This window comes from Artibeus jamaicensis, unplaced genomic scaffold (assembly GCF_021234435.1).
Source record: "Artibeus jamaicensis isolate MK-2021 breed Jamaican fruit bat unplaced genomic scaffold, CSHL_Jam_final scaffold_916, whole genome shotgun sequence".
Taxonomy (NCBI): domain Eukaryota; kingdom Metazoa; phylum Chordata; class Mammalia; order Chiroptera; family Phyllostomidae; genus Artibeus; species Artibeus jamaicensis.
In genome coordinates this window covers 12,128,074-12,200,162 of record NW_026522059.1, presented here as the reverse complement: position 1 = coordinate 12,200,162, position 72,089 = coordinate 12,128,074, and the positions used below count along the sequence as shown (strand labels likewise).

The following is a 72,089-nucleotide window of genomic DNA, read 5'->3' as shown; positions in this document are numbered from 1 at the left end:
TCATGTCAATTTCCCCCCTTGCACATTGAATAAGTCAATAGATTTTTCTGTTCTCCTCCTGAAAAAAATAATAATAAATTTTCTGCATCCACATTTTCTCTGTAGAGGTCCCAGCTGAGGAACTTTGGAGAATTCTTAAACGTAAGGCAGAGAGTTACATTCAACCTTTAGACCTGGTCACCCGCTCCACTTCAAATGTAATTCCAAACATCTACATGTTCCCCCAGGAAAGATGCCCACTTCTCCCCAAATGACTGGGCCCCAGGAAAGGAGACTAACATTTTTGGAGCATCTGCCATATTTAGTTAGATGTAGGTACTGTATTTACATATGCTATTTATTTCATTGTCATGACAACTTTGTAAGTTAACACGACTCTCTCTGTTTAATAGTGGCAGAACTGGAGGTACAGGGGGAATAAGAATATTGTCCCAAGTTGCACAGAAAGTAAACAAAAGAGCCAGGATTTGAACTTCAGACTGTCTGGATTTCAGGCCTAGTCTATTCAACCGCACATACAGCTGTCCCTTGCCAATGCATAGAAAGCAACCAACTTCAGGAGAAAAGTCCTAGGAAAGGACACTTACTCTGCAGGGAAGATACGTGAGGTAGTGCGCTTCCTCTGGTTTTAGTTTCTAGAACAATGACAAACTCATGATAAGTACTCAATAAGTCATAAAGAAGTTAACAAGTATCCAGAAAATGGTCAAGCATTTTCAATTTTGCCTATCACACCAGTAACATTCAGTTAATCAGCATGAATTTATTAAGTTCTTCCTGTGTGCCCAGTGGAATATCATAGGGTGCGTGGTAAATTAAGACAATCTGACTTGGATGAAACCCAATATGCATGAACAATATTCTCCAATTTAATCAAGTAGCCAAATGTATGATAGGAATTGTTGGTGCTGTGGACATTGAAAGACAAAGCCCTGGAAGGGACTTTGGGGGAAGGTGTCACAGAGCACATTGTGCCCACATGGTGTGAGCCTTGAAGGACAGACAGAAAATCAGGGCATTTCATGTAAGGACACATTTTGCGGAAGGAAGGCATAGGCACAGAATGTTTGGAGAAGGGGAGAAACAGAGATGGAGAAGTCATGAGGAACGATTATGAGTTAGGATAATGTTAGCTGCTCTAACAAACTCAAAAATGCATGATGGGTAGAAGATCTCACTGGAAGCTTCTTAGTAGCACTCAACATACATGTCTTCACTCATGTCTCCCTGACCAGAAGGAACTCAAATGTGTGATCCCACCTGACTGCAGGAGAGCCCAGGAAATGTCTATTAGCGTACACAGGAAGAAGAAGAAGAAGTAGTTTTGGTAAATAGTTAGCTAGCCTCTGCAACACAAATGAAATAATTTGGGAAAACAAAAACACACAGAGCTGAAGTTAACAGAGCTGATAGCTGTGTGCTCTTTCCCTAATTGTAAAATGGAGTTAAAACCTGGATAGCATACTCATCCGGTCGTTTCTGTAAGAAGAACAAATAAGATGATGAATATAAAATTGCTTTGAAAACTTAAATGGTTTCTGGTCATTTTCCTGATTTGGGGTTGAATTCCCTTCCCACATGGTAAGAAGTTGTTACATTGCAGCCACACAGAGAAGATGGAGACTGTAGCAGTAAATTCAGGAATCAATTATAGCAAGGAGTTTGAACTGAGAAAAATAGAAATAAAAAATATTTCAAGGAAATATTTCCCTTGGATTCAACAATTTGTCGGCCATAAGTTCGTGCTAATTAAATATTTCTTTAATTAATCAATAGGGTCTTATTCTTTTAGTGTCAGAAAACATATGTCCAGGTCATATACAAAAGAAAATCCTGGGAGTGAAGATGTAAGACAAAAGGAGGGAGAGTAAGAGAAGAAAAAAAAATAAGACAAGGCAATGTGGAAAGATCATGGAATGCTACCTTGCTTTATACCTGTAACTTTTGTATATTTTATAGTATTTAATCATGGTAAAAAAAATATTGTTTTTATACAGCAGGAAACCAAAGTCCATAGAAATTATATCAGTTGAAGGAAATTGCATTGCTACCAATCGGCAAAACAAAAATTCGAATCAGAATCAAATACCAAATTCATGCTTTTCCCCCTACTCCTCACCGCTATTAGTGGGGTAGGAGAAAATGTTAGGGACAATGTTTAGTCCTTAAATCTGTGTGTGTTCTTCTCTTAATTTATATGATTTCAAGATGAAAACATTTGGGGGATATTTCAATGGACCCATCTTACATTGTGCAAACAAAAGTTGAGGTTTTAAAGAACAATTGTTTTGAGTTTCATTTCGCAACAAATTTGTACATCTGTTTAGTAGAGAACTTACCACCCCTGATAGGTTTCTTGGCAACTGAGCTATTTTTACCTACAGAGAACTAAAAAGGAACTGAAGGGTATTTAAAACAACAGATTCCCAACTGTTTGAAATGACTCATCCGGGTCCTTGTTTAATATCTTCCTGAACAGCTGCCTCCTCCTATCACAGCCCACGTACTGCTTTTCACTGGCCGCTTTCTGAGCACCTGCTGTCCAGAAAGCTCCAGGCAGCCCAGGCCTCCTATCTAGCAGATGCTCAATAAATGTTGGTCGGTGAGAATGCTGTGGAGCAGCAGGGATGATTCTTACCTTAGGACACTATGCAGTTTATTTCAATTATTTTCCTCTAATAACTACTGATTACCACCAGAGTAGCATGGCATCGTGGGACTGTAATAAACCCTGGGTCAGAGAATTCTACTTGTGGCTGCTTAGCAGGTTTCTCAGTCTCTTTAATGCTCAAAAATCTTAACTATTATATTGTAAAGTAAGACCCATGTAGTGAATTTGTTGTGGGAATCGCCTAGTCTAGTCCAGGGCCCGGGATATAAATCGTATTTGGGGAAAGATGATAGAGAAATTCATGCTTCGACTCTTTCTTTTTTTCTCTTCCCTTCCCATTTACAGTAATGGAGCAAGAGTGGGACCCTAAGTAGAGGTTTGATTTTATTTACTTTTTAAAATATTTTATTTATTTATTTTTAGAGAGGTGGGAAGGGAGGGAGAAAGAGAGGAAGAGAAACATTGATATGCAAGCGATACATCAATCGGTTGCCTCTCCCATGACCCTAACTGGGACCTGGGTCACAACCCAGGCACGTGCCCTGACCGGGAATCAAACCAGCAACCTTTCTGTTTGCAGGCCAGCACTCAATCCACTGAGCCACACCAGCCAGGGCAGAGGTTTGATTTTTAAAGAGGTGGAAGCATCATTCCATTTCTATCAGCTCACGGTGAAAAAAAAAACCTTCATTGTCCTGGGTTTTTACCTTCGAAAGGTGACATATACTTAAGAAAGATAGTTGCATATTCTCCCAAGTTTTGTCATTATCACCATCATCCAGTTCTGTCATATGTCATCACCCTCATGAATAATTATAGCTAACATTTATTAACCGTTTACTATAGTCCAGGCACTTTGCTAAATAAAACCTGCGTATGTAGAGCTCATCTCAGCATCTCCTTTGAGTGCGGTACTGTTCTTTCCTATCAAAGCTGGAGAAGCCACGAAGAATAGTCAACAGGCCCTTCACCACTAGAGCTGAACTTGCTGGGTTTCGATCCTTGTCCACTGGGGCGCGTTACTCAATCTCTCTGTCCTCTACTCTCAATAAAAGGGAGGTGATGATTACGAGAATACCTGCTTCATGGGAATAGAAATATTAGCATATAGTGCTTTCATATTTTATAGAGTAAGAATTCCACAGATGTCTGATATTTTTCTTTATTTTTATTATTTATACTCATTCAGATGTCCCCATTTTCTCCCCCACTGCCCTCCTCCTCCCAGACCCCACTCCCCCTTCCCTCTGGCCATCACCACACTGTTGTCTGTGGCCATGGGTTATATATATATGTCCTGTGGCTAATCCCTTCATCCCTTCAACATCTTTCATCCAGTGTCTGCCTCCCCTTTCTTATCTGTCATTCATATGCAGAGATAGACTCAGGCTAAACTAAGCTGGTGTAAATTTTTTAAAATATTTTATTTATTTTTAGAGAGAGGGGAAGGGAAGAAGAAAGCGTGGGAGAGAAACATCATCGTGTGGTTGCCTTTTCTGGGTTCCCTGCTGGGACCTGGCCTGCAACCCAGCCATGTGCCCTGACTGGGAATCGAACTGGCAACCCTTTGCTTCACAGGCTGGTGCTCAATCCACTTAACACCAGACAGGGCTGCATTTTTTTTTAAAGATGGTGTAATTTTTAACAGTGGCAGTGAGGTCAGGCTGTAAGCAATCCATTTCTACGGCTTGCATTCAAAACCTCCACACTCACCTCAAAACAGAGGTTAATCACTAAACCTGTCAACAATCGCAAAGCTGGCGCAGTGCCATCTAAATAAGGGCGGGGACAGGCACAGGTGACAGAGGCTCATCCTGCATCCTCGCAGGCTTCAGTCAAAGTAAAACAGGACTCCTTTGCAGATTTCCATGACACTCTTCAAACAGGGTGGAGACACTGATTTAAAACCTTGAAATCCTGGAGCTTGAGTTGCAGAAAATGTCAAGAACAAGTACATGGGAATCTTTCCTTTGTCTTTTAAGGCCTGAGCCCAGCTGAACTTTCAAAGGGCAGACAGAAATTTCTCCTCACCTCCCTTTCCTCTTGAGTTCTGTAGACTAAACCGGAGGACAGCCTGTTCTGAGTGTGGGCTGTCAGGAGAGACTGGACACCCAGGGTGGCTTAAGTTACTAAACTGAATGTGGAATCCAGTCTTTCTCTTGAAGATAGCCAGTGGTCGGGCTGCCGTGCCCGGGTAATTAGCCTGGGTTATGAAATCCAGAGCTTTGTCCAACAGCAATTTAATTCACACGATCCCACCCTAGGCACTTACCGGTACCTCCCAGCTCTTTCTCAGGATGCTTTTAGCAACAGCTGTGGCTGAGGTTTGACACCAAAGTATAATAATAAATTAAAGCACCAACTCCATATTGTATAAGAACACACACTTTTTTCCTCTTTGTTATTTTTTATTATGTGCACAGGCTGAGCCAATCATTTCTGTACTTCAAGAGTGTTTCTCGTTTTGCTTATTTCCCCCCTCAGATCTGGCACCCTGAGTATTGCATGACAGAGTTGATTCAGAAGCAATCTCCAAGTCTTCCACTTGGGGGGCCCAACCAGGTCTAAATGAAAACCATCCTGGCCAGCCCTGGGGAAACCTAAAGTTTGAACACAAGCTCTGTAGTTGGGGCGGGTTGCCAGGGACCCTCCTCTGTGTTGTAAGGAGCACAGGGTACCCAATTAGGTGTTCCAGAATGCCGTGTTCTCTGCTAAGCTTCCAGAAATCTGTGTCCATGGCATATGGCTCCTTAAATTATTTTTTTAATCTGAAAACTTTTCTGTTTGTTTTTCAAACATGAAAACAGAGGGTTAGGTATCTTTAAGAAACCCATTTGCCTAATAGTGAGCTCTGAACAACTAAAACACTTGTCTGTCCCTGAAACCACATGTCCATTATTTTCACTGGCTCTCTTTCCACAACTCATAGATCAGACCTTTTGGTGTTCTTCCGCCCCCCCCCCCTCGCCCCCCACCAAAGCACTGGCTTAATGTTTTTGTACACCACTTTTACAGTTCTGACCACGGACACCCAAGCCGTGGGTCAGGCTCACAAAAGAGCATGGCCCACATTGACTTGAAGAATCTCAGCTATGAAAGGATTGTACAGGTTACCTCGTTCCTCTGGCCTTTAATTCCCAATCCTCCATACACGTCATCTAGTCCTCTGATTACAAACCATCCTTTACTGGCCCCTGTTTTCATCTGAGCTTCAATTTTTTTATTTTACTTTTGTCTCAAAGGTTGGTATTCGACTCAGTCATGCTCACTGTTTCTTTTGACTCTGAAATTATTATGTTTCTGTGATTGATATTTTTGTGCCTCCTTCCTGCCGAGGCACTTTCTTAACCTCATAAAAGAGTGGTATAAATAAGAAAACAGAGCAGACGAAGCAAAGCTTTTAGAGTTCTTCTTAATTTCCAACTAGTGATCAATCTCATAGGCCTTTTAAAACCCTAAACTGTCAGGGCAATTACTCAGAAACAGGACTGTAAGACAGCAATGATACTATCGCTCAGGAAGAGGGAAGAAAAAGGGTGGTCACCGAGCAACTCACTCTTCTCCACGCACCTCGCTCTGCCTCCTCCTCAATCATGTCTGACAAATCTGATACGGCCAAGATTAAGAAATTTGATAATTCAAAATTGAAGAAGATAGAAATGCAAGAGAAAAAGTCACTGCCTTCCAAAGAAATGATTGGACAGGAGAAGCAAGCAGGCGAATGGTAATGAGGCACTGTACATGGTCAATACGCACTGTACATTCCACAAGCATTTACTTCTTTTAGCTGTTTGATTTTGTAAGGTGCAAAGAGACTGGATCAGTTTAGATAACTGTGCTGCCCCTTTTGACATCAGGGAACTACTGACTACAAAGGCCACACCTGCCTCTCCCATCTGCCTGACTGGCTGATAGGGAAGGGGCAGCGCTTGCATGTCAATGAAGGAAAAAGCTGGGTAGGATGACAGTGAAAACTGGAGTAAAAACCAGGCTGGTCCAAGTGTCCTGCAAGCTGTAAAACGCAGTCTAATCAGAGTGCCTTTTTTGTTAAAATGACTTTAATTATTGGAATGCACAGTTATTTAACATGCAAATTAAAAGTTTTGAAACCTGAAAAAACAGAGGAAGAGGAAAGAAGAATATTTGTGATTTTATCATGAAACCCTCATGATTAGTAGTAAGCAGTCTATGGCTTAAAGACCGAGGATCTTCCTTTTCTTTTTCTTTTTTGCATTCATTGGTTGCTTCTTTTTTAAGTATATTTTATTGATTATGCTATTCCAGTTGTCTCATGTTTTTCCTCCCCTTTATTCCCCTCTGCCCTCTTCCCCCCTCTCCTACCAGCACCCTCTCCCACTTAGTTCGTGTCCATGGGTTATTCATATAAGTTCTTTGGCTTCTCCATTTTCCATACTATTCTTAACCTCCCCCTATTTTGTACCTACCATTTATGCTTCTTTTTCCCTGTACCTTTTCCCCCATTCTCTCCCCTTTCCCTCCCTACGGATGACTCTTCACGTGATCTCCATTTCTGTGATTCTGTTCCTGTTCTGATTGTTTGCTTAGTTTGTTTTTGTTTTCATTTTTTCAGGTTCAGTTGTTGATAGTTGTGAGTTTGTTGTCATTTTACTGTTCATAGTTTTTATCTTCTTTTTCTTAGATAATTGCCTTTGACATTTCATAAAATAAGGGCTTGGTGATGATTTACTCCTTTAACTTGACCTTATCCGAGAAGCACCTTATCTGCCCTTCCATTCTAAATGATAACTTTGCTGCATAGAGAAATCTTAGATGTAGGTCCTTGCCTTCCATGACTTTGAGTACTTCTTTCCAGCCCCTTCTTGCCTGCAAGGCTTTTTTTTTTAGAAATCCCTTCACTATTGGTTCCCTATGTATTTTTCTTTATTTCTCTCTGCATAGCTTTCACTTTTTCCTCTATTTGTGACCATATTCAAATATTTCTATGAGCATCTTGATTACCAGTGTTTTGAACTCTGCATCTGATAGATTGGTTATCTCATTATGGCATCTATTTTTGGAGCTTTGATCTGTTCTTTCAATTAGGGCCATATTTTTTTGTCTTGGCATACCTGTTACATTTTAAGAGATGGAGGCTTAGGTACTCACCAGAATGGGGCAACCTGCATTTCTGCCTTCTGGTGCAGTATGTGAAGAAGGGGTCCAAGAGGGAACAATGGCGCTTGCTCAGCCCGTGGCCAGATTTCAGTCACTTTTCCTACTACCCACATGCAAATTGGGCCCTTCTGGTGCTAATTCCCAGGAAGGTGGGCTTCTTTACATTCTAGGACCCTGTGGCTCTCTCCAAGAACACTCCTGTGAGGCTGGGAGTTTATCCCACCACCACAAACCCCACAGGTTTTTATAGCCTGAGGTTTTGAGGCTTTTTTTCCCTGCACTGGAACCCTAGGTTGTGCAGTCTGTCTCACTCCCCAGTTGCTCCTCCTGGTTTATCTGAATGCAAATGTGGGACTTACCTTGACTAGCTGCTGCCTTGCCCATCCTGGCCCTCCAGCTGCCACCTCGCTGTGCATCCTCTCCACCCTAACTGCCCATCTCCACCCCTCCTACCAGTCTGGATGAATGTTTCTTCTCTAACTCTTTGGTTTTTGGACTTATATACAGTTTAATTTTTCTGGCAGTTCTCGTTGCTTTCTGTTTTTCAATTTGTTGTCTTTCTTTTGGTGTGAGAGGAGGAGGATATACCAAATGCCTCCATCTTTGCTAAAACTCCAGGATCTTCCTTTTCCTACCTTCCTTCCATTTCTTCCCATCAATGCTGTTCCTTCCCTTCTTTTCCTTTCTACTTTCCCCCTCCTCTCTCTTCCTATTTTTCATGTCAATTTTAAACAGTATCAACACTAAATATTGGTGTGCTCAGAAGTGAACCTGAATGCAATACTGCGCTAGCTAGTATACTATTAGCTCCAAATTCACACATTTTCCTGCTTCATGAACACAGATCTAGGACCTGGAAATATTTCTCCTTTGCCATTTGCATGACATTTAAGTTTTATGAGTAGAGGGTGCTGAGGCTCAGTAGAGCCACTTTAGGAGGATAAAGGTTTGTTTTCTGCTTGTGGCATGCTCCTCTTGATGGGCTCCTACCCAGGACTTTTCCAGGGTTTGATGTCTTCACGGAGCCTTCTCTCCATTGCCCAACCTTCACAACAGAGGCACCTTCTCCAGCACTGACTGCTACAGTGCATGCTGTGTCTCCAGCACTGGGCCCCTTCACCATAGACTCAAACAGCTTCTCCAGTACCCAGCCCCTACGGTGCGTGACAGGCAGTAATGCCAACCATCTAGCAGCTTTCCCTGGCCTGCTAGTGAAGTACCCTTGGCAAGACACTTCCTTATGAACTGCTTTCCAGAATATCCTAGGGAACAAATTTCTGGCAAGTGCCAGATTGGGGATTTCCAACAAGTTCTGAAGTGTGACATCATGGTGACTTCTCAACCATTTAATGAGACACAGCCATGTCCTCCTCTTCAATAAGATCAGGATCTCAGCCTGGTGGGTAAGGAGGGATGTGAGCTTTTTGGAGGATCTCTATCTCAGCTTTAAGAAGAGTAGCTGTTCTTTGCCATTTTTATATTTTTTACAGTTTTTGTTTAGTCCTTACTAGCCTATTTTTTATTATTCCAGTCTCAATTATAGTTAATTATTTACATTAAACTTTCCTGGTGTTAGTTACTGTGTGGCTTCTCCATCTTGATTAGACCCAAACTGATACACATACCCTGGGGGCTAAAAAAAAAGAGAGAGAACATAATGTTTTTTCTTAAATTAAGTTTTAATCTTCTGTGGGAAGCAAGAAATGAATATATGAAGGAAATAGAAAGTGTGTAAACTAAAAGATAACCAAATAGAGAACTGTACGTATAGTCAAGGCAGGAAGGGAAGCAAGAACTCAACCTTCTTTACTGATTACTCTTTTTTTCTCTGACCAGTTAACACTGGAGTGTTCTGGGGCCCAGCCCTTAATCCTCTGTTCTCTATCTACGCTCCCTGCTTTCATCTCACTGCTGAATTGTATCCAGTTCCATGTTTTTAAATAGTCTCTATGCTGGTAACTCCCAAATTTATGTTCCCGACTTTGACTTGTTTCCTAAACCCAAGCTGCCCAGTAAATTTCTCTACCTGGATGTCTAATAGAAATCCCAAAATCAACATGCCTGATCTTCTCTCCCAAATTGTATCTGCCCCCGGTCTTCCCCACATCCACTGATAGCAGCTCCATTCTTATAACAAAACCTTGGTATCCTTGACTTGTCTCCTTCTCTCATGATGCTTATCCAACATGCCAGGAAATGCTATTGATCCCACCTTCAAAGTTTATTCAAAATCTAGCTTGCCCTACTCTGATACAAACACCCTAGTCTGACCATCATCACTCATCAGTTAAATTGTGACAACAACCTCCTAACTTGTAGTCCTGCTTCTATACAGGCACACCTTGAAGATATTGACCACCACAATAAAGCAAATAGCACAATAAAGTGAGCCACACAAATCTTTTGGTTCTCTAGTGCATATAAAAGTTACGTTTACACTATAGTCTATTAAGTGTGCAATAGGATTATGTCTAAAACCAGAGAAACTTCATTATAAAATACTTTATTGCTAAAAAATGCAAGCCATCATCAGAGCCTTTAGCCAGTTTTAATCTTTGCTGGTGGAGAGCCTTACCTTCAATCTGTAGGGGGAAAAAGAAGAAAATAAAATAAAAAGCAAGATCTTTATCCTGACCACTGTGGCTAAGTTGGTTGAGCATCATCCTGCAGGGTGAAAGGTTGCTGGTTTGATTCTCAGTCAGGGCACAAGCCTAGGTTGCAGCCTGGTCCCTGGTTGGGGCATGTGCAAGGGGCAACTGAACAATGTTTCTCTTGCACATTGGCATTTCTCTTCCTCTCTTTCTTCCTTCTTACCCCTCTCTCTAAAAATAAATGAATAAAATTTCTTTTTTAATGCAAGATCTGTGAAGTGCGATAAAAATAAGGTATGCCTGTATTCACCACTCTGCAATCTACTCTCTACACATGCCCAGAGTGGTTGCAAGGGTTTAAGGAAGTGGAGAAGGTATATGTGGTTATAAAAGATCAACACAAATTCTTGTGGTGATGGAATTGTTCCGTATCTTGGCTGAAGTGGTGGACACATGAATTCCAGAGAACTAAATGCATACAGAAACACTCACATGTGTGTGCATGCGTGCAAACACCCAAAAGCAAAACTGAGAAGATCTGAACAAAATTGATGGATCGTATTAAGTCTATTTCCTGTATGATATTGTGATATCATACTATAGGTTTTCAAGTTGTTACCACTCAGGGAATGAGGCAAACAGGGTAAAGGGCACAGGATCTCTCTGTATTATTTCTTGCTATGGTATGTGGATTTACAATTAGCTTAAAATACAAAGTTTAAAAAATAATGTTGACTCAAAAATAATGTTTTGCGGGTGACAGATGGCTGTCACTCTGGTCATGCTTTTATTGACTCTAACATCAAATGTTCTTCAGGAAAAAAAAAAGGATTTATCTTATCTGAGAAAGGAATCTCTTGACTCCTTTCTGAAGTAAGGGAGATAGAAGTTAGTTAAGCCATTTTATTCCACCTAGGATTTTCCTACCCAAGTTTGGTTTGTTCCATTTCTGAGTTACACCTGACTACTTGGTAGAAAAGATTCTTGGATTTGTATTGTCAGGACACATGAATTCAGGCCCTGGCCATGGCAAAAGCTTGCTTTGCCTCTGTTCTTTGGCTTTTATTTATACTCTAGGTGCTGAGAGAAACCAATTAAACAAATAAGTAAATAGATATAATGATTTCTAATAATGATAAAGCTTTGAGAAAAATTGCAGGATGATGTGATAGAAAGTGCATGGGAGATGAGGATGTCACTTTGGACAGCATGGCCAGAAAGGCCTTGCAGAAGGAGTGACCTAAATAACAAGAAGAAAACATTCTAGTTTCTTGGAGAAGAGTACTTTAGGCAAAGTAAAGAGCAACAGCTAATGATCCTGAAGTGAGAACAGCCTTTTCTTGGCTCAGAAACAGAAACAATGCCAGCAGATAGTGTAATAAAGAAGATAGAAGTTCAACAAAAAGTCCTAGAAACGGAGAAAGCAGAGGATGTGGGGCCTTGTGGAGCACGGTGTTCTGAGATGAGATTTTTGAAGGCTTCTAAGCAGACACGTGACATGATCTCATACTGACTGTACCATAGAAAAAAGTAGAAGACCAAGAGTAGAGGAAAGATAGATGTTTCTGACAATAGCCACAAGATGATAGCAGTGTGGCTAGGTTCGCAGCAATAAGGATGAAGGGAAATGTTCATTAGGACTCAGGTACCGAAGCTGACTTCGGCCAGGGTAAAGATTTGGATAACTTCCTGTAATGCTCATAACTAATAACAGGAACACAAATCTAAAGAGTTTTCCTGAATTTCCAATGGTCTTTCCCTTCTATTAGTTTTATTGATGCTGACAACAGCCCTGTGAGGTTTGTGGCACTCAAGTTCTTATGCTTTTACAAATGAAGAGATTGAGGTGCAAATGAAGAGATTGAGGTGCCTACTAAGAGTCAATCAAAACACAGAGGAGCCAGGACTCAGATCCATCTGGAGTCCTGGATGACAAGGCCATGTTCTTCCTCTTGGCCCATCTACCTCATTTTAGATATCCCAACACACTCGTTTTGTCTGACACAAAATTGTCTGTAGTGAGTTGTGTTCAACTGAAAGTCAGAACACACTAGACAATTATAATAGCTTACCTGTCTAAAGGAGAAGACAGCTGCCTATTCCTAAAGAAAATCTCAAGGTCATAAAGAAACCAACAAATGGGTAGATAAATGTGCATTTTTTCCATTTTTTTATTGTTGTGCAGTTACATTTGTCCCGCCTTTTCCCCCGTTGCTCTCCCCTGCCCTGCCCACCCCCACTCCCATAGTCAACCCCTCCTTTGTCCATGCCCATGAGTCCTCTGTTCGTGTTCCTGGCTTGCCCCTTCCCCTCTTTCCCCTGTTATTCCCTCCCCACCTCCCTTCTGGTCTAAACATGCATTTTTAAGAAATAAAAGTCCTTAGCATCTGAGTATGTCCCAGCCCTTGGTCCAGTGATTTGCTGAGTACAAATGAAATTTAGGAAGGAAAGAACAAAAGGAGAAAGGAACACTAGTGAAGTTTGTTGTTTAGAAAGGAGAGACAAAGAAAGAAAATTTTACTTAACTTCTCTTATGTGGCATATCCTAGGAACTCTCATGCATTTTCAGATGCCACCTTGATTACACAATAACTCTGAGAGGTGACTGTCATTACTATCCATTATTCAGATGAAAATAAGGCTTGAAAAAGAGTAATTTTCTCAAGTTTATGCAGAGCCAGTGTTCAGATAGAAGTCATTCTGCAGCCAAACCCCAATTCACAATGAGTCAGAGATCCAAACTTGTTCTGGCCTCATGGACATCCAAAGTGGACAAACATGGTAACAATTTGCTTTAGGGCAAGAAACTCCATTTAGAAACTCCATTTTTGATATGATGTTTTCTTAATGGTGCTGTAATCTTTAGGTACTGTGATAGACTACCCATGATAGCTTTTTATTTAAAATCTAAATATCAAAGACCTATAACCCTGGGAGATAACAATTTACAACTTTTTTGAGGAGGAATGGATTTCAGCATAGTCTCAATATATCAGGTTGAAGAGTAAAGTAGTTACCCAGAAATGGAATATTTGAGGTTTCTGCATTACAAATAGGGTACCAAAGCAGTTGAATAGGTATGCAGAAATCTCTCGTGTTTGAGCTAGTTTTCCATGTTTTATTTTTTTCAGATGTGCTTAATTTTATGTTGTAAGTAAAGGTTTTTGTTTGTGCAATGCATGATTAAGGCAGTGAAATATTTCTTCTGGTCTTCCAAAAACTTTTCTGACCAAGGTTACAAGTTTTGATGAGTTTTGTAAGGTTTTTGTTTGGCAAACTATGAATCAGCAAACTTTTAAGATTGTATCTAGCAACACCTAACAAATGCACAGCTGTTGAAAAAGAATGTATATACAAAGCATATAGTAAATATTAAATTGTATAGTTGGCTACATTATTTTGTGTCAAATAATAAAATGCAATACTTTATTCTCCATCAGTAAGCTAAGAGATGAATAAAAAGCAAGCCCAAAACATGTGGGTAAGGGAGATCCCAGGGTATAGAGCCAGCTGTGAAGCCTTGAACAAGGTGCTAAAATCAACTGGGTTGTAGTTTACTCCTTTGAATAAAGAACCTGGACTTTCCCCACTCTCCCTCTGTTCCTTTATAACTTGCCACACTCCAACAAAGATTTGAGGCATCTGAATTGGCATAAAGGAAGTTTGTTTCCCTTTTACCATGATTCTACTAATAGCTTCATAAACAATGGTCATTCAACTTTGATTCTCAAGATCCTTCTTCCAGAAGATCCTTCTTCTTAAAACCTTCATCTTATTACCTTAAAACTTCCATCTATTTTTTTAATTGAAGAAACACATCATATGTTATCTGGAAAGGTGGGATGACATATTCAGGCCTTTGTTCTTCCTGAGAGTGAACATATATACTGTGATTCTATCCTGACCCAATTAAAAGATGAATACATTTGATTGTGTGATTCCACAGTGAACTCATCCATAGACAGACAATAAAACCCAACTCTCTTAGTTTATAAAGCAATCGAGCTTCCTTTCAGTAAGTGCACTCATAACATTGCCAAAGTTGTCTCAAAGATCAGGCTCATGCACACATTGTCCGTTTCCTCAACATATCAGAACTAAACTCCTTGTAGCCCCAAATAGCAGAGCTAAAACAAGTCACTTAGGTTCTCCTAAGCTCCAGTGTGCTTTTCTGACAGCCCAGAGGTGAACCGAACTCTTTGGAGAAGAACCTGTTTCCCTACAGCTCAGAGGCTGAGCCAAATGAAGGCTCCTCCCTCTAACCCTGTGGACTCTACGCCTGGAGCCGATTACTCAAGTAACAAGGAGGCTAAGCTGTGAGTGTTGTTTTTAGACCTTTAGTGAAAACAAATGGAATTTGTGGTGTCAGGAATTATATACCAGCATTACCTAAACTATGTACTGCAGGATAAAAATGTTAATCCATCTGTTAACCCACATCTCTGTGGATAAGGTACCACAATTGTCTAAATGCATGGATTTCTGAATGGGATGTGCCTCTTACAGATTCAGAAAGCCCATCAGAACGTTTCTGAGAATTTCTGCAGGGAAGAACCTGATTTATTCAATGTCTTTAAACCTGCCTAAGAATAGAAGTCTTTTATATCATCACAATCTTCTAACACCCTGAAGCAATGACATAGCAAACACTTATTCACAGTTTTTTCTTCTGAGCCCAATTTAATAATTCGGGTAAGAGATACAGAACATATTAATGGGGGCGAGAGATGAATTTGAGTGACATTGCAAAGGAAGAACTGGATGGTTGTAGTGACTTGTGGTTAGAGGGCAAAGTTAAAGAAGCTGAAAGGCGTCTGATGCCCTTCAGTAACTGAAGATGTGGAACAGGAGGTGGATTTGGAGGGACTGTGATGAAAGTGGTCGGTGCTGGAAGAACACAACACCAGTTTGTTATAACATTCGAACCAAATCACATTTCCAAATACCACTGTTTATGAGATGATCAAATCCAAACCACCATAAAGTAGTTGGCTTTACAGTCATGTTAGTGCCATATTCAAAAAACATCTGTGTGTGCTATGACCTGTCAAATTTAAACACTTCATTCTAGCGTTTATCCCCGTTGGATTATGGTCTACGATCCACCTTCAAGTGTACATTCTATAGCTAAGTCCAAACTGTTTGTTAAATACAGCCCACACCTTAATTAAATTTCTTAGCTCTGCCTAAAGGATTACATATCAAAATCACACCTCTTTGTTAAGTTTTACATCCTTGAAGAATCACCCCAACCCATACTATCTCAAAGCGTACCTTTCAGAGCTGACTGCATTTCATTCCTTCTTTTTTTTTTTTAATATTTTTTTTTATTTTTTAAAATTTATTTATTTTTTTGAATTGATTATGCTGTTACAGTTGTTCTATTCCCCCCTTCATTCCCCTCCACCCTGCCCCCCCAACCCCACCATTACCCCCCTTTAGTTTATGTCCATGTGTCTCAAGTCCTTTAGGTTCTATATTTCCCATACTATTCTTGCCCCCCCATCTATTTTCTATCTACTGTCTATGCTACTTGTTTTCTGTACCTTCTCCCCCCATCTCCTCCTCCCACTCCCCTGTTGCTAACCCTCCTTGAGATCTTCATTTCTATGTTTCCACTCCTGATCTAGCTGTCCTTTTAGTTTGCTTTCGTTTTAGGTGTGGTTGTTAATAACTGTGAGTTTGTTGTCCTTTCACTGTTCATGTTTCTTTAACTTCTTTTTCTTAGATAAGTCCCTTTAACATTTCATATATTCCTTCCTTCATGATGCTTTATATACTCTATTATTCCATTTTAACTGTCTTATCCCTCTTACTTAGTCATAAGCCCTTTGAGCATAGAGAAAACATAAATCTCTTGATTTCTTGTTCATGGCAGGTATTCAGTAAGCTTAATTAAAACCAACTATTTACCCATATTCATACATGATTCTAGAAGTAGAGAGGTTCAATAGGAAAATACAAATATTTGAATTGTTCTAAATCTACCATAAAAATTATACTTGGTCTGAGGGGAACAATGTAAGATGCTAGACTAGAGGATTGTTTCTGCAACTTTAAGTGAGTAAAAGTCATCTGGGGATCTTATTAAGCACCAATTTCTGGTCCCAGCCTGAGATTTTAATTCAGTGGGTCTGGGGTCATGAATGTGTGTCTCTAATGAGTTCCTAGGTGACACTGATGCTGCTGGACAGTGGACAGCATCCTGAACAGCACCAGTCAAAGGGGAAGTCGGACATCACAATGCCTAGACTTAAATTCTACCACCACAATGCTCCAGCTTTATAGTCAGAAGATACCAAGTCTCTAAGCCTGGAATTCCTCACCTGTAGAATGGTGATAAGAATCATGTAACCCCATGAGACTGATAAGAGAAATAAATGGTCTATAAAGTTTGCTTCTGGCAACACTTGGGGTGGGGCATGTGCCCAAATGTTAGGTGTCAGTGCACAGTGGTCCAAGTAAGTCAACAGATGCCTAAAGAGCAGGAGCCATTGAACGATGGCCTGCGGACCAGATCTGACTCCGCCCGTTTTGGTAATGCTGATGAACTAAGAATAGTTTTAAATCCTTCAAATGACTGAAAAATATCAAAAGAATATTGTAGAACATGTGAAAATTATATGAAACTCAGATGTTAGTGTTCATAAATCATATTGAAACACAGCCATACGCTTGTTCACATATTGCCTGTGGATGCTCTCGTGCAACAGAGCTGGTCAGTCGTGTGACAGTAGGGCCGGGAGCGCCTGCAATAGACAGTGTAGCTCCTTAAGTTCGCCAGCCTCTCATACGGCACTGACTGACTTCACCAGTGAATTGTCGGGACTCGCCCCATCACTGTTTCTGAAGGCAAGGCTATACAGTGCCTACAGTTTTAATAATGAAACTGTACCAAGGTAATGAAGAATTCTTAGGAATAAAAATTGGAAAATAAGATAAATTTGAGGTATAAGTGGTAAAATGCCCCAACCCACCTTTTTTGTTGTTAAAAAAAAAGGCAGTATTTATTGTCCTTTCACTGATTACCAAAGGCAACACATGATCAGGGAAATTGGAAAATACTGTAATGTATACAAAATATCAATTGGCCATATTCCCAATAGATAACTATGTTTAAATACTTATCTTCACAAAATTGTAATTTTATTGTACAAAATTGGTTGTATAATTTAATGTGTCATTTCTCCAATATCCTCACACCACATTCTGAGCATTGTTTAATGAGGAACGCTCCTGTTTATGCCATTCAATTATTGCTCTCATAAGACTGTATTATTCATGATGCTATAAAAACTTTCTGAAAATCCCCTTTCCCACTATGACAGATTTGTCTAAATTTGGGCAGCTTTAGAGGGAAGAGTTCACACAAGGGGTATGCCAGTCTTTGATTCCCTAGATCTGCAAACCAAACCAATTTGAGGGGACTTCTACTTTATGAATAGTAAAATGAGATGACTTGTTATCTTTGACCATGTTTGTTTATTCTAAAACCCATTCTTAAATCTGTATCATTACAATCAGGTAACATTTTGTTTGAAATGCCCCCTTCCGTTAGAAAAACACGCAATAATCTTATCAAAAATATTTTATTTACAAAAAATTAATTATACTATACATCCTATACTGGAAATACATTGAATAATTGCTAAAATAAATACAGGCAATTAATTCAATCTTTTTTAAGAATGAGAGAATTTGACATTTGAATGTTATCAAAGTTTAACTTAGAACATAAATAGTTAAAAAGGCAAACTCAAGTTTTAGTCTCATTTATTGGCATGGTGTCGGTTTCCCACAAGCTGTCCAATCAGTGAGTCGGAGTGGCAGAGCGTTATGTACCTTGCTGTGTTCCGAAGGTAGAATGTGCTTTTTCTTAGGATGGACCAAGAGATGTCTGCATGAAGCAGCAGAAAGGCAGGAAGCACATGAAGGCTTTTCCACATGACTTTGCTTCCTCACAATACTTTCTATGCAACTATTCATGTGTTCAACTGTGTTTTTAACATAGGTCTGTCTACACAGCACCAGCTACAAGGCAAGATGGGTCATGTCAAGTCAGACTGGATAACCAAGGATCTGGAGAAGCAAAATTAGCTAGACTACAGGTACCTGACTCATTATTTTTTATGTGCCAATTCTTGATACTTATTAAACCTTGATAGCATTTCTCCTATGTAAACATATTTATGTTGGCCAACAGAAAAGATGAATTATCTGTAGAATTCAGGAAAAAGCCTCACTAGAAAGTAAGAGCACACGGTTTGAATCTGTGTGCTTTCTCTTTATCATACTTGATCCAACTTGATCATAAGAACTTCATACTGACACAGAAAGTGAACTGGCAAGCTGGAAAGACAGTTTTGATAGGATCAATATATCAATAGGATCAGGTGAATTCAGGCCACAGAACGGAATGTGAGGAACTGTGTTGCATTTATCCAAATTATACAGATAATTTTTTCTACTTCTCATTTTCCTCAGCCTGAGAAAACACTGCCAGAATCTCCAACGGTTATTCATCTTTGATAAATGTGTTCTGTCCAGTGCTGGATGCCCGGTGCTTTCTTGAGGACTAGCTTTCCCTTTTCTTATGAAAAAAATTGCACTTTTCTACCCTTTGGCCTTGACTTTCAATTTACTTTTTTGTACACATAATTATGTATTTTTACTCCTGAAATGTGACAGGTATATTGGCCTTTACAAAAAGAAATGAAGGAAAGTTAGTATATTGGATGTTTAAATACGTTTCACAGAAATAAACTGTTTAATTTGTTAAGGTAGAGAAGAAAGAAACACTTATTCTTTCTATCATGAACAACATCAGTCAACCACGCTTCACATTTTGGGCAGGTTTTATAAGTTTGAATTTTTTTTCAGAACCTATTTTATTTAATTTTTTTTAAAAGGAAGAAAACAGGTGTATTTTGGCAGAAGTAAAATATAGAATATGCAAAATTTGTTTTAAAAAATTGGCATACAAAATTTTAAAACACAGTACAATTATATAAAATTACAGCATAGCCAACGGCCTTTAAAATTTCCTTTGGCATTTCATTTGGTAGTCTGAAACAGAAAATGGGTAGTCTTTCTAAAAAAAAAAAAATTAGCTAACAACACAGTCCATAAGTTAGGTTGTATACGTTGTAAGAACTTTTCCTTGAGTTTCCAAAATCCTTTTCTTCCACAATAACCCACATAAAGCATGGCTAGTGAGGTATATAGGGCAAACACTGTTAGGTGGATGTACAGTAAAGGAAAAAGTGCATAAACAAAGAAGTCTTCCCATTTTCATAGAAATAACAAGTTAAATCTGAGTTTCTTGTTGATGTATCATTTTACTTTGGCAGAATTTTAAAAAACCCATAGAAATGTCTTTGTTCAAGTCCCAGCAGCAGTGATATGTCTCCTGTGGTGGCAATTCATTATCTCATGCCACAATACTAGAGAGTCCCTAGAGGAACTAAGGTTTTGTGTCTGCACGTGTGGTTGCAAACATCCAACAATGTAAGATTATACATCAAGCACCATGTCGTACTGTTGTCCCTTCTTCCGCCTGCCACACTTGCTGATGAGAACCACGTACAGAGTCAAAAGCATAACCCAATAGCATACATAGAGCAATGTTCCAACAATCAGGACTGTCTGTTTGGATTCTGAGAATGGCTTTTTAGATTCCTTATAAATGGTGAAAATCACACCACCCAGGAGGATTGTAAACCAAACTGAGACTGGAATGAGTCCTATGAAATTAACAACAATCGTTTTCCTTCCAGATGTGCCCCACCCAGCCTTGTTTATCGTAGCAATTGCAAACATCTTGGCGGGAAGTAAACTTGACATGTACAACACTGAGTAGAGGGACATGAACACCATGACGATATTTCCTCTAAGGCAGCTGGCAAAGGATGATTTGATGAGACCCACTAACTGGACAGTTAACAAGAAGAGGAGGATGTTCCAAATTTTGCCGCGGTAGAAGAGCTGGATTACTGTGGCAATAAGAAAGAAAGGGAAGAATCCAGTGATAACCGCTTCGTAGGTCATCCACAAGTGATGTTTATGAAACCACATGGCATTGTACAGCCACTCTCGGAAATACGACTTGCTCCAGCGTGTCTGCTGGTTTAACCATCTGAGATATTCTACAGGTGTTTCCGTAAGGCACTTGGATCGAGCTGTGTATTTTGTTAAATAGCCCAGACTCAGCACTCGGTTCGTAAGATGCCGGTCATCACCGAAACTGCACTGGCTGCCCATAAATTCCTGATTGTACCAGTCTTCCACAAATTCATGCAGCAAGGAGTTCCTGTACATTCCCAGAGGTCCACTAATGCACTGGACACACCCAAAATAAGACTGACAGGCCCTTTCTATGTTAAAAGCCATCCAGTATCTCACACTGCTGAGGAAGGAGATCCAGGAATCATACTTGTTTAAAATCTGCAAAAAGAAAAAAAATAAAAGGTAAGCCTTGGTTAAAAATACCAACAAAATCCTACCATCCTGAGGTTAGTAAATAGAGCAAGGTTTGTTATTTTGTGTTTCTGTTTTGGCTTCCTTCCCTTTTTTGACTTGACTATTTTTTCACTCTGATTCTGTATTATTAATTAATCGGAGAAGTTGTGAGCATGTGTAGGATCTTTCTTTTCGCTCTGCTTTTTGTTCATATTATAATATTAAGATTCTCTCTTTTTTTTGGCTTTAGTTCCCAGTCCCTAAATTCTTCTTCCAGGCAGTTTTCTGCCGTCTAGGATTTGAAGGTTTTTAAGTCCTATTGCCTCCTATCCTGGTTAATTTCCAACTCATCCAATCCTTGGCTACAAAATTTTCCTTCTCTTTCCTACTATTTTGCAATGCCAGTGATAAAAGGGTTTGCTTTGGCCTCCCTCCACATCTTGAATCCTGCAACAATGCTCTGTGTAAAGGCTATTCAAAATTATCAGCTTTTTCTTGGCACTATTTCTAAATTCTCCCCTCTGCCACAATTTTGTTCTGTGTCCATCTGCATTTTGCATGCTTCCTTTTTACCCCCCAGGTATTTTTTGCCCATGGTAATGCATTTACTTTATCTTCACTATCGCCATGAAAATACAAAATAGTCTTACAGCAACACAATAGCTAAAGTAAAATTTCACGTGCTTTTCATTCACATTTTGCTAAAACCTAATTTCACATTTGCAAAGAACTCATTTTAATCTTCACAATTTTTGCATATTTTCCCATTCCAATATTTGTTTCACAAATTGTTTCTCCACTAATAGCAAATTAATTTTACTGATTAAATAATTTGTAAAAAATTAATAATCAGAAAACCCACTTATATTAGTAATTATTCCTTTGCCTTTCTCACAAATATAAATGTAAGTTGCTGTTTCTTTTCTTTCTTCGTTTTCTAGTTCAGATTTGATCAACCACATATTGGTCAGCTTTCAAAGACATAGGTATGCGGAAGAAAATCCCCTTCCTGCTATACTTCAGTTTATTTGCAACTAAGTGAATTGCAACAACAGATTTTACCAGAATGTTAAGTTATGGCTCAAGAACATAACTTATCAGCCACTACAGACATGGATTATACCCCAGGATTAATCAAAGAAATTCTAATTTCTTTGCAATTAGAAAAAAAAGAGGCAGTAAGCTGGCTCCAAAGCACATTCTAATGTGTGATACCTGGCACTCCTAAAGTGACTTGGGCAAAAGTAAAGCCATACACACCTGGACATCTCCCCCAACACCCCCAACCATGGGGTCTTCTTCTAAAACTTTCACCATCTCCACAGAAGAGGCTGGGTCAAGCATGGTGTCTGAATCACACACCTGTAAAGAAGAAAATGAGTGATTAAAGAAAAGGGGAAAACTTTTCCCCTTTTCTTTACCGAACGCACACAGGGCCCAGCACAAATAATGCCCCTGATTTATTACAAAATCTTTTAGTACAAAATCATAAGCACGCAATTTTATAACATAATACTATCACACTCAAGCACACCATATGGCATCTTAGGTGGAATGTCCAGATCAAAACCATAAATGATCACACCCATATCATTACCCCACCAACCACACTCACACAGGCGTTACTTCTGCTGGACCCAGTATATTACATCTTCAGCCTTCTTGCCACAAGGCCTCAATAAGTGATTCAGCATCACAGGAATGAGAAGTTGTTTCACCATGGCCAATGCAAAGAGCTTGTTTTCCACCAAGTTCAATACTTAAATTGATGACAGTGCTGGATAAAACAGTTGAAGTGATGTGCTAGGTGTCTTACAGGGAGGGTGACCAGCTTGTCCCAATTTGCCAAGGATGGTCCCAATTTTGGTAACAACCCAAGTAACATCCCAGTTTTCCAGGACTTACAAAATATCTTGGGTTTTACTCTAGATGTTTTTCTTTTTCAATTGCCTTAAATAAGGCTTTTAGGCGACTTGTCCCTCAGGTGGGAATGATGCTAGGAACACCCCTGTGACAGTATTAAAAGGGAGGCACACTGAACAGTCCCCCCCATTTTAATATGATGGATAAAAGACAGAAAACCCTCCTACAGCTGGGTGCACGCTGAAGCAACACGTGAATGACCTGAGCAGATGACATTGCACCAAAAAGGGAACTAGCAAGATGTTCAGACCACTTTATATTTTAGAGTATCAGTAGTCACCTAGCCTTTTGTATATAAAAGCAGATGTAAATTATCTTAATCCATTTTAGAATTGCTAATTGTTCTTACAAACAATCCTTATATGGATCAAAAAAGAAAAAAAAATACTATGACTTTAAGAAGATTATTCGGATTAGCATAGGCCTGTGGACCCAACAGACATTCTTGTGGGAGGCCCAAGTAGACAGGGTCATAAACAGTACTTTTTGCAGCCTGACTTCTGAACCAATTGGAAAATAAAGAATAAGGGATTAAGAAACCAAAATATCACCTGTAGAGCCATTATGTGGATATAAATAATAGGCCTTACATCTGTGCAATAGCAGGGCTTCATAATGATGTTCGCTGGTATAAGACAGAGTTCTCTGTGATAGTAAACGGCATGAAAGGGGGGCCAGCCTCCTCCTGCAAATACAGCGCATGCTCCTTGTAAAGGTATGACAGATGACCCTTGGCAATAGCTCACTCCAGGGAAAGGAAAAAGGAGGAGTTGGGCTACTTCTTACTCTTTCCATCATACTCAATCAGATTAAGTCGCTTCTCTCTTAGAGAGCAAATGAGTCTACCTTGTCTCACAGGTGGGTTATACCTGTGGATGGAGCATCTAATACACCATCAAAGACAATCAGAAGACAAAGTACTGCCACCTCTCTATTCCTGATTGATACTAAGAAGCCACAGGAATTAAGAAAGTTCTGGCCAAAGACAGAGGCGTAGGTAGAAACCCTTTGCTTCCTCGCACTACCAAAAGGGGGATAACGACCAATCTAAAATCAATAAACAACCAGAAGTACCAGAAAATCAAACTGCATGGAACTCCAACAACCAAGGAATTAAAAGAAAAATCAACTAGAACAACCAAACCAGTAAAAGGCAGACCCCACAGGACAGGCAACTCAGAAAAAACCAATGCCCAGTAGCTGAGGGGCGGGGCTGACTGACAAGCTCAGTGGAGCTGCATGAGGGACTGACTTAAAGGGAAAAGTGAGATTCAGAGCTGACTGTGGGCTAAGGCTGGGGTTGCTTCAGTGGAAGATAACTTCCAGTCTGACTCGAGTCTGTTGGAAAGTGCACTAGAGACAAGCAGGTGAGCTGCATTGCTTCCTCTCTGGACCCTCCCCAACAGGCAGCACAGCAAAGAGGGTTGCCCTGCCTGGGTGAATACCCATGGCCCTGCCCCTTACAATTTACCAGGTGTACCAAGACAAAGAAATATGGCCCAAATGAAAGAACACGGCAGAACCTCAGAATTAGCCCTGGCTGGTGTAGCTCAGTGGATTGAGCGCGGGCCTTCGAACCAGAGGATTGCAGTTCAATTCCAAGTCAGGGCACATGCCTTGGTTGCAGACCAGTTCCCAGCAGGGGACACATGAGAGGCAACTACACAGATATTTCTCTCCCTCTCTCTTTCCCTTCCCCTCTAAAGATAAATAAATTTTTAAAAATCTTAAACAAAACAAAAAAAAAAACCCTCAGAAGGACATTGCCAACCTAATTGATGGAGAATTTAAAGCCCTGGTAATTAAAATGCCCACAGAACTGATTCAACTTGGCCAAAAAATGCAAGATACCCAAAATGAAATAAAGCAAAATATTCAAGAAACCAACAGTGTCAAGAAGGAAACCAGGATTCAGAGCAACAATTTGGAAAACAAGGAAGAAATAAACATCCAACTGGATCAGAACAAAGAAACAAGAATCCAAAAAAATGAAGAGAGGCTGAGGACTCTCTGGGACAACCTGAAACGATCCAATATTTGAATTACAGGGGTGCCAGAAGGAGAAGAGCAACAGCAAGAAATTGAAAACTTATTTGAACAAATAATGAAGGAAAACTTCCCCAATCTGGCGAAGTAAATAGAAACTTTCAGGAAGTCCAGGAAACCCAGAGTTCCAAAGAAGTTGGTCCCAAATAGGAACACACCAAGGCACAGCATCAGTAAGTTACCCAAGATAATAAAGACAAAGAGAAAATCTTAAGAGCAGCAAGAGAAAACACTTGCCTACAAAGGAGTTTCCATAAGGCTATCAGATGATTTCTCAAAAGAAACTTTATAGGCAAGGACCTACACACAAGATTACTCTATCCAGCAAAGCTTTCATTTAGAATGGAAGGGCAGATTAAGTGCTTTCCAGATAAGGTCAAAGGAGTTCATCATCACCAAGCCCTTACTATATGAAAGGTTAAAGGGACTTATCTAAGAAAAAAGATATGAACAATAAAATGACAATGAACTCATATTTATCAACAAATGAACCTAAAAGAAAATAAAACAACAAAAACAGAAACTAGGCAAACGGCCAGAACAGGAACAGAATCGGAGAAGTGGAAATCACAAAGGGTTCAGTGGGGGAGGGGGAAGGGAGGAAGAGGAGGGAAAAGGTACAGGGAGGAAGAAGCATAATTTACTAAGCATAAAATACATGGGGAAAGATAAAAAAATGGTATAGGAAACAGGACTCAAAAGAACTTGTATGTGCAACCCGTGGACATGAACTAAGGGGGGGAATGCTAGAGGGTTGGGGGAACAGGGTAGAGGGGGGGTAAAGGGGAAAAATTGGGAAAACTATTTTGCCATCGAGTCTGGCTATTCTGAATTTGTTTACTCAAAATGAATTTATTCATATCAAATTTAACTATCTTTACAGTTCTCCAAACTACTTCATACAAATAATAGGGACCTAACGTATCAGTTTCAAACAACAAAACTATAATCTAGCTAAGGAATCTCAACATTTAAAAAAATGTGTCAATTTTACTAATAGCTACTTTTCTGAAGATAATATTAAGAATCTTGATGAAAGTAATTTAAATGTATTATTGGAGCACATGGGGGAATCCAGTGCTAAAAAATGAACTTATCACTTCATTGGATTTAACTAAGTACAGTGAATTTTAGGGTTAAATTCTGAAACTTTTTATTTCATTTAACTTATTTAGAAGAATCCATTTCTTAATAAAAACCATTCATTCATTCAGTCAGTCAATCCAGCATGGTCTCACTTACTTTAGAAGGAAAAAAATTTCAGTCAGCAGCTAGGCATTAATTTTTCGTTGCAGAAAAACAGGATTTTACTAACATTTGGATTTGTAGCCAATCATCCCAAGCCCCAGAAGCCTAAACAAATTCCTCCAAGGCAATGATCCTCCTCTGCAATGCCTTGTCTATCACTGGTTTGTATGTGGCTACAAGGAGGGCGGGCCAGTAGGGAGGGTGGAGAGAGTGGAGGCAGAAGTCCAATCCACCTTTAGACTCCAAGATCCTGAGTTTAGGGCCACACCCCCCTCTATTGACTCAAGCTGGGAAAGGTAAAACCAGAAAGCTAAAATAAGACTAAAAACAACAGGAAGGGGGCAATCCAGAATTAATGTTCAAGTAACTCCGCCTGCTTGTGAGCCTAAGCAGACCAAGGCTGCTACCCCTTTGAAATGACTAAACTTGAACCCAACTTGAGGCTCTGCATATTTAAATTGGCCCTCCCCACCCCCAGTTTCCAAGAGCAAAATGCCAGGAGTCCTCAGAGACTGTTTGTATGGTAAGTTTAACTGTGTTGAAAGGGAAAGCTCTCAGAAATGCCTTGGAAAGGGGTTTGTTATAGTAGCTTTAAGAAGTTCAGTTTTGGGATGTTATTGGGTGATAGAATGCCAATTAGAAAGCCACCGTCTGTGACAGTCTGTAACAGCCTGTATTGCTCTTAGACCTAATAGTATTTATAGTTTTAGTGTAGGAAGAGTGTAGTCAGTATAGTAAGAACAGGATTTCCAGCTGTCTCCTCACTAATTTAAAACAAGTATGCAATTTCATTAATGTCGGTGGGCTGTTTAGCTCTAGGCTAGATAGAAGGTGTGGGGGAGGACAGACCCCAGTTCACACAGAGCTTAACCTCACAGAGAAAACACCGGAAACTATTAGAGCACAAATCAGAGCGTCTTTCTGTCCACACCGAATGCATCTATGTAATTTGTCTCAACCACATGATTTCTCACTAGGAGATACTGAAGTGGGGCGCAGCCATTGAATTTTGACTAAAATGAGTTGAAAACCTCAAGACAAAAAGACATTATTGCAAGGACCCAGCCACCTCATTTTTAACCACAAAATCATCACCTAAAGTGCATGAGATGTCCTAACTGGTGTAGCTCAGTGGATTGGGAGTCATCCTGCAACCCAAAAGGTCACAGGTTCAATTCGGTATCTTGGCACATTGCCTGGGTTGTGGGCCAAGTCCCTGGTTGGGGATAAGCAAGAGGAAATGTATGTTTCTTTCCCTCCCCTCCTCTCTCTCTAAAAGTATATCAAGTATGAAGCCATCTCTCTTCTTCCTTTACTATCCTACCCAAAAGTCAAACTCTCCCCCCCCTTTCCTATCTAGAACTGGGTGGCAAGCTAAAGTGTGTAGGCCAAGTCCAGCCTGCCACCTGTTTGGATAAGGCCTGTGGGCTAAAAATGGTTTTTACATTTTTAAATATTTGAAAATTCAAAAAGAAATTCTAACCCATGGAAATTACATGAAAGTCAAATTTCCACATCCATAAATAAAGTTTTATTGGAACCCAGGCATGCATGCTTGTTCATTTTTATATTATCTACGGCTGCTTTCACATACAAACAGCAAAGCTGAATAGTTGCAACAGAGACCACATGGCCTACCAAGCCTAATATTTAACTGCCAGGCCTTTACAAGCACAGTTTGCCTTGGGACCGAAATAATTGGTTGCAGAGGGAGGGTTCTCTTTCCTAAAATAAAAATAAAGAATAATAAGTTGAGATCAAGTGTGTTCTAAGTCCCAATTTGAATTCTAGTAGTTTTTTAAAGGTTGCCTTCATCTCCATGTTATAAATAACTATAACTGCATAAAAAGTATACAACATTAATAAGTTAGTTTTTGTTTAGCAAAAATGCTACTTTTAAAGAACAAATGCTCTCGGTTAAGGGAAGCTTCAAGAAGCTTTAGTTAAGTCCTGAGTCCTGTATCTCACTTCTGTGACCATGAACAAGCCATTTACCATCATTGTGATACCAGATGAGACACAGCCTATATAAAAGTAGTTTGTAAATTACAAAGGACTGTAGAAGTATGCCATTAGTATTAAGTAATGATCTTTAAATTTTTATATTCCCTGAGTAAACCGATACCTAGAGTCATGAGGACCCTTACCCCAAACAAGTAGCTCAGTAGAGAGAAATCTCTAAAAGGAACTTGGGGATTGATTACATATCAAGAATCTCATGTGTTTGGAATTATCTATGATAATTATAGACTATGAGTCTATAGTTGTTACATATGTTATTAGACTGTAAGTCCTTAATCTACCTATCTGTAATTTAAATAAGTCTCATCTAGAAATATTGCTTAGTCTACAAGCTTCTTAACCTAAGTCTAAAATGCCTAGTCTTCATGTTTTAATTTTTTCTAATGTGCCTTTGCTCTTTCTCCACTCCAAACAGCATTGAGACCTATGTAGCAAGAAGAAATCTATTTTAAAACTTTAAAAAAATAATTTTAAAGATGCTATTTATTTCTCTTTAGAGGGGAAAGGAGAGAGGAAAAGAAATATCAATGTATGGTTGCCTCTCATGCATCCCCTCCTGGGAACTGGACTGCAACCCAGGCATGTGCCCTGATTGGGAATCGAACCATGATTTTCTAGTTCACAGACCCACACTCAATCCACTGAGCTACACCAGCCAGGGCAGCAAGAATAAATCTTAACTGCTCTGGCTGCTTTTGATGAAGAAACAGGTTGAAAATAAATCAGAAAACAACCTCATCTGTTGCTACTGCCTTCACCCTTTGCCTGCTTGTAAGCTTCAACCCTTTCTTAAATTTGACCCTTCATCTTAACCTTGACCCAATGAGACAATTTTTTGCTAGTGTGTGGAATTTACTCTTGATCTTGATTCCCGCTACCCAGCTTCCCATAAAGTAAACAGAAAGCTCCTCTTACATATCTTTTGCTCCCCCCACCCAGTTTCCTCTAGCAAAAGGGATAAACCAGAACAAAAACTCAGGCGTAGTTATTTACTAGCAAACAAGATGGTACCAGTCTTGAACTGCTAATAGTATCATACCAGAGCGAACACTACTGAAAAGAAAACACTACACAAATGTTGGAATCAAACAGATCTAAGTCCCAATTCATCATTTACCAGTTATACAAACTTGAACTAGCTTCTTGACCTTAGACTCCTTTACCACCCTAAGTCTCCATCCCTCAGGTGAAAAATAGAGGATCATATCTACCTCATAATGGTATAAGGTAAGCTAATTAAATAATGTATGTAAAGCACTTATGGCTAGCTTATAGTAAATGTTCAATGAAAGGAAGTTATATACTAAAAAGGGATAAACCAAAACCAGAGTCACAAACTAAATAAAGACACTGGTCCAATGAGAGAAGGGGTCTTCCTTACTATCACTGTTTAAAAAAAAAAAAAAAAAAGCTGTTACTCTGCAGGAAACCAATGTCAAGTCCAATACCTGATAAACATAAATTAAGCAAGTTGAGTTCCTGATCAGTGAATGTAAAAGTCCTTGGATTGGGTTGTTTTATAGGGAGAAGAAATGGCAAAAGTAGAGGACACTGTAACTGATTTAGAGCCTGGAATGTACCTTTTGGGTACAATGTGTGAAATTTCATCATGTAGCAAAGGGTAGACCCTGGACACATAGTAGAATGAATTACCCTAACTGACAGAAAATAGTTCTTAACTTTGGTCAACCTAGAGTGTCTTCAAAACATTAAGGTTAAAAAAGGAGCCATTTGGTTATTCTCATTTCCTTTTAAGTGAGGCTTTAGTGGGGCTTTAAACATTAGTGAAAGTTAAAAAAGGCAAAAAGAAAAGGGACAAGCCAGCTGGAAAAGTGAGAAACCAAATGTTGTCAACTCTAAGGCTTAAGCCATCCTTATTCCAAATGATAGGAATTCATATTCTAAAGAAAAGAATCAGGAAATCCCATAATGGTTTATATTCAAGAACCTAGTGTGGGTGGGGGAAGGAAGATTAAAGAGAGAAACATAGTACTGATTGATAAATTTAAAAAATCCTGATACCCCTCCCTTTTTGCTTTCTTTTGATCACAATTTTGCAGCAAAGTCTAGGTATGTTGTAAAGAGAGACTAAAATGTCAGAGAAATTCAACAGCACTACATGAGAGTCCAGAGCATGGGAGCTGTCCCAGACAGCATCTGTTCTAGCAACTGAGGCGCATAGCAAAGGAACAGAGTTGAGTCGAGAATTCACACTTCTCCATTTCTTCTTCAGGGTGCTATTAATCTTATCCTCTAAAATGAAGGGTACAAAGAGACATGTAACATTCCTAACATTGGCCCTCAGAGTATTTCAGGTGCTTAGGCTTCCTATACCAAACAGAAATCAATCAAGTACTATATATACAGTGAATTCTCATGGTAGTTGATGTTCTACAGTTTCCTTAAACACCAAATTAGTGAATACCAAAAATTGCTTCTAGCAGAAATATAGGGTTAGGTTCCTCCAAGCTTCCGGTCACAACACTTTTGTCTACTGATCAATACCTGACCTTGTTTTGTTTTGTTTTGTTTTCAAATACACCGTGAGTCATTAATGTTGAATTCATGGCCAGCAGCACGAAAACTCATGTCTAAACAAAGCTGGTTGAACAAACATTTTCTCCATACAGCAATCACAGCCGTCTTGCTCTTAATAATTAATACTAGACAGCCCTTCAGCACTACACTTGAAGTCATTTTAAACAGCTACCTCACCGAAGGAAAAAAGCACAAGAATGTGGAAAATGTGATATTAAATACACTATGAAGAAGTTCATTGTTTATGGTATAAAAGCTAAAACAAGAAGGCAAAGCATGGTCTTGTTTGACCTCAGCTGGGGACATGCCCACTGAGTGAAACAAATTTCTTGTCACTCTTCGTGTCTGCAAGTGACCACAGTACTGATTTGGGGGTCACAAGTATATATTAGTGAGTAGCATAATTTACAAATACAGAACCCATGAATAATGAGGGTCACCTCCACCAGCAGGAATGATTTAGATCTTGGATACCTAGGATACTACCGAATTAAATTAATAAAATTGCCTCCCGTATTCTCCCCTTTAAAAAATGTTCGTACTTGTATATTTTCTACCTGCAGAATCCCTTATGCACACACCAGGGGATATTGTTTTTTTCCTTTTTCACATAACATAGTGGCGACTTATTCATGTCTGGTAATTAAGAAGTAAGGTGGATAAAGCAATGATATAATCAAGATATCAAAGGATACTTAAGTCTTTTGAAATTATTTTTTAAAAACCCAAAGGATAAATATAATGTAACCCCAAAACTGTTTCAAAAATAAGGGGAAAATAGAAAGGTATATACCAGAAAGAATTAAATGTGATAATTTATGGTACATGCATTTGTTACAGATTATTTTAACTCTGTTCATTGTGCTTTTCTATATTTTTTAAAAACACTACCATAAGTATGTATTACTTTGGTAAACAAAAAGTTGATATAAATCCTATTTTGAAAAGGTAAAGCAGACTTTTGCCCTACAAAAGGGGTTTACCCTTTTTTAAGCCATGTACAGACAGATCAGAATCTGTCCTACTTTGAGGAGTGCCCATAAGACTATCAACTGATTTCTCAAAAGAAACATTGCAGGCAAGAAGGGGCTGGAAAGAACTATTCAAAGTCATGGAAGGCAAGGTCCTACATCTATGATAGCTTTGCTGCACAGAGAAATCTTTTAGAATGGGAGGGCAGATAAAAGTACTTTCCAGATAAGGTCAAGTTAAAAAAATTTATCATTACCAAGCCCTTACTACATGAAAAAGACGATCAAAACAGTAAAATGACAACAAACTCACTACTAGCAACAACTGAACCTAAAAAAAAACAAAAACAAACTAAGTAAACAACTAGGATAGGAAGAGAATCACAGAAGTGGAGATCACATGGAGGGTTATCGGCAGGGAGGAGAAGAGTGGAGAAGAAGGGAAAATGTACAGGGAATAAGAAGCATAAATGGTAGGTACAAAATAGATTGGGGGGTGGTAAGAACAGTATGGGAAATGGGAGAAGCCAAAGAACTTACATGTACAACCCACGGACATGAACTAAGATAAGAAAATAATGGTGGGGGCAGGGTACCACGCAGAGGGGAATAAAGGGGGGGAGGGGAAAAATAGGACAACTGTAATAGCATAATCAATAAAATATACTTTAAAAAAGAATCTGTCCTATTTTGAAAAAGATAGGTTCCCCAGAAAATACTTGGATTCAAAAAGAAATTTTTTTTTAAAACCTTCCTCATTTTCTTTCTTATTTCCTTCATCTTCTTTTTTACTTTGTGCCTTTCTCTATGTCCTCTGCCTTTCTCCATATCTGAAAGCAGCCACTAGTGTCCTAGACAAATTTAACACACTGGCTTCTCCTAGATTAAACTTCCCTCCCTATTCCATGTCAGCATTAATTATTTGAGTGGATTAAGGCTGAGACCGTTGTCAGAGAGGAGTCAAGTCAAAAGCTGACAGAGAGGTGGTAACTGATATAAAGACTGTTCTGGAGGAGACCAGAGGGAGCTGACCCCCAGAGCCCAGGAGTATAGGCAGAAAGGTGAACCTGGAGGTAGGAAGTGAGCCTGGGTATCCTGGAACCTGAAAGCAGGAGAGAGTAAAGAGGTCTTCAGGGCGTACTACTTTGGCTTTTCTCTTTCGTGGGAGGCAAGATCATCTGTTAGTAGTTAAGCAGGGAGGAGTTTTTGGGTAGGGAGCTGGGAGAGTGGTGAAGGTATGAAATAATAGGTTATGAGAGCAATAAGAAACACAGCTATCTATTCAAGAACAAGTAAAGAATGCTGACCAGTGACAAAGACCCAGCTGCAGCTGGAAACCAACCATTTGGCCACTTCTCTGGACAGTTAAGCAGTGTTCTCCAGCCAGGTTAGCAAGTATGTGAACAGATGGTCAGCATCTTCCCCAGCCCTCATTTTCACTTATGTATTAGCAGCACCTGAAGGTTGCTTGCTTCCTTCCTTCCCTAATCAACCTAAACTCACTTGTAATGAAGTAACATAACTGCCAGCACCCTCCACCCCCTTTCTCCTTTGTCTTTCTGTGGCTTCTCCTCTGCAACTCTCAGACCCTGGGTCAGTGAAAGTGTTAGGTGATAGTGTATTAGTTTGAACCTTATTGACATTTTCATTTTTATAGGGCACACATGATTAAATATCAGGGGTGTGATAAGGGATGACAGGACGAATTACCTGCTTTCAGAGTGCCACAAGTTTGGGGGGGGGCGGAGTTTACCCTTTTGAGTGGTTTGGAATGGGCCAATAATCTCTGAGTACTTTGGAATGGACCAATAGGATGCAGGGCCCAGTTACCAGCTGCTGCTCAGCCAGTCTCTCCAGAGGCCTCAGCCTGAAAGAAGGAAAAGTCTTCCAGCCGGATTAGGGTCCTAGGAGCAAGCCTGCTCCAAGATTTTATATTTTTTATTATTTTTTTCCTGGACAGGCTCAATGTCAGGTTGTCAAGGATACAAACAAAATTCAAAACAAGAATGATGGGAAAAGGGGGTTTGGGAGGGGCAGGCTTAAAAAAAAGAAGAAAACCCACACAATCATGTGTTGATTAGAAATGACAAGTATAGCAATTGTTTTTAACTATAATTAAAAGCAAAATGTTGACAGATGTTTTCTCATTTGAGGCCCGGAGCATCATTTTTCAAATCCTATACAAGTTCCCCAGTCATCTCTTCCTTGAAATGGGTCATTTCAGGCCTCATCTGGGCCCGAAGTTGCAGTATGTAAACAGGTAAATTGTCAAACTTCTAGAGACTAGGGCAAACTTGGGGATGAAACTCTGTTAACTCCCCAAAAGAGAGATCAATATGTAAACTGGTATCAATGGAAGAAATGCCTGAGAACTCTTCAGATATTAAGCAAAATTAACAGTCATAGCAACTGGCAGGTACTATAATGTTTAAGGAAGGACTACAGGACTCTATAATAAATAATAACAGGAAGCTTCATAATATTAACAATATCATCCTTAACAATGCCTGCTACCTTTATAACTTTTGTACACTTTAGTTATGCTTTGAAATCATTTCCTTGTGAGACTGGCTTATTCTACCCCCAAAAATTAGGCTCAGCAGCAACGTCCCTGCTGGGGTCATCCAGCCACTGCTTTGTGGATTAGCACCTCAGTCAACCGAGGCTAACGCCGCTGCCCTTGCCAATCCAATTCTGTTACAGAGTGACCCACTAGGCATGGCTTTGTGGCAATAAAGACCACAAGGTATTTAGAAGACGGGTCTTCTGAAACCCAGGATTATACTTTTCAGTGAAAAGGGAAATAGTCCCAGCATTTCTTAAACCTGAGACATGCTTCCCTTCTTGAAATCATCATCACCCACATCTAACTGAAGTTTCCGCAGAAAACTACACCTAAAACATGCACAGGGACCCTAACTCACACCCTAAAGAACAAAGCTTCCATAAGAATGGAAAAAAAGGAAGCCTAGAGTGAGCAGTCAGGAAATTAACGAGACACAGCCCTGTCTAATTTTCATGCAAGCAAACACCATCACAAATGCTTTCAAAGGTCAAGTTGCAGTGAGTGAGGTAATGCTGTTTGGGGAGTGAAATAAACATTACTTTGGTTTTGCTCTGGGAAGGTTTTTTTTCCTCCCTTTTTCATATTTCTTTCTCTCTGTCTCAGTTTTGAATTGCTTACCCTTCAGTCGAAATTGTCCTCATCACCCAGGTCTCTGTGAAAACCCTTTTATAGCCTTCCTCAGGGCCTGATTTTTTTCCCCAAGACCCTCTGCTCAGCAGACACTATTTCCTTACAAGGCTGGAGGATTTTAAGAGTGTGGGAAATGACGTTGGATTTGACTTGGCAGAACCAAAGGGGGCAGAGAAGGGAAGGAGAGAGAGAAAAGAAGGAAGGGTCTCCTGTTCAAAATCATCCTGGTTTCCAACCAACAGCATTGCACAAGTTAAGCATTTTCATAGATAGTCTTAACAGTTTTACAAGATTTTTTTTTCTTTTTCAAAATGTGCTTTCAACAGTCATGCTGTTTTCCAATGAACTGAAAGAGGCACTGTGTTCAGAAACGACAAGGATGGGCTATAAGCATATGACTGGAGATACAAAAGCTGCTTTATTTGAATGTATGTTTGCCCTGGCAGGGATTTGGAAACCTACCTGCACATAATCCACACTTCGTCCCAGCGCTCTGAAGGCCGTGTACATGACTTCTCTTTTTCCACCCCATTTTTGCATGATGCAAATACTTTTGTTGGACAAGACCAACTGGGTGACATGTTGGGAGCTTTCTTTATGTGACTCCTCCGTCTCCCCGGGCCCCTTCTGGTGAAAGTTGTTCTTCCAGATGTAAGTGGCTGATTTGTCCCTGCCCATGACTTCGCTGAAGATGTCCATCATGTAAAGATCATCTTCCGAGTTCCCATCTATGACCATGACGACTTTAATCCCAGGGTAGGTGAGCCTTTTCACAGATTGCAAACATTTCCGTAAGTAGTCTGGATCTTCTTGATACGCAGCGATGCAAAGAGCAACAGTCTTGTTCAATTTAATGGGGGTTTCTAGGGATTTTTTCATTTTTCGGTGCTCCAAAAAGGCAAATAGGCTTTGGATGATGAGGTGTGATGCTAAAAAGGCACCATACAGTCCAAAAGAGAAGTAGTAATTATCTGTTTGGATAAACTGGTAGCCAACAATATAAGCAGCTGTGATTCCAAGGAGGAGAGAGACTCCAAAAAGTGTGGTTCCAATTATTCTCAGGATACATAGAAACCTCTCACAATGCATCTGTAATGTAATCAGAAAATACTCTTGGTTAATGACTCATGCACCTGTTATATACATGGTATTATGTGTTGAGCATTGGACTTAGAGCATTCGGGGAGTCCTAACCCTGAGTGTCTAGCTAGCTCTGTGACTTCCTGCATCTCAGTCTGCTCACCTGCAGAATGGGAGTAGAAGGATGTCCTTCTATGACACCTCAGGGGGCTGCTTCAAGATCAGACAGCATGATGGTGCACTGCACTATTGAAAACCACATGTTGAACAAATAGATGGAAGCATTATTTTTAGTGTGTTGGATCATTTGTCTAAGGGTTGCACCCTACCTCCGTGGTCATAACTAGGTGTGGAACCTAAATTTCCTAGCAAGCAAGGAAAATCTTGCTTCCCACACTATGTTCTCTCCTTCTCCAATACTGACCCAGCAACAAATCCAGAAGACAATTGGCTAAATTGCTCGCGTGCCATTTCATCTCATCTCCACTGCAATTTCCTCAGCTCAGAGCCTTTCTGTGCAGCCGGCTGAGGTTGCAGATGAGGATGCCTACCTGGATTCCAGTGCTAGCCCTTCCATCAACTGGTTGTGCAACCACCTTCAGAGGGTCCCTCTGCCTCTCTGGGCCTCAGTTTTTTTGTTTTGTTTTTGATTTGTTAAATGATGGGGTTTACACTCAATTATTTCCAAAAGCTCTATTGACACACATCTGTCAAAGCCCCTGTGACTCTGACACTGCATTCTTTTGTTCAGATGGCTCTTCCATCCGTCATCGCTAACACCAAATGGGGATCAGGAAACTTATTGGGACACAGTAACAGTAAGCACACAATAAATGTTTGCAGAAATAAACCGTAAATTAAAGAAACATAATCATGCTTAATTTCAACAGGTAAGTTTCTCATTCTCTTAAAAAGCTGCAACACATTGCACCTGAAACACATTTTAGCTCTTAAGTGGTGGCAGATTCCAGATTAAGGGTTCAGTCCTACAAGACTGGTCCTCCACACCCCCACCCTTAGATTCCAGCCCCAAGCTCAGGATGTTACTGGACTTCTGTTAATCAGAGGTTGCCATGACTGCCTCCTTGGGTTTGATTAATTTGCTACCGCGTCTCACAGAACTCAGGAAACCTACTGACCCACCACGTTGTAGGTTTATCATAAAAGGATGTAACTCAAGAACAACCAGATGAAAGAGATGCATAAGGCGATGTGTGGGAGATGGGTATGGAGCTTCCTTACTCTTGCTGAGCTTGCTACTCCCCAAATCACCAACCCAACAGAATTCTATACCCTCTCCCTTTGGGTTTTTATGGAAGCTTCATTGCATAGGCATGATTGGTTCAATTATTGGCCACCGGGTGACCTAACTCAATCTCCAGCCTCTCTCCTCCCCCTGGAGGTCTAGGGGTAGAAGTGCAAGTTCCAACCCTCTAATCACAGGGCAGATTCCACTGGCAAACCATCCCCACCCACCCTTAGCTTTTCAAATAATCACCTCATTAACATCACAAACCACGTCTATGGCTTTTCCCTCAGATTATTACAAGGATTTTAGGAGCTCTGTGCCAGCTGACCCTTGAACGACCAAGGTTGGAACTGTGTAGGTCCCACTTATATGTGGATTTTCTAACTGAGACGGGGAATCCTTGAAGGTGGAGGGCAAATTTAAGTCATTCTAGGACTTGACTGTGCAGGGGGGTAGGTACCCCTAGCCCCATTGTTCAGGATCCACTGTGTACTTCTTATTATAAATTACAAGGTTCTTTTCCCCTAAAGCTTATTTCCCTCCTCTCCCAAGAATGAACTATAATGAGAAATTGATATACATGCCACATCCCCATCTTCAATCACGCACACCAACTTCAGGGTTTTGGTTCTATTTACATAATTACTGCTTAATCTTTTTTGTTTAATTCAACTAGTTTTTGAAAGCTAATTCAATTTATTTTACATGGAAACTTAGGCTAAGTGGTTATCTCTGCAAAATCTCTTGCTGGATATGCTAACTGTATTTTCCTATTCCACATTAAGACTTAAAACTGAACGTCCACATAGCATTTAATTATCTTGTATTACTATCTTGGTTGTTACTAGCTGTGTGGCCACCACAGTGCTCTCATTTCCAAGAGGCTCCATTCACATTCCAGTCCCTGTGGTCATACACAGAGGTGGTCCTGAGCGAATCTGCATTATACTTTTAAGAAACTTCCGCGTGGCTGCTCACCATTGGTTTCCTCCACTTGGGAGCCCAAACTGCCTGATGCGTTTGGCCTGGATGTTTGAACCTTTGGAAAGTGGAGATGAGTCATTTCAAATAGGGACTTTTAAAGAGAGAAAGTGGACCTCCTGCAATCTCTCTTCCTCCCACAGGCTGATGTTCTTATCGACAAAGCCCTAGGGTATTGCGGAGCCCCAAGATAGAAGGAGCTTGGTCCCTGAACAGCCAAATGGAAGGAGCCAGCCCCCAATCAGGAATACCTGCCTTGGAGTCTCCCGATACCAAGAAATAATTTTGAGTTTTTGTTTGTTTGCTTACCCATTCTGAATTTTGGGCTTAGTTCACCCTAAGAATAACATAGGTTATGCAATGCAGCCTAGAGACCAGGATTTCAGGGTGCGGACATTATTTTCCTTTGTTAAGTACAGATGATAGTACTTGTCAATGACTCCGCACCAGGCTGCACTGAGGAGCAAAATCAATGTTTGCAAAAGGGTTTTTTAATGTATTTTTCAAAGTATTCAGCTAACAACGAAGTTAAAACAAACATGTGTTCCACTTCTAGCACTTATATAGGACACCATTAATAGGTAACATGTGAGCCTGATAAAGGCGTGATCACAACACAAATGAAAAGTTCACACTGCTGGGGAACGGTGAACTGCACAAGGCAAGAGAGCAACAGCATCCCTTGCTAATTAAAACAGCTGTTGGGATGCTTAAAACTCCCAGAGGGTGCATTAGCCAATGCCTGAAGGTGCTGGGAGCACCAGACTTGGAACGTGTCCGTTTCCAAGACGTGAGTCATTCTCACAAGAGTGAAAGATTTCAAGGGGACTAAAGCCTTCTGCCGGGGAGAAGCTAAAGTGTGTGCTTCACTTGTGTTTAAAATCACCATAGCCAGCAAAAGAATGGCCTGCTATTATTCTTTTTCCATTATTCACATTTTCCTTGCTTTTATCAGCACACGTGGACAGAGTGTTCGCAAAGCATCTGCTGGCCACAGCTGCAGTGGGAATGCCATCTGACATCATAGGAGTCTACAGAGTGTCCTTTAGAAGCCTGGGCAAAGTTGCTGGTAACTCGCAGCCAGGAGACGAGCATTGAGCCTTTGTATTTCTTCATGGTCCTCACGTGCTACACGCAGTATCTCAGTTGCCTCACATGTGCATCAGGAAACTCTGTTTCCTCCGTAAAGTTGACTTTACTGAGGAAATACACTGATCTCAAGGAGCGACACATAGGATGTGTTTCTTTATAAACTCCCCTGGTGATTTCACAGATATGGACACCATGTGTGAGACTCTGAGACAATCCCCAATTCAAATGCTCCATTTCATAAGCAAACTCTCCTTGTCAGACATATGGCTTTATAGTTAAATTGGAAAATCTGGTTAGCCTCACCCTAGATCATAAGAGTTTACTGTTAGATAGAAAAATGATTTAGAAATCTACCTTTCATAAATATTTAAAAATATAAAACCTGGATTTCTTTTTGCCTAGTATCAGTTTAGCCTATTCATCAATTTTTAAGTTGTTATTGGACTTATTAACAATTACTAAGTACTATTCTTTCAGAATTCTAAGCCAAAGCAAGTGTTCAAGAATGGCCTGATGCACCACAGTGTAAGCTCCACAAAGCCAAGATTTTAAGAAAATATTTGGTTTCACTCATGTACCCCAAGGACATAAACCTAGGTTATTTTTTTAAATAAATATTTACTGAATACCAACCTGGTTTATGACTGCTATTCAGTAAATGTGTTCAGTAAGCAGACGTATGTTGATTCATCAATATCTCACTGGCATCTTTGTTACATCAGCTAACATTTATTCAGCTCTGATTAGGTTCTAGGTGGGGGAGCACATTTGTTTTGTTCTATTACAGCAGGATTCTATGTAATCTTAATGACATTAAGTGGTAAATATGTAGTTAATCTTGTACTACAAATAACATACATCCGATGAGGAAACCAAGGCCGGGTATTTAAATAACTTGCTCCAAGTCACAAAACCATGAAGGTGTAGCGTCCACCCAGTGGCATAATGCAAGTGATTAGAATAGAAGGTATTTGCGAAATAGATTTGAACCCTCAGGACAAAACAGGCAGCATCCTTTTGTTTTGGCCAATAAAAATGTTATATAAGATTATAAAATAACTGAAATGTATTTTCCTGCTATGGAAAATGAGGAACTTACCTGCACTCAGGTACAGACACAAAACCAGCCAATACACAGAAGACACCTCGGCCTATACACCTTCCTATGTGGGTACAGTCCAAAGGGACATGGAATGGGGTTGGTATAAAGGAAGCTGATGGTTCCATCTGTGCAACAGCAGTGCTGCCCAAGTCTTGTTTCACCATAAGAAAGGTGCTCCTGTTTCCACTGGTTCTGCTGTAGAGCAGATACAAGCCTTGCTTAACAGCCTTGCTCATAGACCCCAAGTGGAGCTCTACAGGTCACGAGGCATCGGAGGCCTTTCCTTCTCCTTGACCGCCTTGAATTAACCAAGGGCAAATGCTGCATCAGAATAACACTGTCCTAGTGCAGCGGTGAGAAATCATAGCCTTCCCTTTCCTTATGCAGCTGGGAAAAGCGGAAGTGAATTCAAATTAATGAAGTCAGCACCTGGGGAGAGCTGTAGACTTTAGTCCAAGATACCTCTTCGGATAGGGCCTAGCTTACCGCTTGCTCCCTGCTCCCTTCTGAACTAACTTCTCCAAACTGCCTTCTCCCACTAACTCTGCCATTGTCTCCTCTTGCCGCTTGCCGGACCCTGTTTGATTTTTAAAATCACACTATGGCTACACGGATGTGTGTCTCAATCAACTGTTTTCCTGTGCCAAAAATCAGATTCTGGCACACAGTAGGTACTTAGTAATACTTTCTGAACAATGAGTAAGTCCACTGGGACTCAGGCAGCCAGTGCAGACCGACAGAGCACAGGACCCTCCCTGATGTCCCTGGCAGTGAACACACGTGAGCCTTTAAAGCCGCCTCTCAGCCAGCAGTTTTTCTTCCTAAAAAATGTTCCCTAATTTCTTGCCCAGCTATCTAAAGATAATGGTTGGGAAAAGGGGGTTATCATACCAGTTCTAGAACACCTTTGCAAAACAAAGCTAGAAAAGGCAAATAAATAGAAGGAAACAAAAAATTTGGACAGACAGGTGTATCCTCGCATCCATTCCAGCAGCCAAGATATGCAAACAACCTCAGTGACCATCAGTGAATGAATGGATAAAGACTGTTGTGTGCACACACAAATACATATGCATATATATATATATACACACACCTATATGCCTATATATATTAAAAAATTCAGCAAACAAAAGAATGAAATCTTGCCATTTTGTGACAGCGTGAATGGACCTCGGGGGCATTGTATTGGGTGAAATGAGTCAGACAGGGAAGGACAGATACTATGTGATCTTTTACATGTGGAATCAAAACATGTCAATAAATAAATAAAAACCAAGCTCATAGATACAGAGAACACACTGGTGGTTGACAGAGATGGAAGGGTTGGGGGGAGGAGAAATGCACAAACAGTTTTCCATGTTTTTTGCTTAAATGAGTTTTTAACATATCATAATACGCTATTATGATTAGGAAATTGTCTTTGCATCTGTATTCTGAAATAGTAATCTTTATCAAACACGTTCTGCATACCAGGCACCTTGCTAAGCACTTGGCCAATACATTTCATTTAATCTTCACAGCAAACCTGGGAGGTACTATCCAGCCCATTTTACAGATCGGAAAACTTAAGGCTCCGAGAAAAAGACACAACTGCTTAAGGGTGGAACTGACACTAACATCAAGGATTATTTGACCCCAGAGACTGTAATCTTGACCGCTACACCCTATTACACCTTTTAATAAACATACGCTTCTAAATGTGAGTAATGATGCCAGTTTATTGTTCTGAACAGAACTGATATCTCCAAGTTTCTGGGGAATAGGGGAAAATGAAGTTTGATTTGTTAGGTAGCAATAATTGCAGAAAATCTAAGTTATCTTTTGATTTTTTTCTATTCCCCAAAGTCTCAAATAACAGAAACCTAGTAAGAATTAAATCTTAATGTGTTGAATCCTCTCTCCAGCATTAAACAGATTAACTTAATGACTCTCTTTTGAGAGAGCCCATTTCCTTGGGCAGCTAACTAGCCTCTGTAATGTAACTAGATGGCCAATTCTAAGAATACACTCTCAAACATAGATTTCTCCAAATATTTTTCAAGAGACATTCCTCATCATCCCTCCTTCACTATATTATCAGAACATGAGGGCATTTGTCTTTTGCACTTTTTCATTCTTTGTTAAATTTTTCTTCTCATTTTTATTTTACGTTAATTGGTAAGGTTTTTTAAACATGATCTTGCAAGTCAACCTAACTAAGCAACAACTTGTTTTATATGTATGCATTACAGATATTTGTACTAATTTAAATAACTGGTGACAATTTTCTTCTAATAGAAAAATAAAATATTAAATAAAACCATGCATTTTTTTTTAATTCATTCATGCCCAATTTTAAGTTCTAGGTAAAATTTAGGGGAAAAAATCCTTATCATATTTATCTATGCCTTTCAGTCAAATGCCAGGTTGTCTGTGAGAATAAAGGTTCAGTGCGGGGTGTGAGAGGAGTGATGTATGTAGTGTGAGGCAGACTGAAGTCTAAGGTATGCTTCATTACTTGTAACAGATCAATAAAAGCAATGATATTACACAGCTGTCCTTACAAGTAAGTCCCACCCAGATCGGAATCAGCACAGATTTAAAAGTTCAGAAATCAAAATGCCCAGTTAAGATAAAATGAAGCAGCAAAGCTTGACCTAGGGGAAGAGCGCACTGTGGTTCCCATACTACACGGGCTTTGAAGTTGCCCTGTTCTCTCCAGCCCCACCAGTTATTCCAGCAGCAGAGACCCTGGGGCTGTGCGTGCAGGGTTAGGCAGTAAGCTTTTCAAAGGCCTTGTCCCCCCCCCCCCCACAGCTCGGTCCGCATCCAGACCTTTCAGTTGTAGATTTCTCTTCATTTGCACCATCAATGTTGACCAACTGCTCCTAAGCTGCCAATTTTCCCAACTGCCCTGTGGGTTCCTGAATTTTCATCCTGAAGTTCAGTGTGGCAAAGGGGAACATGACAAAAAGCCTTGACACAGAATCTTAATTCTGTTTTTCCATGGGCACTATTTTTACAGATCAAAACCCTATGGGGCCACACGTACCACCAATGTCAAGTTTCTTCAGGAAATCTTCCCCATCTCTCAGCTATGATTTCTCCTCGATTTAGGCCCCATAAAATTTGACTAATCCACCTGTGGCGTGTCCACTTCCAGGGCATTATATTTACTACTTCTTGAATTAAATTTCATCCACACGCCTTACTAGCACTGTGACTTTGCGTGCCTTGATTAATCTTTCTGGGCACGCCTCCACATACAGTTTGCTCTGGGGAGGAGGGGCAGCGTAGGGGGTTAGACATGATACCGTGAAGGGCCGGACTCAGTGCCTCAGATCTGTCAGACATGCGACCGCCAGGAGCTATTTTACATTTCTTATGGGTCAGCTCCTATCTAAAGACTTTCTGTGCAGTGAGTTCCATTAAAATGCAGACTGCATCCTATTCATTTCAATGTGCAGTACGGATGTATGCATTTACCAGGCATTCACTTGTAAATATTTCTTTAAATAATACTTAACAGTATGACCCCGTAATATTTATTTTGACTCCTGTATCAGTAATATTTTTCTAGATTTTGGGTAAGGCAGTATATGATGTCCACATAGGTGAATTCAAAATAGACTTGAATAATTTAAGGTACACGCAATGGGATGATACTTACTTTATGCCAATTGCTGCTAGATAGGAAAGGATCAAAGCCAAGGGGGGGGGGTGATTTATCTACAGGGACCTGTCACCCCCATTGAGCTGTCATACCAGCTGCCACTGTGTCCTTGCACCCTCTCAGTAGAACACAGCCTCGGTGTGCATGGATAAAAAAAGAGAACCCAGAATGGGACAGTGGGCTTTATGCTCTGCTCTCCAACTTCATTAACTCACCTCCCAACATACACATTATGTAAAAGTCAGGAAGCTAGTGATGTATCAGACTGATTATTCTTTGATTAAAATATAACTGTGGCCCCAGCAGGGTAGCTCAGCTGGTTGGAGCGTTGTCCTGTACACCAAAAGGCTTCTGATTTGATCCCTGGTCAGGGCACATAGCTAGTTGTGGGTTCCATCCCCAGTTGGGACACAGATGGGAGGCAATCAGGCAACGGATGGATGCTTCTCACTCACTCTCTCCCTTCCTCCCTCTCCAAAATCAAAACATATCCTCAGGTAATGACTTAAAAAATATATAAAACTGTAATGTAACTTTGCCAAGGGAGGGGGTCTTGATACTGATCTAGAGATAAGGACTTTCCCCATCGTGCCGATTAATAGAAAACAAATGAAACAGTGTAAAGTGTGTTTAAAAATTCAAGAAGAAAATCATTTTGGAAGAAATCTTAGATGGTAAGGAAACCACGTGGGAAAAAGTATTCATGAAATTCAATATAGTGGGGATATTCTATACTTAACAAAAGTAATAACACAATCCAACTTACATTCTAGTATCAGTTTCTTATTTCACTGTACAATACCTGTTTTCCAGGAAGATAACTGACTAAATATCTTTGCTTCGTGGAGAATGACATTCAAATTTTTAGTCAAGACCCAGAATTTCTATAAGCTGCTTAACTTTCTCTCTGGTAAAGTAAGGATTTAGTTCTAGGTGCAATACCAGCAACTCAGGTAGTAAATGTTTATCAATATATCTACAACACAATTTCTATCCATTCAACTTGGGTAATATATAAATTAGAAGGAAAAAAAAAAACTAGTAATGGTATCCCAACTGCAATGCTATAACCCAGAAATGTCTACTTAGAATTCTAAAATTGTTTCAAATTTTCAATCACATACACAGCATAATATGCATACTAAAATAGGTACTTTAAATAGTTAAACTTTTATTGAAAATGTAAAAGAATCGCCAAAATAGTAGAAAAACCTTTGATGGGTGATGATGGGTATTAAAACCATCTCCATTGTATGAGTAATCAGTCTTATTTGGCCTTTTAAAAAATGCAGTGAAAACTAATGTGTCAACTTGCACACACTTGAATGAAAACTGTAGAATTCAGAGTTCTTTTCAATCCTATTCTGTAAAATTTTAAAAATTCTAAACCTTTCATTGTTGGAATGTTTGAATGTGTTTCTTTTAAAATTTTGTTAAAATGATTTTTAAAAATCGTAATTACATTTAACATCTCTAAAGGTACATTATTTGCCTTCACTGCAATTAAGAACCTATAGGAGGTAAAACAAAAAACCATGAAATATACAATGGGGAGAGAAGTCGCTCTTCTCCCACTTATCAAGCTCCTCGCTCGTCAGCAAAACCTAACTACCAACTAACTTCCTTCGTTGTAACACTGAGCTGTAAGTCTATATATATAGTCAGACCTCGAGTCTGGGGAAGCCCTTCGTGGCCAATGAGGACTCCCAGACCTATTGCATCACACCTCCCCCCTCGGCGTGACGTCAAAGGCAATCCCAGGCCAGCCACGTGGGTTGAAAGAACGCAGCGTTTCTGGGCTGCTGTTAGGTAGACCCTCGCAGGGGCGCTCACCGAGAGTGGAGAACAGGGCAGGGAGGGGCCGTCAGGGCTCCCACCGGTGGCTCCTCTCCCATCTCCCGGGAGGCCCACGGGGCGGGGGAGCCCCAGTGCTGAGCGCGGGCGTTTGGGGGACGGAGGGACAGGCACGGGGGAAGCTGGCACCTAAGACTGTGTAATAGGAGCCGGGTCTTGTAAAGCCTCCTCCCCAGGCACCGCCTCCCCGCTCCCAGCTCCTCTTTCCAGCCTTAATTATCCTTTCAGCGCCGTTTCCCCTCGGCTGCGTTTCCTTGGCTGGAGGAAAAAGCCTCCCTCGCCTCCCCGTTCTCGCCCTCACACAGACCCTCCTTTCAGGCCCGCCCTCCTGTTCACAGGGACCAGTTTCGGAGCCCGGCTCACGCAGGGCGGGAACCAGCGTGACGAATTCCGCCCAAGGTGTTGATTATCCATCCCAATCCAGCCTCTGGCGCGCTTCCCACCTTCGCCCCGGGCTCAGGCCGACCCCCTCCCGCACCCTCGGGCTGGGGGACGGGGAACGGCGCCCCCAACCCCCCGCCCGGCGGTCCCCCCCGCTGCAGCTGTGGGAAGAAGCTACAGCCTGTTCGGTGCCACGTCGGAACTGGCTCCCGGGAGGTTGCAGCTGCCGGCGTGCGGCGCGCCGTCCCCAGGCAAGCCCTGCCCCGGGGCAGCCGGCGGGCGCGCCCTCCTTCCCCTCAGGTCTGGGACCGCTCGCCTCCGGGACCCGGGACCTGGGTAAGGGTTCCGGACCCGGCTGGGCTGCGACAGACCCAGCCTGACACTTTAATGGGGTGCAGGGAGTACGAGGGAACAGAGGCTGGAGAGAGGGGGTGTGGCCGAGCGCGGCCGGTAGCGGCGAGGAGGTGGGGAAAGGACCCTCCTTCTTTGGGGTCCCAGCTAGGAGCCCCGGACGCTTTAACCCTTTGCATTACAAGTAAGAAGCGACTTCCCACTGGTAAGTAAAACACGCTGAGCTGTTCCAGGGTTTTCCTCCCCACATCGAGGGTGTGAGAAAAAGAAAAGGGAGAGGAAGGGGGAAGAAGGCGGCTGTGCGGATACGCTTTTCTTACACAGTGGAAGTTCTTGTTTCCTAACCCGGGAGCCCCGCGGCAGCTCCAGAAGATGCGGAATGGAAAAGTACCTCCCGGGACGGCAGCCTTTCCCGGCACAGAGGTTACCTGCGCTCCAGCCAGGCAGCGGATTTCGGGAGAGCGCCACAGGGATGGGGAAAAGATGTCGCTAAGCCTGACAGCGATCTGAAACATCCACTGGCTTTTTTTTTTTCTTAGTCTGTTGGAAATTTTCAGACTTTGCAGTGGAGAACTGAGTATAAAGACTTTTTTAACACTGATGTGGATACTTTCTTCCCTCTGCTTGGCCTATCCCAGGACCCTGATCCTTCACCAAATCGCGCCAGTGGGACGTACCTTGTTCAGCTCTTGGTCATGAAGTTGTCCGCAGCCTGTACGTGTGGTCCCGGAGGGCCGGTGGCGGGTGGTTTCCAAAATTGAGGTAATAAGAAATCAGATGAATTTGAGACGGCCGGCCAAGAAAAATAAAAAATTTAAAAACAACATTTAAAAAAGGATGGGGGGGAGTCTAAAGGTTTGGTTCTCCCCCACTTCAAAAGTAAATTTCGCCACTATCCTCTGATATTTCCGTTGCACTTAAGTCTCCTGATTCTTAAAAGAAAAATTTGTACTTTAAAAATAAATTAATTTATTTTTATTTTTATTTCGTTTGCTCCAGTCCTTCTCCCCCGATATCGGAAAGTCTCTTCACTTTTTCGTATTAAAATTTAAAAAAAAAAAAAAAAAGCCCGGTGAAGACGCAACAGAAGCCTGGAAGCGCAGAATCGGGAGAAAGTCTTTGGCCGGGGCTGGTTCAAGTCCCTGGTTCAATGGGCTGCTGGAAGCCAGGACTGGGTAATTCTTTCCAGACGTGCTGACTTCTCCTTCCTCGCAGTTGTTGCCTTTCTGCCTCCTCCAACTTAAGGGGGTCTTAACTAGTGAGCTGGTGGGTGTTTTAATAGGGCGGAGGAAGGAGTGGGGGGTGAGGGGAGTGGAGAAGGGAGGTGCGGACTGGGAAACCCGGCCGGAGGGGAGGGAACTGGGAGCGCGGGCGGGCGGGAGGCGGGGAGGGGGAGAGAAATTGGCCATTCAAAGCCCTCTCTGAGCTCCGGGCCGGTTCTAAACTCCAATGAATTCAATTAACTTGATTGCTAACGTGTGCGGAGATGCAGGGCACCCTGGCTGGCCACCACCTGAGTCCCTGCTTCCTCCGGCGGTGCAGCCGGAGGCCACGCTTTGTGGACATCCCTGATTCCTGCACTGGTTAGTTAGAAGGATGCCCGCTTTGCGGTCACACTCCCCGTAGTGTGTAAGTAATTTGCTTTAGGGCCAAATGGTGCCCTTAGGCTAAGTAACCGCCCTGGAGAGGGGAGAGAGCTGGCTGTGTGTGTGTGTACACTCCCGGGGGTCTCCGAAAGCCGGCTGAGACTAAAAAGCCGGCGACTGGTCCATCCACCACTTGTTAACCCTTTCTTCCCTCCAAGTCAGAAGTTGCTGAGCTTATGTCAAGTGTTCCTGTGCCTCTTACACAGACGTTTCCGCCTTGGGTGGGCGGGAAAATTGGAAAAATAATCGTTTTCTTTCTTAACCCGGTGCCCTAACGGAAAAGCACGCTGATGGCAGGCATTATAAATAAAATATAATAATGAAAATAATCCTCTGGGGGATTCGAATAGCGCGCTTTAAAAAGCCATTTCTAAAGGAATGGCTTAAGTGGCTTTTGCTTCTTGTGAGCTTTCTATGAAGACGAGTCAAAATACTTATTTTTGCTTCAAGAGAGCCTTTCCTCGTCTTTCTCCGATTGCCCTCAAGACTGAAAAGAGCTAGTTTTTTTTTTTTTTTCTCAATTACTCCTCCCGCCCCTTCTTTTTGGTCCTCGCCAACAGACCTCCTATGATTTAAAATGGACAGTAGGTGGCACTGTTTAGGAAAAAATGAGTGAGTGGCCTTTTGTGATTTCGCTGAAATTATTACAGAGTAAAAAGATTTCTTTCTTTTCAAGGTTCCGTGGAGCTCTGGACCCCTCTGGCAAACTCGACTAAGCCTTGAGAGCTGGATTCTTGCTCCTTATCACCTATCTAGAACAATAATGACCAAGTCAAAACAGAAAAGCCCAGTCAACTGGGAGCGAGGATTTTAAACTCGTCGCGCGCAGGGTGTAGGGGGGCGGGGGGGAGGGGATATGATTAGACGTCAGGTATTTTGCAATATCAGGTAGTTAACCAAACCAGCCCTCAGGGGCTGAACTGCAAAGTACTACCTATTTACGTTCCCCGTCCCACCTCCCACAGGGCGGTTACACCTCAGGCAGGCATTATCTTGGTCTAAAGACTTCGCAGCGCTCAGGAAGACCCACTGATCAATTTCCCCCTACAAACCTTCAAGGCTTCATTCAGCCTTTGAACCCTGCATTGAGTGATTCAACTCTTAAAAGAACTGGCTTAAGCTTTAGAATATAATTTCATCCCACTTAATCAGATTCTTGCTTCTTGGTTTTTTAGTTTTATAGTAGTTTTTAAATGCTAAATTACAATTTAAAATATAAACTATATTTAACCCAGGAACTCTTACGTAACATGTGGATTACAGATCTAGGGGTAGAGTGTTCAGCTGTGGGACCCCCCGGGGACACCTAACCTCAGCTCTAAACTTGCATGAATATGATATGTAATGCAGGATTGTGGGCTATTCCTCCGTTGTATTTAACTCTACCTCTCCTATTAGCTCAAACAATGAGAACTTTTAGTAAAACTGGGTTTCTTTATTAAACAAAAACACATTGTTGTTTGCTTCCTCTTACTTTATGGCCCATAAAGCCACAGTAAAATGTTCCCTGACTGAGGATGAATTTTAAAGCTAATTACACATCCACGCATTTCTATCAGGTCCAACCCCTCCCCCTCCCCACCCCCCCACCCCCGCAAAGAGAATCGGAAAGAAGCTAGCAGAATTTAAAACCGGAGGTGAAATATGCATCTATCACATCTTCTTAGGGAGGCCTGAAATTCAAACCCCACCTTTGATGTGGGTCTGTGTGATGCGGGCTCTGTTTGTGTGAACCTGGAAGTGGATTTCACCTCTCTAGATCTCTACTTCCTCTTTGATAAATGAGAAAATACCTGCTTTACAGAGTTGTTATGACAACAGAATGTGTTAAATTGTGTTAAGAGCATAGTGCCTAAGCTCTACACTTATGAAGATCTTCCTAATATAATGCAGTGGTTCTGAACATAACCATTGTGGATATTCAAACAACCCTAGTACTTTTTTCCTGGCTTCCAATTTTGATGCTTGATAGGCATTAGCTGAGGTTTCATCCTGTGCTCTTATCTGACCTACTTCAGCTTTCTAGTTTCCTTACTGAGTTTCATAGATTTAATTATTCTCTGTGCCCATGGATACACCCCAAACCTTCATTTGACCAAAATTCCTTTCTGAGTCCCAGGCCTGAATTACGGCTACTAGCCACGTAGCATCACATTAGGTGATGTGAGATTCAGTTTCACAAACAAACTATGTATGGCACCGAACAACTGAATAACATTCGATAGTCAATTTAAATTGTAACATCTATTTTAAACGTGAGCTGTTTGGATCAGAAGATGATAGATGTCTCGCGTTTGACATCCTGAAACATTTTATCCGAGCAATGCCTGTTGTTTCCACTACACAAGACGCCACAGCAAGGGACTCCAGAGCCGGGAGTGTTACTTGGGTCAGCGTGAGCTCACAGTATGTTGTCGCTACTGTCCTTCCACAACACAAAACACGGGTGCAGACGTCTGAATGAAGGACTTTCACAAAGGCTTTTGTACCTTCCTAGTTTTCTGTATAAGTAGTTCTCAATTTTTTTTGTATACGTAAAGGACTTCTGTATACCCTCAAAAATTATTGAGAACTTCAAAAAACTTGTGCATAAAGGATACATCTATAAATATTTACCATATTAAAAAATAAAAGCTGCCCTGGCTGGTGTAGCTCAGTGGATTGAGCATGGGCCTGTGAAGCAAAGGGTTGCCTGTTCGATTCCCAGTCAGGGCACATGCCTGGGTTGCAGGCCAGTTTTCAGCAGGGGACACATGAGGGGCAACCACACATTGATATTTCTCTCCCTCTCTTTCTCCCTCACTTCCCTTCTCTCTAAAAATAAATAAATAAGATCTTTTCAATAAATAAATAAATAAACGCTGACTGGAAAAGTTTTTAAGTCTTATTAATTCATTTGAAATAATAAATGCAATGACTTGGAAACTTACTAACATTTTTTGTGAAGTGTGGTGTTTTTTATTTTTGCAAATCTCTACTATCTGCTCTCTGCTGCACATATATCACCTGGCCTTAAACATACATGTAATTGAGAAATGGAGAAGTATTTTAATAGTCTTTTTAGATATTCTTAGATACTACATCAAAACTTGACAAATAGTGATATTTTTAAGGTAAGTTGCAATGTTGAGTCTAAATCAATAGGAATGAACCCTGTATGTATACTCTTGCATTAAAATCATTCATCTATCTTACTATTTAAATGCATCTTTTACAATTATTCATGAAATTATAATATATATTGAGTTTGGTAAATGTGTCTGTTCACTGAGTTATGCAGATTTTCCAAACGTTAATATATTTCATTATTCCATATCTAAGAATCACAATCATTAAAATCACCACCAGTCTCATGCAAAAAGTCTTCGAATATGGGGAAGCTGTCCCAGTTATGGCAGCAAATAAAGTTTTCCAAATTTTTAATTTTCTCTTGAAAGCTCAGGTAGTATCACAAGCAACAAACACTATCAGTTTTTACTGTCGTGACTTCATTCATTTTTCAGGAAAATAAAATGTCTTCCAAATACCTAAGTCTGAATACCAGCAGTTTGTCCATCACTTGGTCTTCCAAGTAAAAATGGTATTACGTGAGGAAGTGGCCAGGCCAGCCCCAGCTCAGTCATATGAGAGCTTTGTCTTCAGACAACCAAGGCAGCCTGGTGTACGGCAACCTGCGCGCTTTCCTTTTCTTCGTGCAGAATATTAAAGAGACATATACTCAAGAGTGGACGTTTCATGAAGTTAATATTTTTTACTGCTTTATCAAAGACTCTCTTCAGTAAAATCTGCTTTTTATTTCCCTGCGCATGCGCGGAGGTAGAGCACAGACCGGTGCCATGGCCTGGTTTCAGGGGAGGGCCTAGCTGCTCGTTAGCCATTCATTTTGCACTATCATTGTAAAGGTCAACAAAGTAAAAGATGCAAATAATTTTTCAACATTGTTATGCAAAATGTTAATATGCAGATCCCCTGAAAGGGTCTTAAACTCCCACCAAGGATCTACAGACCAGGATTTGCCCTTGATCTTAGCCAAAAGGCTGAGATGCGATCTACAGACCACCATTTGGGTAATACTAGTTTACCTTAAGCATATCATGTGTAGCAGTGTACAAATCTGGGCGTTTTACTTTAAGAAGAACAGACAAAGTGTTGTGTGTTGAGGTCTAGCAGTGAGAACAGGGATATCAATAGCAAACCTGTCACACAGAGCAGAACTGTAGGAGATAGAAATGCTTAGAATGACAGAGGCTGAGAGAGAACCTTAAAGGCACCGGAAAACTTTTATAGGGCTTATATATATCAGATTAACATATTCTCTATAACCTAAGACTATATGCCAGTGTGAATTAAAACACCACAGATTCCAGCTTCACGGAAGGTAGAATTCTGTGAATCTGAGTTGTGCCAAAATGGAAAGAGACTGACCTGGAATTTAGTTTGAACAATGCAAAGGGCTTCCCCCTGCCACATAGAGACTGCGTTACCGCATTTTTTTGGACTATAAAATGCATCCCCCGTGCCCCCAAAATTTGGGAGGAATAATAGTTGTTAATGCTGCTGTCAAGTTGTGTTTACATTTACGTTGGTAAAATATTATTTATGTCGTTAACTATTTTACCACATTTTTTGCTTCAAAAATTTTTTTCCTATTTTCCTCTTCTAAAACCTGATTAGTGTTAATTCCAAGATGAGGCTCTAGGGTTAATTCAGATGGAATTTTCAAAGGGGCGTGTCTATGTTTATTACTGGATTTGAAGATGTGACTAGAGGTAGATAGTGAAGCATCAGACAACCAGGAAATTATAATGAACAGATTGGAAGAGATCAAATTAATTGTTGTGTCACTGATTTAAGTAGAGAGAATAATTTTATTTCTCATCATAGTTTTTGAAGATCTCACTCTATCAGATAGTGATAACACCAATTATTGATCATTGCAAAGTAGACTGAATATTATTAGAATTATGTTTAGGGATTACCCAAAATGAGAGAAAAATCCAAACATCACCATGAATTCACTTAATTGTCTTTCAACATCTCTTTCCATGGATGAAAAAACTGACCTTAAAATATTATGACTTACCTGGCTGGTACAGCTCAGTGGGTTGAGTGCAGGCTGCGAACCAAAGGGTTGCTGGTTCGATTCCCAGTCAGGGCACATGCCTGGGTTGTGGGCCAGGTCCCCACTGGGGACCATGTGACAGGCAACCACACATTGATGTCTCTCTTCCTCCCTTCCCCTTTCTATAAAAATAAATAAATAAAATCTTTTTTATAAATAATAAAATATTATGACCTAGCCTGAACCCTAAAAGGTAGATACTCAAAATTACCTGAGATTGATCATTGTGATTTGATTGATGACAAAATCCCCAAATGCAACCACTTGAGTGATTTATTTTAAAAGAAATAGTAAGCCTTATATTTCAGAAATTCGCCTTAAATTATTGAATAAATATGTGGGACTCTACTTTTATAACGTTACACTATCTTAATTTTAACAATTATCTCCAGATATCTGTGTGTTTCCAGCTAGTTTGTGGGGTGGGGGGGGGGGTATTTTACTTAGCCCAAATGGCAGGTTTATCACTTTCTTCTGACCCACGCTACAGAAAAACCTAAAACTAATTATCCTTGATTTAAATGGCAACAAGTTTTGTCCACAAGGGTTTATATTTTCCATGACAAATCAATAAAGCAGAAGTGCTCCTCAGGAAGCAAGTCTGTAATCTAATGGTCCTTTGATATTTTAATGCCCTCAACTGCAATAGCAAAAGAGATTTTGAAAGGTGTGTCTTTGTCCACACAACTGCTGATATGTGGAAATAGATTAAGTAACCACGGTGTTTAAATAAACTTCCTTGGAGATTATGTGACATTTCCTGTGCTTCCTGAAAAGCTTAACAAACTTTGCAGCTTCTCAACATCTTCAAGATATTCTTAATTTCTGAAAACCAATTTATTTTTTATTAAAAGGGAGAGTTGGTAAAGTTTTCTAGGTAGAGGGATCCTTTGCTGATATATTTTTGTAATGACCTTGCTACCAGAAAAGTGAATATATGCTAAGAAATTTCCATACAACCTCAGGGGGCTCACGGATTGTTTTCTCTAGACTAGTTCCTGGAGAGATTAAAAATCTCCTTTCTGAGAGAAGCATCATCCAGTCTTGGAAAATACTATGAATCCTTAAATCTTCTTAATTAATTAGAAATCCCATTATATACTTAAAAGTTTGAAAAGGCAAAGGGAGAGAAAAACCAAGCAAAACCTTTTTTTCTCTAGTGATGCACACAATTTTTTTTAAATACATCCATTTGGGAAAGGAGGAATCTCAGATAAAGGGAATTTTGGAGAAACCTATACAAGGGAAATAGGAATCTGGGAATGTAAGATACTTGAAAAATCCATTACATCTCCCTTACCTTGGGCATTGATTTCATATTTTTAGGACAAGAAAATCCAAATTACTCCGAGCTTTCAGGTTCAGAAGCCTGCCTTTTAACACAAGTGGAAGGAATCCTATGCGGGGAAACCCTGAATCAATTCAGAAAAGTATAACTTCCTACCGTTATCTAAGAGAGTCTTTCGCTCCTCAACCAAATTAGCAGAATTACCATTTCAATGGCACCTGAGGGCTGGTATTGCCACTCTCAGCCCTAAAAATGCCATTCCGAAGTGTGACTCCATGCATGGCATTAGTCACATCCTGCCTACCAGAGATGGCAGGGCTAATTTGGGGATCAAAACAAACAACTATGACTCTATGTGAAGGAACTGCATTTTTCTGAATCATAGGAATACTCTACCCCATAACATTTTCTTTTAAGCACTTTGACATTTCAGAGTTCAACCCAGATCAGAGTGGGTCTGAAAACATTGTATGTAATGGTTCATGCCATTTACCGTATCTCTTATGCTTACGCCAGGAACCAGGACGTATTTTTTGTTCCTTACCTCTTGCAGACAGCACCTGTTGTTTGTTCACACCAAATTTGTTGGACTTCTAATTAGGCAATTTGGGAGGTAGTCCGGTTGTTTTTGAAAAGTCAGGTGGCTCCGAGATTCAGAGGTGAAAGGAAATTTAAAGCTGGGTTTCTCATAGTGTGGACTGAGGTCAGCCTCCGTCTCAATCATCTGGCTGCTTTTACAGACTTTCTGTCAAAACCCCCAGGCCTAGTTTATCAGATTTTGTAATGGTAAGTCCTGAGGAAATACCTATTTTGAAAGCTTCCTCAGGTAATGGTTATGCGCTCTGAAGCTTTGCTTTAGAGATGTCCCAGATGAAGAAATTACTTGCCTATGCTTTCTACCCATAGCTCTCTAAAATCAGACTTTTGTACTTCAATCAACTCAGATAACAAGACTTACAATGCCTCTTTTCTTTTTGGTTTTTGCAAAATACAACTGTGAATTTCAAAGAATTTCCCTACTTAATGAAACTACCTTTGTAAACATGAAGTTTATATAATCACTAGGTTATCTGCTGGCAACAGAGGAGGCAATATGATGTATAAAGTGAAGGTTCTAGATTCAAAGCACTTGTCCTTTATTGCTTAACCTCGCTAAGCAGGTTGTCTCTATATAAAGCGGGAATGTCACAGAACAGAAAGAGTTCATTCACTGGTTCCAGCAGAGCCAAACACTAAATAAGAATTGCAGTGGAGAAAGGGTGGCTATTTCATTATAAATGGTGCGACCCTGGTGTGGGAAGCTAATGCTCAAAGCCCAGGCTCCCGGATGCAGGGTTTGGGCGGGTTTTTAAGGGTACGGGGCAAATAGGTGTGCGAAAGCACCTAACCTAACGGGCAAATTTCGAGTTGGAGTTTAGCCACTTGTGGTAAAGGGGTATTAACACTAGATCTTCCTGGACAATGGACCTTTGGCTTCTGAAAAGGTTTCAGTGTTCAAGGTCCCGTTGTGTCTCATCCTTCGGTTCTGGGTGGAGTTGAAGGTCAAAGTTCTCTCCTCTGCGCATGCGTCAGTTGCAAGACTGTGGTCTCTGAAAAGCAGCTCTGTATGTGGTAAAACAGGATAGGCCCATTCGGAGCTGGTTTTACAGTTACAAGAATAGTAGTAAAACCTGCCCTTAGAAGTTCATGGGGAAGTAAATAAAATTAATCACCTAAAACTCTAAGTGTACAGTAAACATTAACCACTACTGGTGTTCAAAACACTTACATTGAAAGACAAGCGCCTAAAAACTTGCTTCTTGATCGCAATGGAGCTGTTTGGTTCCCCCAGTTCTAGATTATGCTCGTGAGGAAGGGAGAGTAAAGGAATAAAATGGAGTCACTGCAGTCAAACTGCTACCTTACTAAAATCAAGTAACGTGAGACGTAAGGAAACAATTTTATTCTTGTTTTAACTAGCTGGGGAACTTAAACTTTTTAACGTTGCAGCCCTGTGTCAATGCCTGGATATATTCCTCAAACCTCCAGATAGTCCTCTCATTATCCACGGAAGGACTCAGGAGAGAGTGTTCGTGTACCCAGGCCATTTGACAGCCATTATCTGGACCACCTATCTTCCAGAGGGTCATCATACCGGACAGATCCAGAGGCTGAGAAGGCAGGACTGGATTTTCTGCAGAATGTACCTTTTATGATAAGACCTCTTAGCTGTTCTTTCTTCCTCAGAGCACTCTGATATTACCTAGTTATATTTCCACTTTCCAAACCCTATGGCCCTTGAATAAATCTTTATCATTTATTTCTAGCCAAAACTCCAGGCTCATTTTGAATTTGCTTAACACTCGGAATTCAAAAATTAAAAAACAACAACAAAAACCTGTGCAAGTCTTCTGGAAGACTTTAAAGCTAGAGATTATTTTCCCAAGGAAAATCCCTTTAATGTACTAACTGATCACTAGCAGGAAGTATTGACTTCACAAGGAATTTGCTGCAGGAGAAGTTACCAAATCTACCTAAATTATAGAAATTTTAAGAAAAATTGAAAACCGATTTTAAAATACTTCTTTGAAAGAGCTGAATGTTCTTTTTCTTCCACAATGTATTTACCCAGGGAAACTGACTTAGGCAGGGCATCTGATTTTCAGCACACTCTTGCTTTACGCCCTGTTTCCAGCCGAGTGCTCTGAGGTGCAGAGAGGACGAAGGACTTGCCCCAAGTCACACACAATGACTCAGTATTCCAGCCAGATTACATCAAGAATTTCTCTGCCAGGGCTTCTGGTAAATTTTGTTGGTAGGAATGTTCAAAAATAAATGGTTGACTGAAAATAAATCTTTACACCTCTACTTTTAGCACAAAGAGAAGGATACATTTGCTATTTTTCATATCTTTATTTAAATTTCTAAATATAATCACTTAACTGAGGCTTCCCAATGCTCTTCCAAATAACTGAATTCGTGCTATTTTACTTACTATATTGAATTGGGAGTTTACCAGATGGGTTTTTCTCTTGGAAAATTCGGGCCAATTTGCTCTCCACTCTGCCATCCCTCCTTATTTCCAGTCGTGGTGTTTCTCGTTGCCCAGTATTTATTTGCCAAAATTTTATTGAGCACCTGCTATGGACCATCTACAGTCCTGCCTTTAACATTTGTAGTACTCAGTGTGAGAGTACTAATAAAGGCTCACACATCATGTATCTTATTAAAAAAAATAATCACAGGCCCCAAATGGCATCAATTGTACCTGATCTAATTGCAGTTTCAGCCTCTCCCAAAAACGTAATTTAAACCAACTAGTCTGGAATTGTCTGACCAAGCACCAGTAAGATAATCTGGCATGTGGGCCCTCTCCATTTCCCAAAGGAACCATCTGCTGGACAACAACCATCCCTGCTCTTTTCCCCTAAAGAAAAATGCCCTGGCCTGAAAAGAATTATTTTTGTTGTTAATAGCTCCCTTACCCAGCCTGTATTCCTCTAAAAATCAGCCATTTTGTAAAACACTTCATAATGTGCTTCCAGTTGCCAATTGGGATGCTACTCAATTCATAAATTGCTTAATAAATCTATTAGATCTTCAGTTTTACTTTGGTTGAATATTAGGCCTTTAAATGGCCTAATTAGGCCATTTAAAGGCCTAATATTCATAAATCAAGTTGCTAAGTATTTAATAAAATTGGTTCTTTCTACATTGAGAAATACACCTTCATAATGCATAAGTCGGTTCAACTGAGAATTCTCCAATACCTCAATAATGTGTCTAGCTCAAGAAGCCTATTCTGAACCTTTTCAGTCCACCTTTGAACCTACCTGAGAAGTTTCACATTCCAGAAGTTGGAAAAAATAATGAGGCTATCTTGGATTTCCCATATCCCTGACTATTTGTTTAATTTACAGGCATTGTTTATCCATCTTCGTTTCTCTGATTTAGGAGCAGAGTGTCGCTGTATTACAAAAAAGCAAAAGTCTGGCACTGAGGGGCCATTTTTACAGAAGCAGAATTGACTGCATCCACATGTGCCACAATTTTTTAATAGACCTTGTTGCTGCTGCCTTTCTACAAAAGTTATCTAGGGCCTTTCAAAAACAGAAGGTTAGCTCTTACGGTAAAGGTGGAGACTGGGGCTCGTGCACATGGCACCTTGGTGCATGACCCAACAATTAGCGTGGCGGGAGACAGGCTTTTCTTTACAGGATTCCAAGCTCAAGGTGCTGGGAGTACTCCTACTCGGAGCCCTGTTCTCCCACGAGACTCAGCACTTCCCTTACTCCCCACCAGGCTCTAAGCCAAAAACATGCCCCAAAGTTTCCCTTATCCGTTCTTAAGCTGGCCATGTAAACAGTTCTCCATTCCCTCTGTAAGGTACAGTCGTGGGCTTCAAAGCCACCATCCTCTTGCATCAGCTCTCTCCTTCAGGATCTGGGATGCATTGTCCTCAGCCTTTTATGTAATAGTCCAGGAATACATGCGCCACATTACACTGGATCATGGTGAAGTCCAGGAAGGCACATGTCCCAAGAGAGTATGTCCTTCAGAGTAGCAGAAATCAGCATTCCCCGGTCACAGTTCAGCATCTCCCACGGGTCCGTGCTTGGTTAGGCAGGTTCCCCACACAGCTCCATCAGCTCTGCCACTGTGTTCTTCAGGCAGGCTTCCCCACCGGGCTCCTCTTCCTTACTCCAGCTCCTAATCCTCGCTGTGGACCAGCATGGCTGCTCCCTACACTACAGCCAGCAGGACTGTATCTCCTCATGGCTGCCCCTTCCTTACTACATCCAGCCACATGGTGGAATCCTGACTACAAACTGCATAGCTGCTTGTTGGCTTCCTCTCTCAGACCTCATGGCCAAATTTCTAATTCATGGTTCCTTCTTCATGGCTGCCTCTCAGAGGAGCAATTGCTCCTCCTTCAGTACTGGCAGCATGACTGAAACTCACTCTCCCATGGCTATCCTCTTCCCTACAGACCGGCAAGGCCACTCCCTGCTTCTTCACTACCCTGGCAGACCTGCCCTTCTTTTTCTGCTGGCACTTATTTTAAATGCTGACCCAGAGCTTCCTATGTGACCTCATATCCAGCTCCTCCTACAGTGTGCCTCTTTTACCAGTTCCCCTGCATCTTTTACCTGCCCTTGGCTGCCATATTTAGTCAGGGCAAGCATGACTCTGATGCAAGGACCACACCAACCACTTCCGCCTCCTGAGCAGGCACCATAGAAGCTCCTGGCTGGGTCACTGAACTGCTCTGAAAGTCTCTACTCCATTTGCCCTGGGGCAGCAGCTTGCTTCCCATCAGGAAAGAGAACTAGCTACTTGCTGTTGTAATGCAAAGTCTCTTGAATGCTGTGGGAAGCTGTGCAGCAGGATGGCTGCAGGAAGAGGGGCAGAGAAGCTCTGCTGGCTGACGTGCATGATAATCGTTAGGCTAGCTGGCTAGCAACTGGACTCTCCCACTGTGCGCAGGATTTTGGGGTGGAAGATTTACGTGGAAGGTGTGGAGTCTTGACCCTTTCTGAATCCCCCTCTCTTGCCTGGTCAGGGGGCCCAGAGCATTCACAGGACCCAGCAGATGCCAGTTCTGCTTGTGGCTCTTGCCTTGCTCTTCCTCTCCCAGTGCGGAGCAGGCTCGTGCGGAATGCAGGCCTCTTAGGCAGCCTGCGGGGCACTGTGGCTCCTCATCGCACAGCACAGGTCTCAGACCACACCCATTCTCTCGTTCGGAGGGAAGCACACCAATGCACAGGCTGGGAACTTTCGCCAGCCCCAGGGTTGCAAGCTGCCTTTGATGCTGGGGCTCTACACACACAGAACTCCTTGAATGACCAGCTGCAGTGACCTGGCAGTGTGCCCTGGCCCTGGGAGTGAGAGGAAGCAGCAGCAAGGCAATGGAGACACTGGCCCCACAAGTGTGCACTCCAGAGAGTGAGAGCCTAGAGAGATGGAAACCTGTTTGCATAACAGCATTGGGCCCCAGGAGAACGGATCAGAATGGGGCAGGGTGTCTGGACACTGATCCTGGGGGTGGCTGGCTTCTTTCTGTGTTCCGCAGAAGAGAATGACTTGGAGACAGGGAGTATCCAATCCCCCACATTGGGCACCCTTTTAATAAAGACCTTTTCCTTCCTTATCATTTACTGTGTTATGCTTGTGTATGACAGCAGGTGGCTGAATCCCACTTTGTCCAGAGCAATAGGAATGATTCGCAGCTAAAACTTGAACACCTGGGGTATTATGTGATGAGACTCTGCTCTGCATTTTCTTTAAACCGTATTTTAGTTGTTTTTTCCTGACATTACTCTGGAAGGTGTATCATGTCACTACTGCCAGATAGGAAGACAAGTTCAGGTTCTCCACTTGACCATCATTGACATCTAAGAGATTATTTCTTCATTGCTGCTTAGTGCAGGTGGGATTTTGACTCATTCTTAGGCCTCCACTGATACCTCCCTGGCTTGGGTGGGGGTCAGTAGGAGTGTGTTACTACTCTTGACACCGTGGGTTGGGTGCAGCCTCCTTACTGCTGAACAGTGGTAAAAGTCCCATACTTCCACTAGGTCTCATTGATATCACTCCAGCATGGAGTAACGGGTGCCTCAGTAATGGCGGGTGGAATGGAGGTCCAGGTTTCCTACATTTTCTCCACTGACACCTTCAGGACAGGAGGCCTCATTACCACCAGGTAAGCAGTACTGGTGTTCTGCTGTTTCTTTGACATCACCCTGGCAGGAGGCTGAGAGAATGGGATCATCTTGCTGTATAACCTTATAAGAGTAGAAGTCAAGGCTGCCCCTTGACATTTGGTGGCATAACTGGAGATCACATCATAGTCTTTTCTGTGGTGTTTGGCTGCAGTAGAGCAATTCTTTTTAATCTAAAAGTTCTCCATCTTACTAGGCTGCCCTTCTCTACTCCTTTTGCTGAAGAGAGGAGGCTTTGATGAAGGTGTTGTTTGAGTTTGTTGAAATTTTTAGGTGGCCAGCCTCTTCAGCTCTGTGTCTAAAATATGTGATGTAGAAACAGACCGCAGGAAACCTACCACAGTGTCGTTACTCAGATCCCAAGGTCTCTAGCCAGTCTGCCCCTCTCCTTCACCTTTCAAGGTCCTCATTTGTTTCTTTATATATAATTTCTAAGGTTCTCAGTTGCATTTACTAGGAGGAATATGGAAAAGTATAGCTACTCTAGCTCAGAAGCTGAAGCTTACTCCATTTTGACAACTATTATTATGATTACTTCGCTAAATTATACATACATTAACAAATCATAAGCTATTTATGGCAAATTAGTGAAGACATAAAAACTAACATTGTTTGAAATAATTTCTATTAGGTAAGAATGTATAGGTGAGAAACTTAAAAATATTGAAGGTTTCTGCATTGAGGTTATGTTTCAAGCATGTCTAGAGTTCTCACTCTAAGAAAACAAAAACTAGAAATCATAGAAGTTATATTACTAATAAGCCTTATAGAAGACAGATGATACAAGTTAGTAGACTTATGCCTTAACCCCCCCAAATGCAATAACTGTATGTATAAAAATGACAATTGAATGTGTTTATGTTTATTATTTTTCAAATATTTTATTTATTATTTTTGAGAGAGAGGGAGGGAGGGAGAAGGAGAGGGAGAGAAACACTAGTGTGTGAGAGGAACATCATTGGTTGCCTCTCACACACCCCCAACTGGGGCCCTAACTCATAATCCAGGCATGTGCCCCAACCAGGAATCAACCAGGAACTGGCGACCTTTGGGTTTGCAGGAATGATGCCAACCCACAGCAGTCAAGGCCATTATTATTTTTAATAATCCAAATTTTAAAATCTTAATTGGAAAGCATAGGAGAGATAGCACCTTCTGTATGTTCCTTGAATTTGATTTTTCACTTTTAAACATATCCTTTTCAATGAACTGAGCTGAAAATTTAAGTTGTCCCTTAAAATTTCTTAATTTTTTTTTCACAATAGGACCTAAGTCATTATTGTCTGAATGCTGAATATCTTTAGCAGGTAACTGATAAAAATTTACCTGAAGAGCTGTCTTCACTTAATATCAATGCATTTGTAACTTCCCTTTTATAATATGCATTTTATGAGAACTGGTCCTTATTTCGCATGTGTGTGAGTATACTTACGCACACACACTCACACACGTGAATGTGCTTCATAAAACAAAGCTAGCTACATCCTTGCACCTGCAGCTTCTGGGTGGCAATGCTTGAATTACTTTGAAACCCATGTGATGGAGATGTTAATTTCTCTACTCTCTTTGGACAGTGAAACAGATGCCGTCTTCAACTTCAAAGGCATTTGACTACTTTCTGAGTTTCATTAATGAACAACAACTTTTCACAGCCTGCTTTAAAAAAAATCTAACAAAACATACAAAGGAAAAAGACCAATGAGGAATTCATCAGTCTTTTCCTTCTGAAATGTTTTTTAGGGATAGAGAGGAAGTCAAACTCAAAACATTTGATCTTTCCCAGGAAACTAGACTGCACTGTATTTATTGCTTTTCAAATTCAGCAGGTCATCCTGTGGTCTCACATCATGGTAAGGGATCCAAGTGTATCAGCTGAAGATGAGCTTTGGGAGACAAATTGTTTTGTGAAAAAGTTAAATAATAATAATAAAAGAAAACACAACTGATGGTTAATATTTCCATTTTTGTTCTTTTCACCAGCTTGTCTAATTCTGGCTATTGAGTTTAGCTCAGGTAATAGTTATGTTTGAAAAGAGTACAGAAAGAAAAGGCTGAATATTTTTTAATATTTTGATAGAGCAGGTAGGTCCTGAAGAGAAGAAAGTAGGTTGATTAACGTTCTAACTCAAAAGTTTAAAGAAGTTCTTAATTCTGTTAGACACTTTTTCATTTCTGTAACATTGATATGTTAGAGAAGAGTTTGTTTTTTAACTCAAGATTCCTTAATTGTTAATATCCTACCCACAACTGTAAACACCTTCAAGAGAAGCAGACAGAGGTTTCAATTCTAAGTTTACCAGACATGGATTGGAATACCAGCTCCATCATTAAGTAGCTGTGTCTTGCCCTGGCTTGTGTAGCTCAGTGAATTGAGCAGGGGCTGGGAACCAAAGGGTCACCAGTTCTATTCCCAGTCAGGGCACATGCCTGGGTTGCAGAGCCGGGTCCCCAGTGGGGACCACGTGAGAGGCAACCACACATTGATGTTTTTGTCTCTCTTTCTCCCTCCCTTCTCCTCTGTCTAAAAATAAATAAATAAAATCTTAAAAAAAAATAACTGTGTCTCCTTGAGTAAGTAACTTAACAATTCCAACCTTTGTTTTCTCTTTTCATGAAACTGTTGTGATAATAATGACCTGTAATTCTTAATCAAAACTCAGGCTCAAATGTGTCTTAGAATTTAGATGAAAAATATTTTTTAGGTATAAACTTATTGAGGAAGAGGTTCCATGTAATCAGATATTCATTAGACCCCTATTTAAGTGTTTCTTCTTTCTGACACACCATGAGTAAAAATACGTAATGGAATAACGTTATCGTTGCTGTCGACAGGCTTACTATCTGTATCACAGATGCAGATGACTGTAGTCTGTTATTAAGTTTCGTTATAGGGTCATAAAATTCTATGGATGCTCAGAGGGAAAAAATAAATTCTAATGGGATGGGGTTATTCAGGAAAAATTATAAAGGAGGTGATATTTGGACATTTTCAATTTCATTAATTTTTCATGAACTTTCTTTCCATTCTTTTTTAGTCCTTTTTTTTTTGTGACTTTCTTTCTCTTTTGTGAAAACATATTCCAGTACTCCCTAATATGTCATTATGTTACCGAACAAGAGGAGGTGGTCCGAGGGAGGGGCAATACAATATTTGGCCCACCTAGGGATGCCCAAAACTGCTGTACAACAGGGGCCCCTCCCGACAACCAAAATACTAAAATCTACTGGGCCCTTCTGTCCGCCGCCAATTGGAAACACATCTCTTAATGCCAGAGATTTGTGAAAAGGAAACAAAATGTTTATTTAATGCTATTCAGGCCTAATGCCACCACTAAAATATCAAAGTCCTTTATATATACACCTACACCCGCACAGCGCTCCCTTCTCCCACTGTCCCAATTCCGGGTACCGTAAATCAGGAAAAGAGCACACGTCCCTTTTTCAGGCCGCTGGCACCGTCAGCTGTGTCACCGTGCAGGCAGGATCTCGAGTTAATCCAAAGTACTGTGGTACCCTCTCATGGTCCACTGGCAAGAGTCCTTTGTACCCAGTTCCAGTCAAAGTCTCTGTTGCTTTTCAGGCCCCGCGGCCAAAGGGGGCACCCCAAAGCCGCGTGGGCCTCTTCTACCAAAGCTGCAGGAGTCCGCACTCCACCAAAAGTATGTGGCTGTCTTCTTCACCTGGCTGCAGGGATCTCCATTCTGGCAAAGCTGCGTGGTTTTTCCCTTTCACCTGGGAAAGAGGGGTTCCACACTCTGCCAAAACCACGTGGCTCCCTCTTTCACCTCACCAACAGGGGGTCCTCACTCTGCTGAAACCGCGTGGCTCTCTCTCAATGGCTGCCGTGCCTGGCTCTTAAATCCCAGCACCCATCTTCCTCTGTACCCCTATTTCCGACTCCTCCCAAAATCAGTTACACCTGCCAGTATTCTGTATTAATACAAGTTTACTGGGCTGCCATCGTTAGTCTGGGCAGTAATCATCCCATGTCCTCGAGCCAATCTTCTCCAAGCCCCTACGCAAGCGCTGTAACTTGGGGGGACCTGCCCCCAGTTACATCTTGGGGGGAAGTGACTTCATCCCCCTAGCTCCAAGCCTGGCCACAGCCATTTAACATATCCAAGTGACCGCCAGAGGCTATAGATATGTTAAAAGACAATGCCATGGATTAGCTGCAAGGCTGTGGCTGTGCAAAACTGTCCCTTCCCCCCCCAACTCACACCTGTGGGGGTGGGGTGAGGACATCTTATATGTCTCTCCATCATTCCCATACACTTTGAATTCTGGACACCATTCCAAATCTTTTTCTGGGGGGGGCCCCCTTTGGCTGCACCCTGTATCAATTAGGGATTCAAGCCCTGTATGGGCAGCACTTTTACCAGTTAAGTCCAGCTTCAGTCAAAAACACCAAACAGCAGTCAGTGGTAATGTTAAATTTAAAAGTTTACAGATATACTTGATTACTTTTGTTATTCCTAATAATTATATGTTTTAGTGGCCTTTCAAAGATAGCTTTATTAAGATAGCTCTATGTGCCATAACACTGATCTAAGTGTTTAATTCAATGATTTTTAGTAAATTTACAAAGTTGAACAATTGTCACCAAAATCTAGTTATAAAACATTTTCATCTCCTTAAAAGGATAGCATTTAGAAGTATTGAATGATAAAAGGCAATGCAGTACAAACATTATACGTTACATTGACATTCACAGGAGATTTGGGGTGGTACTCATATTATAAAAAATATTGAATTTGTGTAGTGAATTATGTAAATATTTATACTAAGTGGAATAAGGCCTGTACATGTAAATAGCCTATGTCATTTTGAGTCCTATCTTTGCCTCCAAAGGGGCTCAAGTCAGGTCATCCAATGAATTATGAAACACTTGTTCTCAGCTTCTTTGACTTTGAGATTGCGGGTGAGCTATTGTATTCCTGGAACAGCCAACATACACAGTCACTGTGATAACTCGTAAGAAAAGGTAGTACATGTCTTACCACAACACAGAATACAGAGTCAACTCAATCTTTCACCATACAGACATATGTGTGTGTGTGTACACGTATATATACACACATACACATACATACTAAGTAAACTGCTATATTAGAGTTTAAAAAGCATTGTTTGTGTGGCCAGAAGACTTGGTTCCAGAACCCTGTGTCTTGTTAACTGGTGTGAGATACTGGGTATCTCCAGGTTATATAATATGAAATTACTTGTGCATTTTTTGGGTCAATTACATTATCTCCAATGACATTTTAATAGTTATTTAGTTATAACTGTCAATAAATATGTAAAATGCATTGAGCACTTCATATATGTAATTTACATTTTACTCTCAACAGAAAGAACATGGGGGAAAATGTTACTGTTCTCTCTATTTTCCAAATGAGGAAATAGAGCTGTTTGGTAACTTGCCTGAAGTTCAAAGGCAAGAGAAGTTTAGTTTTAACTTCACGTTTGAGAGCCACACGCCCAACTCCTAATACATACTGAGTGCCTGCCATATGCCAGGCTCTTTGCCCAGCGCTGGAGTTACAAACATGACTAAGAGTGGCCAAGTGCATCCTCTCTGGGACCTCTTCTTGTTCCTCAAAAGATTTCAGCAGCTTAGTTTACATGGAGGAATAAAGCCAGTAGTAAAAAGCTAATATACAAGGCCCCTTACTCTTTGCTACACCGGCATGTACCTAAGTGGTTCAAACTAAGGAGAAGAAGGTAAGGAGAACTACCTGAGAAGAAAACAGGAAAGAGGTAAAGACGTTTCTGTGTCAAAAGTAGGGCCCTGGCTGGCATAGCTCAGTGGATTGAGCCCAGGCCTGCGAACCAGAGTATTGCGGTTCGATTTCCAGTCAGGGCACATGCCTGGGTTGCAGGCCAGTTTCCAGCAGGGGACACATGAGAGGCAACCATACATTGATATTTCTCTCCCACTCTTTCTTCATCCCTTTTCCTCTATCGGAAAAAAAAAAAAAAAAAGTAGGATGAGCTCATTAGCCTGGCAAGATTATAATGCCGATGATGGGACATCCTGGGAAATAAAAAATAACCATACGTATGAAACACCTGATATACTGCAGGCTTCACAATTTTACATGCATTGGTCCATGTAGTTCTCACAACAAACTTGTGAGGCAGGTAAAAAGATCCTGGTTTATAAATAAGAAAAATACAAAGTTTGACTAGTAATTTGAGGCCACATTACAGGAAGCTTTGAAGTCTAACATGACCAAGCCCCTTCCCTCCTTTTAACTGGTAACCTCTCAGTTTAAACATTCTGCTGCAAGTTGGAAATGAACATTCAAAACCATGGCGGCCCCAGAGACATTCAGAACACAACAAATGTACGTGGGATAAAAGTGTGTCCGAGAATTCAGGACGGGAAGGTGTGAGGGGCACTTCTTAGAAGGACCGAAAGAGCTTAAGTGGAGGCTTAAATATGAATTCCAGGTGGAAAAGCTAGGATTTCTTACAAACAGAAAAGAAAAGCTTCTCTGAGAAAGCTGGCAGTGCGTCATTCAACTGTCTGCCGAGAGATGACTCGATGAGCTGCTCTCTCAACTTCAAGTTGCAATTTCTCTTCCTAATATTTAATAATGACAATAATAATAATAACAACAGGGTCCTGGCTGGTGTAGCTCAGTGGACTGAGCATGGGCCTGCGAACCAAATGATCATGGTTCAATTCCCAGTCAGGGCACATGCCTGGGTTGCAGGCCAGTTACCAGCAGGGGACGCATGAGAGGCATCCACACATTGATATTTCTCTCCCTCTCTCCTTCCCTTGCCTTCTAAAGATAAATAAATAAAATAAAATAAATAATAATAATAGCAATAATTCATTGAGCACAAGCAGTGCCAAACACCATGGCGGATCCTTTTTGTTTATTTCCTGGAATTCTCAACACTGTAAGGTGAGAATTATGTCTGTTTTATACATAAAAAACCATGTCTCAGAGAGTTTTAAGTATCTTGTCCAATTTACTTAAGATTAATAGAGCCAGGATTTAACTCCTACTCTTTCCGTTAAAGCCATCTAGCATGTATTAGACACTATTACTTCATTTTATCCCGAGAAGCTAGTGGACCACAGTGAACTGATGTAATCCAGTGAAAAGCGGAGAGAGGTGCTATATCTTTACCTAGCAGCTCTGTCAGTGAGTTCCTCATTGTGCCAGGACTAGGTTTCAAACTTCTGACCTCACCCCTCCATGTCTTGGTTTCATCGTCTCTAACACGAGAGTGTGGGGTTAGAAATCTTACATCTGTCACAGCTCTGTGATGCTTTGACTCTTAGCTTCCATATTCCATTACCCACAGGACTGAAGATCACAACCAACTGGGTGTTCTGAATTTCAGGTTCAAAAACCTGTGGTTTCTAGACACGTAACTAAATACAGAATCATTTCCCTGTCTGCAAAGGCAGCTTTCCTCCTTCCTTTCTTAAGGTGCTATGCTTAAAGTGCTTCTCAGGCCAAAGAGATGAAGGGGAAGCTCCTGGTTATCTTTAGGTTACCCAATTTTGGGAGCTTATCAATTCACCCTTTTTGATAGTGTTAGGCCCAGAATTAGATAAAAGTAGCCAAGAGGAACCTGAGGCAGGCTCCAGACTGACTCAGCAAGGAAGATAGAAAGTACAGAAAGTACAAAGAGTGCTGAACAAGATAAACCGCCTTGTGCATGACCTTGTCTTTGCAGAAACGTATCCATTGTTGCAAGCAGAGAACATAGCCATGTGTGTTCTCTCGAGATAGCCAATTGCTAACAGCTACGTCTGCTTCTGTATTTGCTTGCTTGCTCACCCCAATAAAAACCCTAGGCTGTAAGCGCCAGGTGCGACTCTCATTTGCAGCCTCTTAGCACCGTGTCTCCGGACACCCCAAGAGTTCACCCCTGCGCAGGTAAAGCTTTGGCCAATAAAGTTCCATCTTAAACTCTTGAAAGCTTCCGACCATTTGTTGCTCGCGTTGGTGGATGTCACAATAGCCTATTGCCCTAAACAGTAAATTGAACCTCATGGCTTTAGAGCTTCCTCACAAATCATCACATGGGAAAACAGGAAATGTCACGGAGAAAATTATCTGGTTTTCCTAAGATTAAAAAGGTTCTAGGAAGCTCGTCTGTTGAAGAGTACTTAATAGCACATCTTAGGGATCCCAGGAATTCCGCATTCCAACGTGTCTCTCCATATCTGCCGAGCAGAATTTGGAGGGGGTGCAGTCTGCGTTCTCTCCTCCACACCCAACTGATAATGTAGACGTGATAATGTAGACTGATAACGTCAGATCTGCAGCAACGGGCAGCATGCCTCTGTCAGGCTGCCTCAGGATGGGAGAGTGGGAAGAGGCAATTCAGGGGGTCAAGATATGCACTAGGCTTGAGCTGGACCTAGTCTCCAGCCAGATCCCCTCTCAGCCAGTGTCTAGACATGGCAGCCAAGTTTCCATCAGCTTTGCCATAATTAACACGCACATAGACAGTCTTGTCTTAGGAACAGAATTTGAAACCAAACAGGAAGGTAACTAACTAGCTGTTAGAGCTTGGGTTTCATTTCTGGGTAAATCAGTAGTCATCCCACAGAGGTAATCTTTCTGGGTATAATCTTAAAGCAGCCTCAAAAAATGGGATGAAATAGGAGAAGGTGTGTTAGCAGCTGCTCTTAAATTTCCCCATCTTGTTGGGATTTGTCTTAGTTGGGGTTTTAGAATCTTTAAAGTAGCAGTTGCCACGTTCAACTTCAGATAACCCCATCAATCCTGAAATAGCTAATGTGTTCATCTGGGAATCAGTTATGGTAATGATGTGTTTCTAAATGTTGGTTTTCCAGTCACACCTTTTCTAAGAACTGTGTTCTGTGAAAGGATGGCAAGTCATACCTGCATGCCTGAGTCATTGCTGCTTACCTGCAGACAAACCTGTGATCTAGGCTGCTTTCGAAGTTGGCCTATCTTTTGAGCAGTGGGCCAAGACTGAACCTCTGGGCTGAGAGTGAGGGTAGAAGTGTAGGAAGCAGGGAGGTCTGCTCATTCAGATGACTAAACAGTGAATCAGCCATTAGTAAGAAGACCTTTTATGGGTGAGCAGATTATACATTTCCAAAGAATTATTTATGTGAGCTTCCTGTGTGATAGAAAGCCTGAGGTCTTTGTGTGAAAATGAAAGAGAGTGAAAGTTCTAACAGAGCTGACGCATCTTCCCCTCTTCCTCTTCAAAAACTTCATCACCTTTATCTCCATTCTCCAAAAATGGGCTGAGGATCTGCCCTGTGAAAAGCTCCCCTAATCAGGGGTTACAAGCATGAAAAGGACAGACTGCCTGCTTTCTCAATGCTCACAGACACATGCATACGTGATGCTAAACCAGGGCAACCTGGGATCGGTGCAGGATCACTTCCTCCTGGAATCTCTCTGTGGCCTTTCCAGTGGGTTTATGACTCCTCATCTGAACATTTATAACAACAGGACACTGTATTTGTGGCAGAGAATGCCCATCTCCCACCAATATCCAGTCTCCCCTCCTTTCTTGTTTTTTAAAGATTTTAGTTATTGTCTTTTGTATTTATTTATGTTTGGAGAGGGGGAAAGGAAGGGAGAAAGTGAGGAAGAGAAACATCAATGAGAGAGAAATATTTACCAGTTGCCTCTTGCACGCCCCCACCTGGGGGACCAGACCCACAACCCAGGCATGTGCTCTGACTGGGAAACCAACTGGCAACCCTTAGGTTTGCAGTACAATGCCCAACCCACTGAGTTACAATCAGGGCAATTTCACTTATTTGGTTTTTTGAAATGTATTTTATTGATTGGGCTGTTACAGTTGTCCCATTTTTTCCCCCTTTATTCCCCTCCGTCCTGTACCCTCCTTGTACCAGCATTCCCATACCTTAGTTCACGTCCATGGTTTGCACATATAAGTTCTTTGGCTTCTCCATTTCATACACTATTCTTTTTTATTTAATTTATTTATCTTTAGAGGGGAAGGGAAGGAGAGAGGGAGAGGGAGAGAGATATCAATATATGGTTGCCTCTTGTGTATCCCCTGCTGGGAACTGGCCTGCAACCCAGGTATGTGCCCTAACTGGGAATCGAACTGTTATCCTTTGGTTCACAAGCCCGCACTTAATCCACTGAGCTACACCAGCCAGGGCTCCTATACCATTCTTAACCTCCCTCTGTCTATTTTGTATTTACCATTTATGCCTCTTATTCCCTGTACCTTTTCCTCAATTCTCCTCCCCCTGCCCCCCACTGATAACTCTCCATGTGATCTCCATTTCTGTGATTCTGTTCCTATCCCAGTTGTTTGCTTAGTTCGTTTTTGTTTTTTCTTAGGTTGACTTATTGCTAGTAGTGAGTTTGTTGTCATTTTACTGTTCATAGTTTTTATCTTCTTTTTCTTAGATAAGTCCCTTTAACATTTCATGTAATAAGGGTTTGGTGATGATGAACTCCTTTAACTTGACCTTATCTGGGAAGCACTTTATCTGCCCTTCCATTCTAAATGAAAGCTTTGCTGCATAGAGAAATCTTAGATGTAGGTCCTTGCCTTCCATGACTTTGAATAGTTCTTTCCAGCCCCTTCTTGCCTACAAGGTTTCTTTTGAGAAATCAGCTGATAGTCTTATGGGCACTCCTCAAAGCAGGACAGATTCTGATCTGTTTGTACATGGCTTAAGGTAGGGCAAAAGTCTGCTTTACCTTTTCAAAATAGGATTTATATCAGCTTTTTGTTTACCAAAGTAATAGTTCTTTTTTCACCTTTTCACATTCTTCCTTGAGATGGCCCAGAACCCAGATATTATATATATATATATATGCTATCTTGGACTATTAGTAGACCCT

The 72,089-nt window shown here is 41.0% G+C and overlaps 1 protein-coding gene across 1 annotated transcript; it reads right to left on the bottom strand.

Annotated features, from left to right (window-relative positions):
* Positions 1 to 17,998: 17,998 nt before the first annotated feature.
* HAS2 (hyaluronan synthase 2) lies at positions 17,999 to 47,723 on the bottom strand. The gene is made up of 4 exons (XM_037166752.2): positions 47,163 to 47,723; positions 35,203 to 35,829; positions 22,057 to 22,158; positions 17,999 to 20,781 (listed from the first exon to the last, which is right to left on the bottom strand). Exons 2-4 carry the CDS (start codon positions 35,827 to 35,829, stop codon positions 19,852 to 19,854), a joined length of 1,659 nt encoding a protein of 552 aa, XP_037022647.1. The 5' UTR covers positions 47,163 to 47,723; the 3' UTR covers positions 17,999 to 19,851.
* Between the last annotated feature and the right edge of the window lie 24,366 nt (positions 47,724 to 72,089).

Coding starts and splice junctions, on each gene's coding strand:
- HAS2 (XM_037166752.2), bottom strand. CDS start 35,829: ATGCATTGTGAGAGGTTTCTATGTATCCTGAGAATAATTGGAACCACA. Junction 22,159..35,202: donor GAAGTGTGGATTATGTGCAG/GTAGGTTTCCAA, acceptor TCTTCTTTACAG/GTGTGTGATTCAGACACCAT. Junction 20,782..22,056: donor GTGTTGGGGGAGATGTCCAG/GTGTGTATGGCT, acceptor TTCTTTTTGCAG/ATTTTAAACAAGTATGATTC.